Source organism: Heptranchias perlo, unplaced genomic scaffold (genome assembly GCF_035084215.1).
Source record: "Heptranchias perlo isolate sHepPer1 unplaced genomic scaffold, sHepPer1.hap1 HAP1_SCAFFOLD_163, whole genome shotgun sequence".
Classification (NCBI taxonomy): Eukaryota; Metazoa; Chordata; class Chondrichthyes; order Hexanchiformes; family Hexanchidae; genus Heptranchias; species Heptranchias perlo.
In genome coordinates, this window is record NW_027138892.1 from 1 (window position 1) to 69307 (window position 69307).

At 46.2% G+C, this 69307-nt stretch overlaps 1 long non-coding RNA gene and 2 other non-coding genes across 4 annotated transcripts; 1 reads left to right on the plus strand and 2 right to left on the minus strand.

The window, feature by feature from the left end:
* The first annotated feature begins 5413 nt into the window (after nt 1-5413).
* LOC137309357 (uncharacterized) lies at nt 5414-43244 on the plus strand. Of its 2 annotated transcripts, none has more exons than XR_010959825.1 (5): nt 5414-5505; nt 10792-10899; nt 15387-15572; nt 26053-26159; nt 42828-43244. It is a non-coding gene; the product is annotated as an uncharacterized lncRNA (long non-coding RNA). The 2 variants fall into 2 exon arrangements; XR_010959824.1 differs by having other exon boundaries at nt 15420-15572.
* Nucleotides 43245-54188: 10944 nt separating this feature from the next.
* trnah-gug (transfer RNA histidin (anticodon GUG)) lies at nt 54189-54260 on the minus strand. Its single transcript has one exon. It is a non-coding gene; the product is annotated as a tRNA-His (tRNA).
* Nucleotides 54261-66150: 11890 nt separating this feature from the next.
* trnah-gug (transfer RNA histidin (anticodon GUG)) lies at nt 66151-66222 on the minus strand. The gene has a single exon. It is a non-coding gene; the product is annotated as a tRNA-His (tRNA).
* Nucleotides 66223-69307: the final 3085 nt, after the last annotated feature.

Here is a 69307-nt window from a genome sequence, read left to right on the forward strand (position 1 = left end):
TTTTTCAAACTGGAGGGCAGTCTATGTTGTTCTCCCTCAGAGGTCAGTATTAGGACCACTGCTCTTTTTGATACACATAGAATCATAGAATGGTTACAGCATGGAAGGAGGCCATCTGGCCCGTCAAGTCCATGCTGGCTCTGTGCAAGAGCAATCCAGCTAGTCCCACTCCCCTGCCCTATCCCCGTCGCCTTGCAATTTTTTTCCCTTCAAGTACTTATCCAATCCCCTTTTGAAAGCCACGATTGAATCTGCCTCCACCGCCCCCTCAGGTAGTGCATTCCAGATCATAACCACTCACTGTGTAAAAAGTTTTTTCTCATGGTTCTCTTGCCATTAATGACCTGGACGGGTAAAGGGGGCATAATTTCAAAGTTTGCGGATGACACAAAACTTGGAAATGTAGCAAACAGTGAGGAGGATAGTAAGAGACTCAGGAGGACATAGACTGACCGGTGTAAGAGGCAGACACAAGGCAGATGAATTTGAACTCAGAGTAGTGTGAAGTGATGCATTTTGGAAGGAAAAAGGAGAGGCAGCATAAAGTAAATTTTAAAGGGTTTGCAGGAACAGAGAGACCTGGGGGTTCACTTACACAAATCTTTGAAGGTGGCAGGACAAGTCGATAAGGCTGTTAACAAAGCATAAAAAATCCTTTGGTTTATTAATAAAGGGAAAAGGTACAAAAACAAGGATGTTCTGGTAAACATTTATAAATCACTGGTTAGACCTCAGCTGGAGTATTGTGTCCAACTCTGGGCGCCACATTTCAGAAAGGATGTCACAGCCTTGGTGAGAGTGCAGAGAAGATTTACCCGAATGTTTACAGGGATGAGGGAATTCAGTTATGTCGAGAGGCTGGAGAAGCTGGGATTGTTCTCCTGAGAACACAGAAGGTTAAGGTGAGATTTAATAGAGGTGTTCAAAAGTTTTGGTAGGGTAGATAAGGAGAAACGGTTTCCATTGGCAGAAGGGTCGGTAACCAGAGGACACTGAAGATAATTGGCAAAAAAAGTGCCAGGGGGGAATAAGGAGACATTTTTTTTAATCAGTGAGATGTTATGATCTGGAATGCACTGCCTGAAAGGGTGGTGGAAGCAGATTCAATAGTATCTTTCAAAAGGGAATTGGATATATATTTAAAAGGGAAAAAATGCAGGGCTACAGGGAAAGAGCAGGAGAGTGGGACTAATTGGTAGCTCTTTCAGAGAACTGGCACAGGCACAATGGGCTGAATGGCCTCCTTCTGTGCTGTATCATACTATGATTCTAAGAACAATAATGTTGCTACCCGCTTATCATCCAGTAAATGTACTGTCTGACGTGATACTGAAAAATATAGGTTACAGGGTGAACCACACAGGATAGAAAGGGAACGAGACAAATAATCAGGTGCCATAGACAGATGAAAAGGTTTACTAGATAGGGGAGAATGTGAACTGGACACAAGAGAAGCTCAACTGACAGGTGAGGAAGAGAAGTGAGTAGATGAAGTAAACAGATGAGAAGGCAAACTAGACAGGTGACACGGTGACCCAGACGGGTGACACGGTGACCCAGACGGGTGAGACAATGAACAAGACAATTGAGAGATTAAATATTCAGGTGAGACGGTGACCTGGACAGGTAACATGGTGACCCAGGCAGGTGAGACATTAACGATTTAGGTGAGAGGGTGAACCAGACAAGTGAGAGATGATTGATTCAGGTGTGACGGTGAATGAGGCAGGGGATAGATTAATGATTCAGGTGATAAGGTGACCCAGATAGGTGAGAAGATGAAAGAGACCAGATAAACGTTAAACTAAACTAACCAGGTGCGAAGGTGAACTAAACATTTGATTTTGAGACCCACACATATGAGAAGGTGAATCATACACATGAGAAGAAAAACTTGGCCGGTGAGAAAGTGAGCTCGAAAAGTGGGAAAGTGAATCAGATGTAATAGATGTTGAACCAGATTAACTAAGAAGATGAACTTTGACTGGTGACTAGGTGAATTACACAGCTGAGATGGTGAACACGATGGTGATTGGAACATGCTCTTTCGGAGTGTTGCTTGGTGGATCGCACGTCTCCAACTCTCTCAGTCCTCAGCTCTCATCATGGCGGAGATGAGCCCTATATTCTGGGATCTGAGGTCAGCTGTAACGGTCAGAGAGCCAGGTGCTTCTGAGACTTTTCGGCAACATTTCCAGGTCTTCGGACGACAGGCTGTGAGTATCCTGGATGTGCCGCGTGCCGTCAAGCCTGACCACATGCCCAAACTGCGACTAACGTCCTATGTCACACCACTGAATATAGTAGATGCAGCATTGACGCCACTGGTTCACTGTATATCAATGTTTGCCTGGTGTGCTTGCGAGACAGTTCAAGTCTCTGATGTATACAGGAGAATTGGAATGATGCAAGTTTAATACAGGCCAAGCTTTGTTGGAAGCGGAAGATCTGATGACCATATCTTCTTGTTCATGTCCATCACCTGGCGCATCAGAGTAATCCTGCATCGCATTTCTGGGGTGATTGAACATGACTCGTGGGAATTCCTTCACCCAATCCACAGTCTTAGCTGAAATCTCTAGATTAGGTCGATGCTGGAGAAAGTGGCTGAGTGACTGGATGTGTGTCTACCGGTTAACTTGTCAACCCAAGGGGCCAATTAGAAAGTCAACTGGATGAGTGAGAAGTTGAACAAGACAAGTAAGAAAGTGAACTAGCCAGGTAAGAAGGTGAACTAGACAAGAGATAAGATTGAATAGGCTGGTGAAATGATGAGCTAAGCAGGTGAGAATGTGAATTAACAGGTGAGTATGTGAACTGTTCAGGTGAGTAGATAAACCCGACAGTAAAAAGGTGAATTAGCAGGTGAGAAGGTGAAGAAGACGAGTGCGATGGTGAACAGGGCAGTTGGTCTACACGCGAGATAGTGAATTAGTAAAGTGAGAAGGTGAAACAGATGAGGGAGGAGGAGGCCTATACAGGTGAGAAGGTGAATTTGTAAGTCCGGAATCTGAACTGAACAGGTGATGAGGTGAATTTGATAGGTTGGCAGGAGAACGAGAAGGTGAGTTACTCATACAAGTGCGAATGTGAGATACACAGATGAGAAGATGGAAGTACACAAGAGAAAAGGTATGTGGGAAGGTGACATAGAGAAGTGAGAAGGTGAACTGGTTGGATGAAAAGGTGAGGCATAAATGTTCAGAAGGTGAACTAGACAAAAGTGAGTATGGACTTCACAGGTGAGAGGATGACCTGGACATCTCTGAAGGGCAACTAATACATGAGAGAAGGTGAGCTGGACATAAGCTGAACTGGGAAAGTGACAATGTTCCTTGGCGTGTGAAAAGCAGAACAGGATAAATGAGGTGGTGCAGTAGACAGATGTGAAGATAAGCCAGATGAGTGAGGATGTGATGTGCACAGCTGGGAAGATGAACCAGACAAGGGAGAGCGTGAACTTGGCAGTTGAGAAATTGCAATAGAAAGGTAATGGGTCAGAATTTACGGTCAGAATTTACTGTCAGAATAATGGTGAGGTTAATGACTCTCACTGTTGTTTATGTGCAAATCGCACAGCAACTGCAGGTGAGGGGCAGATGCTTGGATCAGAATCATAGAATGATACAGCACAGAAGAAGGCCACTTGGCCCATCATGCCTGTGCCGACTCTTTGAAAGAGCTGTCCAATTGGTCCCTCTCCCCTGCTCTTTCCCTATAGCGCTGCAAAATTTTCCCCTTCAAGTGTTTATCCAATTCCATTTTTTAAGTTACTATTGAAATTACTTCCACCACCTTTTCAGGCAGTGCATTCCAGATCATAAAAACTCGCTGCGTAAAAACATTTTTCCTCAACTCACCTCTGGCTCTTTTGCCAATTACTTTAAATCTGCGTCCTCTGGTTACCGACCCTTTAACCACTGGACACAGTTCCTCCTTCTTTACTCTATCAAAACACCTCATGATTTTGAACACCTCTATCAAATCTCCCCTTAACCTTCCCCGCTCTAAGGAGCACAACCCCAACTTCTCTTGGCAAACTCTTCCCTAACATATGGGGTGGCAGGGGATTAAAGAGTCCGCATCAGTGGATATTCCTTAGAATATTATTTTAGGAACAGTACCGAAAACAAATTGCTGATCCGACTGGAGAGCGACCCTCGAGTGTTAAACACGAAGATCCGGAAGTTGCTGTCCGAGATGCAGCACGAAACAGCATCTCGCTGTCTGACTGACAGTTACATTGAACAGCGTGAAGTTCCTGTATTTGTGTGGGTGATAGGAACTAAACTCACCACAGAAAGTTAGGGCTTGTCCATTTCAGTCTAAGTACCGATTTTAATGGCGTGATAAGTCTTAATTACTGCCAATCTACCTCTCTGGTACTGAAAATTAACTTTTACCAGTGTGGAGTCTCATTCTTTCAGCTTTTAATTGTTGGAGATTTTTTTTTAAATTAAATTTTTGTTTTGCTTTTTTTCTCTCTCTTAGTCCAATCTTTCATTTCCCTCTTTATTTCACTTTCTGTAACTGATTTGACATTGAATTCACTATTCTCACTTACATTTCCTGGTTCAGACTCTGCACTGTTCATTAACGATGCTTTAATCCGATTGATTAAGGAGATACACAGTTGCTTGTCCTGTTCACAGAGGTCCCACGTGCCCTGCAGAGGGCGCCGCGCTGTTTGGCTCTCTCACTTACAGCAACTTGCTGTACAAAAGCTCATGGAAACGGAACGGGCACAGGCAAGTCTAATGAACGATGGACGCCGTTTGTTCGCTGGCTACAGTGAATTGTGGCCCATTACGGTGAACTGGGAAGGGGAGAATGTGACCGAGGCACATGAGGATAAGCAGAGAGGACAGAAGGTGAACTACGCCGGGTGACGTGGGTTAAAATCACCCCTTTTCAACTTACGCCCGAGTGGCAAGTTGACAATGTACCCCAATATCTCGAAGTCTGGGGGGTCATTTTAAATTTCAGCGATGATGTATAATGGGCGGTGGATCTGATATCACCCGTTTTACACCATCGCTAAAAGTTAAAATTACCCCCTGGGATTTTTCCAAACAGATCAAGCCCAGTATCCCCAGCATTCCCGAAAATCATAAACTCCTCACACCCAAATACTTCAACTGTCCTTCATCAAACACCGTCTCTCAATACGGGACAAAACATTTCCTGATTACCAAATCCATGGCCTTAAAATGATAAGTTCAGTGCTCACTTCCTCCTTCACACAAATAGTTTGTGATACGCGTCACCAACAAATTATTTCTGATGCTAATTATTTTAGTTGCTCTTGAAAGTTTCCTAAACTCCTTTGATTTAAATGATCAGCCCAGAGCCGTGTACGTTCCAGTATTTGTTGTATTTTTTCATTCGTCAAACCATTTCTAATTTTAGATACCAAGAAACCTGCCTCCTGGAAAGTGCTGGCAATAGTCCTTCTGGTCATCTGTTCTGCTCTAAAAGCAGCACTTGTTTCACAAATAATAACTGGTCAGTAAAATTAATTTTATTATTTTTCTCTTCATCACTCATTCCTAATTCATCCTGGTTCACACTGTTGGCCCAACGGGGGAGGAGGGATCATTAGAGCTGTCTCTATCCCATCAAAATAATCCCAGGAAATGTACAGCACAGGTTAGATACAGAGTAAAGCTCCCTCTACACTAACCCATCAAATATTCTCAGGGCAGGTACATTGCGGGTTAGATACAGAGTAAAGCTGTCTCTACACTGTCCCATCAAACACTTCTAGCTCAGCTGCAGCACGAATTACAGAGTAAAGCTCCCTCTACACTGCTCCATCAAACACTCCCAGGGCACTACACCACATGTTCGATCCAAACAGTTTCCCTGTGAAATGCGTCCCAGACTGATACACTTCAGATTTAATATGGAATAAATTTCCTCAACAATCGTTCCTTATCAGGTAGAGCACGGGTTAGATGCAGATTATCATCTTCATTACAGTGTCCTGTAAAGCAGGTTAGAAGCAATGTAAAGTCTCGAGATACAGTTTTTCCCCACAACATTTTCCAACTGTTGCTATCGTATTATTGAAGTCCACAAATGCCTCTCAATATTTGCAATGTTATATAATTTCAAAGGATTTCAGAAACAGTGAAGCTTTGGAGCAGAAATTGCTCGGAGCGGCGAACCAACAGCGCTCGCCGCTCCATAGATTTATACGAACCCTCTAACTTACCGCCGTCGTTTCTTCGGGCACTTCCTCGAATAGGAAGTGGAGAAGAGTCCAGCGTCAGTTCAAGCGAAGCTCCGACCCTGGGAGAAGCAAGAGGGTCGATCTCTCCCCTCGCCCTGTCAGATCACAGCACTTTTGTCAAGTCGCGTGACTCTCTCTGCAGACTTAGGAACTTAGGAACAGGAGTAGGCCATTCAGACCCTCGTGCCTGCTCCGCCATTTGATAAGATCATGGTTGATCTGTGATCTCACTCCATATACCTGCCTTTGGCCCATACCCCTTAATACCTTTGATTTTCAAAAAGCTATCTATCTCAGATTTAAATTTAGCAATTGAGCTAGTATCAATTGCCGTTTGCGGAAGAGAGTTCCAAACTTCTACAACCCTTTGTGTGTAGAAATGTTTTCTAATCTCGCTCCTGAAAGGTCTGGCTCTAATTTTTAGACTGTGCCCCCTACTCCTAGAATCCCCAACCAGCGGAAATAGTTTCTCTCTATCCACCCTATCTGTTCCCCTTAATATCTTATAAACTTCGATCAGATCACCCCTTAACCTTCAAAACTCCAGAGAATACAACCCCAATTTGTGTAATCTCTCCTCGTAACTTAACCCTTGAAGTCCGGGTATCATTCTAGTAAACCTACGCTGCACTCCCTCCTAGGCCAATATGTCCTTCCGAAGGTGCGGTGCCCAGAACTGCTCACAGTACTCCAGGTGCGGTCTAACCAGGGTTTTGTATAGCTGCAGCATAACTTCTGCCCCCTTGTACTCTAGTCCTCAAGATATAAAGGCCAGCATTCCATTAGCCTTACTGATTATTTTCTGCACCTGTTCATGACACTTCAATGATCTATGTACCTGAACCCCTAAGTCCCTTTGGACATCCACTGTTTTTAACTTTTTACCATTTAGAAAGTACCCTGTTCTATCCTTTTTTGATCCAAAGTGGATGACCTCACATTTGTCTACATTGAATTCCATTTGCCACAGTTTTGCCCATTCACCTAATCTATCAATATCGCTTTGTAATTTTACGTTTTCATCTACACTGCTTACAATGCCACCAATCTTTGTGTCATCGGCAAACTTAGATATGATACTTTCTATGCCTTCATCTAAGTCGTTAATAAATATTGTGAATAATTGAGGCCCCAAGACAGATCCCTGCGGGACTCCACTCGTCACATCCTGCCAATGTGAGTACCTTCCAATTATCCCTACTCTCTGTCACCTTTCGCTCAGCCTAAGTCCGTACCTTTCCCTCGATTCCATGGGCTTCTATCTTAGCTAACAATCTCTTATGTGTGACCTTATCAAATGCCTTCTGGAAGTCCATATAAATAACATCCATTGACATTCCCCTGTCCACTACTTTAGTCACCTCTTCAAAAAATTCAATCAGGTTTGTCAGGCACGACCTACCTTTCACAAATCCATGCTGGCTCTCTCTGATTAACTGAAAATTCTCGAGGTGTTCAGTCATCCTATCCTTAATTATAGACTCCAGCATTTTCCCCACAACAGATGTTTGGCTAACTGGTCTATAATTCCCCGGTTTCTCTCTCTCTCCTTTCTTAAAAAGCGGAGTGACATGTGCAATTTTCCAATCTAGAGGGACAGTTCCTGAATCTAGAGAACTTTGAAAGATTGTAGTTAGGGCATCCGCAATGTGCTCACCTACTTCCTTTAAAACCCTGGGATGGAAACCATCTGGTCCTGGGGATTTGTCACTCTTTTGTGCTGTTATTTTCCTCATTACTGTTGCTTTACTTATGTTAATTTTATCGAGTCCCTGTCCCCGATTCAATATTAGTTTTCTTGGGATTTCCGGCATGCTATCCTCTTTTTCGACTGTAAATACTGACGTAAAGTAATTGTTCAACATGTCCGCCATTTCCCCATTGTCAATGACAATATCCCCACTTTTAGTTTTTAAGGGGCCAACACTGCTCCTGACCACCCTCTTTTTCCTAATATAACTACAAAAGCTCTTCGTATTGGTTTTGATATCCCTTGCGAGTTTCTTTTCATAACCCTTACTATCTGTTTTGTGACCCTTTGTTGATCTTTGTATCTTTCCCATTCGCCAGGATCTGTGCCATTTTTGCCTTTTTGTATGCCCTTTCCTTATGTCTTATACTGTCCATGGCTGTTTTTTTTGGCAAGTAGAGTTCTTGCCCCTCAGGGGTATAAACTGATTCTGTATCACGTTAAATGTTTCTTTAAACATTTCCCACTGATCGTCAGTCGTTTTACCCATTAACAGATTTGCTGTTTACTGTGGACAGTCTCTGTCTCATCCCATTGAAGTCGGCCTTGCCCAAGTCTAGAATCTTAGCAGCTGATTCACTTTTTTCCCTTTCAAACACTACATTGAACTCGATCATGTTATGATCACTATTGGATAGATGTTCACGCACAGTTAAGCTGTTAACTGAATCTGGTTCATTACTCATTACTAAATCTAGTATGGCTTGCCCCCTTGTTGCCTCTAGGACATACTGCTGTCGAAAACTATCCTGGACTCACTCAAGAAATTCACTACCTTTCTGACAGTTGCTAGTCTGCTTTTCCCAATCAATGTGAATGTTAAAGTCCCCCATTAAGACCACTATGCCTTTCTTACACGCTTGTCTAATCTCTGCATTTATACAATCTAGCACTTCAGAGCTGCTGCCAGGGCTCCTATATACAACTCCCACTATAGTCTTAGATCCTTTCCTATTTCTCAGTTCAACCCATAAGGTCTCTGTTGGCTGCTTACCTCTCGTTATATCCCCCTTTATCATTGAAGTGATTTCATCTCCAGTCATTGAGGCTACTCCTCCCCCTCTTCCATTTTCCCTATCTCTCCTGTAGACCTTTTTACCCGGTATATTTAGATCCCAATCCTGACCATCCTGCAGCCATGTCTCAGTAATAGCTATCATGTCATACCCTCCAATTTGAATTTGAACCTGTAGTTCATTTAATTTATTCCTTATACTCCGTGCATTTGTATATAGAATTCTTAGTTGGGCTACACCCAAGCCTGACCTTCAGCTTTGATGCTGGGTTAATCACCTTACGCCTTCTAGTTTTAATTTTATCTGTTGTGCCTAAAGTACACTTTCTTTCCGCTGCTCTACGCTTTTCCCCTTCACTTGTTCTTGAACAAATGTTTTTTAACTATTTGTATTATAAATTTCCCCTGGGTATTCCCCTCTCTTGCTGCTCTCAAATTTATTCCCTTCTGACTCCCCGCTCAGGTTCCCATCCCCCTGCCACTCTAGTTAAAACCTTCCCCAACAGCACTAGCAAACACCCCCGCGAGGACATTTGTCCCGGTCCTGCTCGGGTGTAACCCGTCCCGCTTGTACAGGTCCCATCTTCCCCAGAACCGGTCCCAATGTCCCAGGAATCTAAATCCCTCCCTCCTACACTATCCCTGCAGCCACGCATTCATCCTGTCTATTCTCCTGTTCCTATACTCACTAGCATGTGGCACTGGTAGTAATCCTGAGATCACTACCTTTGAAGTCCTGCTTTTTAATTTATCTCCTAACTCCTTAAATTCACCTTGCAGGACCTTATCCCTTTTTTTACCTATGTCGTTGGTACCAATATGGACCACGACGACTGGCTGTTCACCCTCCCTCTCCAGAATGCCCTGCAGCCGCTCAGTGACATCCTTGACCCTAGCACCAGGGAGGTAACATACCATCCTGGAGTCACATTTGCGGCAGCAGAAACGTTTATCTATTCCCCTTACAATTGAATCCCCTATCACAATAGCCCTGCCACTCTTCTTCCTCCCCTCCTGTGCAGCAGAGCCACCCGTGGTGCCCCAAACTTGGCTCTTGCTGCTTTCCCCTGATAAGCCATCTCCCCCAACAGTATCCAAAGCAGAATATCTGTTTGAGAGGGAGATGGCCCCAGGGGATTCCTGCTCTACCTTCCAACTTGAAAACCAGGAAGTGAAAGGTGCAACATTAAAATCATTGTAGAATTGTTATAATCAGCGAAAAAAGAGAGCGTAAGAAACAATTTAATTAAATAAGAGACAGAAGGGAAAAGTAAAAACAATAAAGTTTTTTTTTTAGTGACCAAAAACTATGAAAATAAGGACTAATGAGACTCCACATTTTTAAAAGTTAATTTTTAGTTGTTTGGCAGTCATTAAGACTTACTGCACTGTTAAAACTTAGTTTAGATCTGGTATTTTTAAGCGTACCTGTTTTGTAGCGATATTAGTTTATTTCCAGCTGGGCAGATAATCAAGTTGGCGCATTTTCAATGATTTCTCTGATTGCAGCGGGCGATATACCTTTAATTCAAAGCTGTCTTATCGCCGGCGAACCAGTAGGAGTAAGTTCTGGATTTTCACGCTTCACTGTGCATCTGTGAACACTGAAACTTGCTCCTCCATTTCACCACTAACAACGGAGAGTGCTACTGAGCTCACAATAATTTTACAAGCAATTTCTGCCCCAATATATCACCAAGCTTGTTTTATAGTTTATCTTAGGTTCCGTGTTTATTTCACGTTAATTGTGAGTTATTTTTGACATTGTAAAGAGTTTCTCATTATTTTAAGGCTATTTCGTTAACAAGGAACTTGAGAAAGTGAACGGCAATTTTATACACCTCCAGGAAAAATACATGCAACTTTGGATGAGGTTTTGTGATCAGAATCGTGCTCCAGGTATGTATAATAATTATTCATATTTTAGGAATCTATTCATCCTTCCACCTATTGACGTAACCAGCCACTCATCCATGTCCCCACCGATTCATTCCCTTATCCATACATATACACCCATTTGGTTATTAACTTGTTTTTTTGTCTGTCTGGCTGTCTATCTATTATCCATCTATGTATCTATCAATCTATGTATGTATGTATGTATGTATATATGGTCCTGCTAAGAGAATGTCAGAAGTTGGGAACTAAATTAAAAAGCAGGACCTCAAGGATGGTTACCCCGGGATTACTACCCGAGCCATGAGTTAATTGGCATAGAGATAGACAGATCAGGAAGGTGAATGTGTGGCTGAAAGACTGGGGTGGGAAGGAGGGGTTCCATTTCATGGGACACTGGCACCAGTACTGGGACAAGAAGGAGCTGTACCGTTGGGATGGGCTCCACCTGAACCGGAATGAGACAGTGTCCTAGCGGAAAGGATACATAGGGCTATCAATAGGACTTTAAACTCGTAGGACGGGAGGAGGGATCTGGGGAAGAGAACATAAGTCTGAAGGAAAAAGAAATAGGAAATGAGAGAAAAGGTCAGACCAAGTTAAGGAATATCAGTAACAAACGGTCAGGGAACAAATACAGTTACAGAACATGAGTGCAAAATGACTTAGAAACAAAGGGATGGGAACAATTACTGAAAACAAATTAAATTGCCTGTACAGCAATGTGTACAGTGTCCGAAATAAAACGGGGGAATTGGAGTCAATAATTCATAGCGAGGAGCCAGATGTGAAAGGGATAACTCAAACATGGTTACAAACGGAACAGGAATGGCAGTTAAATATTGCAGGGTATAATGTATTTAGAAAGGAGAGAGAAGGAAGGTGGGAGGGTTTGGGGTAGCCATACTAATTAGAGACAACATAATGGAAATAGAAAAAAGGGACATAAGTAACTTTAGGATAGAAACTAGATCCTTATGGATTGAGACAAAGGATAAGAAGGGATCGATCACGTTAATAGGGGTATTCTACAGACCACCTAATAGTGGAAGGGAAGTGGAGGAAGAAATATGTACGCAAATCTATGAAATGAATAAAAAGCATCGAATAATAATGATGGGAGATTTCAACTACCCCTAAATAAACTGGCAAGAAGAGAGGCAGGGAAAGGAGAAAGGGGAATAGAGTTTTTACAGTGTGTACAGGACTCCTTTCTTATCCAGTATGTGAGAAGCCCAACAAGAGAGGAATCGCTGCTGGATCTACTAATGGGAAATGAACTAGAACAGATAAGGAAAGTAAGAATTGGGGAACATCTTACAATGTTCACAACACACAAATGTTACACCCTCGTTCAAAAAAGGGTGTAAATATATACCCGGCTAAGACAGGCCAGTCATTTTAACCTCGGTGGTAGGGAACATTTAGAGACGATAATCCGGGACAAAATTGATTGTCACTTGGACAAGTGTGGATTAATTAAGGAAAGCCAACACGGATTTGCTAAAGGCAAATCGTGTTTAACCAACTTGATTTGAGTTTTTTGATGAGGTAACAGAGAGGGTTGATGAGGGCAATGCGATTGATGTTGTGTATATGGACTTTCAAAAGGCATTTGATAAAGTGTCAGATAATAGGCTTGTCAGCAAAATTGATACCCATGGAATAAAAGAGGCAGTGGCAGCATGGATACGAAATTGGCTAAGTGACAGGAAATGGAGAATAATGGTGAACAGTTTTCGGACTGGAGGAAGATGTACAGTGTTGTTCCCCAGGGGTCGGTTCTAGGACCACTGCTTTTGTTGATATATTAATGACCTGGACTTGGGTGTACAGGACACAATTTCAAAATTTACGCTTGGCACAAAACTTGTAAGTGTAGTAAACAGTGAGGAGGAGAGTAATAGACTTCAAGAGGACATAGACAGGCTGGTGGGATGGACGGAAACAAGACAGGTGAAATTTAATGCAGTGAAGTGCGAAGTGATACATTTTGTCAGGAAGAACAAGGAGAGGCAATATAAACTAAATGGTACAATTCTAAAGGGGGTGCAGGAACAGGGATACTTGGGGGTATATGTGAACAAATCTTTGAAGGTGGCAGGACAGGTTGAGAAAGCAGTTAAAAATGCATACGGGATCCTGAGCTTATGAACAGAGGCAAAGAGTATAAAAGCAACGGAGTTAAGTTGAAACTTTATTAAATACTGGTTCGGCCACAACTGAAGTATTGTGTACAATTCTGGGCACCGCCCTTTAGGAACGATGTGAAGGCCTTAGAGAGGGTGCAGAAAAGATTTACCAGAATGGTTCCAGGGATGAGGGATTTCAGTTACGTGGATAGACTGGAGAAGCTGGGGTTGTTCTCCTTAGAACAGAGACGGTTGAGAGGAGATTTGATAGAAGTGTTCAAAATCATGAAGTGTTTAGATAAAGTAAATAGAGAGAAACTGTTCCCATTGGCAGAAGGGTCAAGAGCCAGAGCCAGAGATTTAAGGTGATTGGCAAAAGAACCAAAGGCGACATGAGGAAATTTATTTTTACTCAGCGAATAGTTATGATCCGGAATGCACTGCCAGAAAGGGTAGTGGAAGCAAATTCAATTGTGGTTTTCAAAAAGGAATTGGACAAATACTTGAAGGGAAATAATTTGCAGGGCTGCGGGGAAAGAGCGGGGGAATCGGACTAACTGGATTGCTCTTACAAAGATCCAGCACTGGCTCGATGGGCCAAATGGCCTCCTTTTGTGCTGTAATGATTCTATGGTTCTATCTTGGCAATAATGATCATAACATAATAAAGTTTAAAGTAATGATTGAGAAAGACATAATAAGACAAAGGCCAAAGTAATTGACTGGAAAAAAGCGAATTTTGAGGGGATGGGAGTGGAACTACGGAAGGTAAACTGGAAAAAAATTAGACAGACAAAGAAATGGGACAGCAGTGGGTAATAATCAAAACGATGATCAATAGAGTTCAGGAGAAATATATACCTCTGAAAATCAAAACGGTGATCAATAGAGTTCAGGAGAAATATATACCTCTGAAAAGCAAGAACAAACTCGCCAGTAATGAAACACCATGGATGAATAAAGAAATAAGGGTAAAATTGAAACTAAAGAAACATGCATACACAAATGACATAGACAATGAAGGAGAGGATGACAAAAGGGAATACGAAGAGGTTAGGAAATAAGTAAAACAAAACAATTAGGAAAGCAAAGAGGAACTGCGAGATTAATTTATCAAAAAATATAAAAACAAATAGTAAAGTATTCTACAGGCACATAAATAACAAAAGGAAAAACAGAATAGGGATAGGGCCACTAAGGGATGCACAAGATAAACTCACAGGTAATGACAGCAAAATGACAGAAATATTGAGCAGTTACTTTGCCTCCGTATTTACCAGGGAAACTAACAAGGTGGACAGGACATTAGAAGAAGTCGAAAAAGATATTTAAACACTTCAGATAGAAAGGGGTGAGTTAATTGATAAACTAATTGAACTTAGGGAGGATAAGACCCCTGGTCTGGATGGATTGCATCGGCGAATATTAAAAGATGTTAGGGAGGAGATAGCAGAGGCACTGTTACATATATATAAATTCACTAGAAAAAGGAGTAGTGCCAGAGGACTGGGAGACAGTTAATGTTATTCCTATATTTAAAAAGGTAAATGGAATAAGTCCAGGCAACTATAGACCAGTTAGCTTAACGCTGGTGGTAGGAAAGATAATGGAATCTTTACTTGAAGATGTAATAGAAAGACATCTGGAGAATGAAAATATAATAAAGAATAGTCAGCACAGATTTCAGAAGGGAAAGTCATGCTTGACCAACCTTATTGAATTCTTCGAAGAAGTAACAGAAAGAGTAGACAAAGGTAATTTAGTGGATGTAATATATTTGGATTTCCAAAAGGCCTTTGATAAGGTGCCACATTGTAGACTCATGGCTAAGGTCAGAGCAGGTAGAGCCACGGGACAGGTAGCAGAATGAATAGCAAGTTGGTACGAAACAGAAAACAGAGCAGCAGTTAAGGGTAGCTACTCAGACTGGCAGAAGGTTGGAAGTGGTGTTCCACAGGGATTCGGGAATTGGAAGTACAATCTCAAAATTTGTGGATGAACCAAATTGGGGGGTGTAGTTAATACAAAGGAAAAATGCATCAAAATGTAAGAGAACATTAATAAACGTGCAGAATTGGCATGTAATTAGCAAATGAATTTCAATATTGGTAAGTGTGAGGTGCTGCATTTTGGTAGGAAGAATAAGGAGGCCACATACTGCTTGCATAATCAGAGTCTAAATGGGATAGAGGAGCAAAGGGATCACGGGGTACAGATACACAAATCATTAAAAGTAACAGCGCAGGTTAATAAGGCTTTAAAAAAGGCAAATCAAGCACTAGGGTTCATTTCTATCTGCCCATCTATTTCTCTCTCTATCTATCGTTCTATATAATCCAATTGTTTCTCTATCTCTAGTGAAATATGCCAACAAAACCTGTTGTCTTACAGAGTGTGATGAGATATTTTGTCCAAAGGAATGGAAGTTTTTTTAACGGAAGTTGTTACTTTTTTTCAACTGAACGACGAAATTGGACTGCAAGTGCCAAGTATTGCAGTGGGAACAAATCCCATCTTGTGGTGATCACTAGTCAAGAGGAACAGGTGAGAGTTCATCGTACCGTGAGAATATAATATCACTTTAATTAGACCAATGATTATGGGGTAGATATTTCGATCCTGTACTCGTCAGCCTGCGATGTTTGATTTCATTAAATAAATGGATGAAGAACTGTGTGCACAGGAGCAAAGAAGTGGAATTTCCCCGCTGGGTAGATTTTGTCTTCACCATCTGAGTGGTATCGGGCGGTGTCTATAACGGGTGCTCAGGACTGGCGGCAGGTCAAATATCATCCCGTAGACTCCCTCGGCATGGTGAGGAATTAATTCGGCTTAGCAGTAGTGTTTTCATTTCCATCGTCTTCAATGGCGGGGTGTGAAACGAGCGTGGCGTGAAACGGGCGGCCGATTCACTATCACTCGGTTTGTGCCACCGCGCAAGAGGAATTTATCCCCCGGTATTTTCACACTGCCAATGATTTTGCGCTCTCACTTCCTGTAGGGTCGTACAAAACAAAGTTAAGAGTTCCAGTGTTACACACGGTTGATTCTCACACTCACACTTATGCACTCTCACACACACACACACTCACACTCAAGCAGTCTCACTCACACACTCAAGCACTCAGTCACACACACACACGCTCATACACTCAGACAGACATTGGTACGCTCTCTCACACACGTGCTCACACACAAACTTATTTTCTAACAAACTAATAAGAGGATCCTAGCAGGAGCCTATTGTCTTATAAAGAGAAGACCATTCTGTTGTGTAGTCTATCTGCCACTGTCTCTATTTCTACCTCCTTCTCTATCTCTGTCTCTCTGCGTTGTAGCCTTTCTTTTGTCTTCTATTGTGTCAATATATTTACAGTTATTCATCTCTTCTTCCTCTTACCTTAATGACCCGTACATTCTTCTTCCCTCCGCTCTATCAATCTGCACTGGGTTTAAATCAAGGGTCATCATCTCCTTGTGGTCATGCTCATTATCCGCAAGATCTAAAACCGTGGACTCCTCAGGTCTCTCCGAATTTTCGGTTCCAGCCTTAGCTCAGAGTTAGCACTATCGCCTCGAAGTTGAAAGTTCATTGGTTTAAGTCCCACTCTAGAGACGTGAACACGGAATCCAGTCTGATACTCCTGTACAGTACTGAGGGAGTGCTACACTGTCGGAGGTAACGTCTTTCAGATGAAATGTTAAACCAGAGGAGAACATAAGAGGGGTAAAGAGAGTGTATGAGAATAGATTAGCGGACAACATAAAATGGAACCCAAAAGTCTTTTGTAAACATATAAATACTAAAAGGGCAGTCAAAGGAAAGGTAGGGCCGATTAGGGTACAAAAAGTAGATCATCGTTTGGAGGCAGAGGGCATGGCTGAGGTACTAAATGAGTACTTTCCGTCTGTCTTCACTAAAGAGGAGGATGCTGCCAATGTCACAGTAAAGAAGGAGATAGTAGGGAAATTGGATAGGATAAAAATAGATAAAGAGGAGATGCTGAAAAGGTTGGCAGCACTGAAAGGTGAAAAGTCACCTGGTCTGGATGGGATGCATCCTCGGATGCTGAGGGATGTAAGGGTGGAAATAGCTGAGGCTCTAGCCACAATCTTTCAATCCTCCTTGGATAGGGGAGTGGTGCTGGAGGATTGCAAATGTTACACGCCTGTTCAAAAAAGGGGAGAGGGATAAACCCGGTAACTGCAGGCCTGTCAGCCTAATGACGGTGGTGGGGAAACCTTTAGAGACAATAATCTGAGACAAAATTAATTGTCACTTGGAAAAATATGGGTTAATAAATGACAGACTGCCCGGATTTGTTAAACTCAAATACTGTTTGACTAACTCGATTGAGTTCTTTGATGAAGTACCGGAGAGGGTTGATGAGGGTAGTGCGGTTGATGTGGTGTATCTGGACTTTCAAAAGGTGTTTGATAAAGTACCGCATAATAGACTTGTTAGCAAAATTGAAGTCCATGGGATTAAAGGGGCAGTGGCAGCTTGGATGCAAAATTGGCTAAGAGACAAAAGTAGAGAGTATTGGTGAATGGTTGTTTTCCAGACTGGAGTGAAGTACACAGCCATGTCCCCCAGGGGTCGTTATCAGAACCACTGCTCTTTTTGATCTATATTAATGACCTGGACTCGTGTATACAGGATATAATTTCAACGTTTGCAGATGACATGAAACTCGAAAATGTAGTAAATAGTGACGATGATAGTAAAAGGCTTCAGGAGGACAGAGAGAGACAGGTGAAATGGGTGGACACATGGCAGAGACAATTTAAAGCAGAGAAGTGTGAAGTGATACATTTTGGTGGGAAGAATGAGAAGAGACAATATAAACTAAATGGTACAATTTTGGAGGGGGTGCAGGAACAGAGAGACCTGGGGATCTTTTGAAGATGGCAGGACAAGTTAAGAAGGCTGTTAAAAAAGCATATGGGTTCCTGGATTTTATAAACAGAGGCATAGAATACAAAAGCATGGAAGTTCTGTTAAACCTTTATAAATCACTAGTTAGGTCCCAGCTGGCGTATTATGTTCAATTCTGAGTACCACACTTTAGAAAGGATATCAAGGCCTTAGAGAGGGTGCAGAGGATATTTACTAGAATGGTACCAGGAATGCGGGAATTCAGTTGCATGGAGAGACTAGAAAACATAGGAACAGGTGTAGGCCATTCAACCACTGGAGCCTGTTCCGCCATTCAATGAGATCATGGCTGATCTGTATCCTAACTCCATCCACCCGCCTTGGCTCCATAATCCCTTAATACTCTTGGCTAGCAAAAATCTATCGATCTCAGATTTAAAATTATTAATTGAACTAGCATCTACTGCTTTCTGTGGGAGAGAGTTCCTCACTTCTCCAACCTTTATGTGAAGAAGTGTTTCCTGAAGTCTCCTGAATGGCCTGGCTCTGATTTTAATGATAGGCCCCTTTGTCCTAGACTCCCCTGCAAGCAAAAAAGGTTTCTCTCTATCGACCCTATCGATTCCTTTCATTTCCTAAAACCCTCAATCACATCACCCTTTAACCTTCTATACAAGCTAATACAAGCCTAATGTATGTAATCTCTCCTCATAATTTAACCCTTGGAGCCCTGGTAACATTCTGGTGAATCTGCGCTGCACTCCTTCCAAGGCCAATATATCCTTTCTAAGGTGCGGTGCCCAGAACTGTACACAGTGCCCCAAATGTGGTCCAACCAGGGCTTTTATAGCTGTAACGTAACTTCCTCCCCTTTATATTCCAGCCCTCCAGCTTTAAAGGTTGACATTCCATTAGCCTTTATGATTATAATTTGTACCTGACCACTACATTATAGTGATCGATGTACATGGGCCCCCAAATCTATTTGAACCTCCACTGTTCCTGGATTTTCACCATTTAAAAAATACTCAGATCGATGTTTTCTTGTTCCGAAATGGATGACCTCACATTTTCCTGCATTGAAATCCATCTGCCGCAGTTATGCCCATTCACTTAATCAATCAATGTCTCTGTAATTTTAAGCTCCCTTCTACACTACTTACTATGCCACCCATCTTTGTTTCATTGGCAAACTTGGATATATGGCTCTCTAACTTGTATTCTAAGTTATTAATAAATGTAGTGAATAGTTAAGACCCCAGCAGAGATCCCTGGGATACCACTAGTCATTTTCTTCCAATTCGAGTACACATTACAAGACTCTCTGGGGGACAAATTGGACAGTGGCCGTTTTTGGGCCAGGATAGCATGATGTGCTGTTACCCCGCGCCCAATGGTTCCTGCGCAGGCAGGACGCAAGTTTCCTGGCGCGGTGGACTCAATTGCAATCAGCGTTCCATTCCGGGCCTTGCTCATGGAATCAGTGCAATTCACACTTTCCACCACCGGGGGAGCTCAATCTCTTAAAGGCAGACTGTCTGTTAGAAAGCTCTTCAATGTAGCTGGTACCTCTTATTTGCTGAAAATAACGTCTGCACGGAGTCTGAACGGAGATCAGGCATCGCACACGTAAAGCACAGATGCAGGTCCCGTCCCTATGTTTACACACTGAGTTATGTTAACACATTGAATAAAGGATGTGCACCACTAAATCCCACATCCTCCAATCTGCATGCCAGACCTCACCAATCTGCTGATCTGAGTTTGTACGAGGCCTGCGAGATGGTGTGCACCAAAGTTCTCTGCTGATGCACCAAGGGCGTTGGTGCAAGAGCTGGACAAAAAGAGGGGCATCCTATATCTGCAGTGGGGGGAGGGAGGGGGGCAATAGTCCCTCTAGACATACACCCAAACGGCAGTGGGAGGCAGTAGGGGACGAAGTCAGTGCCAGGCGCACAGCATCATGAACATGGATGCAGTGCAGGAAGAAGTTCAGTGCTTTGACATGATTGGTCAAGGTGAGTGAGGTCAACTTTAAGTAGTGTCTCCTACCAACTGCACAATGTACCACACACCCATCACCCACACACCAACAAACTCTTTCCATCAGTACTCAACTCTTCCAACCAGATGCTTCCTCTCACCTTCACACATTACCACTGTTTCAAGCCGCCCACCCACAACTCACAAGCCACAAGCTGGCAGCTATTCAACCATAACAGGCACATCACCCAGACAACACGCATTCTTGCAGGAGAAGGTGGCGCATATCAAGAGGCAGCAAGTGGCAGTGGCATTTAGCCCCTCGAGCCTGTTCCGCCATTCAATAAGATCATGGTGGACCTGTGATCTAACTCCATATACCCGCCTTAGCTCCATCCCTTAATACGCTTGGTTCACAGAAATCTATCAATTTCAGATTTAACTTTCACTCGTGAGCTAGCATCACCATCTGCAGAAGAATGTTCCAAATGTCTCTCACCCTTTGTGTGTAGAAGCATTTTCTAAATTCACTCCTGCACGTCCTGGCTCTAAATGTTAGGCTATGTCCCCGCGTCCTAGTATTCAAGTCTAGGAGACCTCTAAAAACAGTTTAAAATGTCTCGGCAGCCAGAAGCAAAAATCTAGCCACAAACCTGTAAATCCTGCAAGGTCTCTTTTAAATAGCGCCGATGGGGGGTCCTCCAGGAACTCTACGATACGTTCAGATGGTCGGGGTTAAGACTGTGCGTTGAGTTGAGCGTTAAGTCACAAAATGGTGTCTATCACTTTAAATCAGCGTTGCACACTGATTTTATCCATTTTCTCCCTACTTTACATGATTTCAGTGTTCGCCATCTGCGCCTGTGCAAACTCCTATACCAAGATGACATCTGGTGCATGTCATGCTGGAAACGTGCGTGCGCATCCAAGACGCCATCTTGGATGTCGGAGAGGCCGTGTTGTGCCGAAACAATGGGCGCTACACGACCCAATTTAGAGCCCTCTCTCTTCTACCGCCGAACCAATCCCCTAACCAGGTCAATAATTCGCCTTCAATTCCATGAGCTTTACTTTTTGCTTCCAGTCTCTTGTGAGGAACTTCATCAAATGCCTTCTGGAAGTCCATATAACCTACATCCATAGATATTCCTGAAAAAATTTAATTAGGTTAATTAGACATGACCAATCCTTTACAAAGCCATGTTGCCTCTCTCTAATCAGCTCAAATTTCTCTCAGTGTTCACTCAATTTGTCCTTAATTATAGATTCCAATAGCCTCCCCACAACAGATGTTAGACTATCAGGCCAATTCTGGTTTCTCTCTCTCACCTTTCTTAAATAATAGAGTTATGTTTGCAATGTTCCAATCCAATTCCTGAATGGAGAGAACTTTAGAAGATTATGGCTTAAGCATCTGCAATTTCCTAACCTACTTCCTTTAAAACCCTGGGGTGGAAACCATCAGGTCCTGGGGATTTGTCAGCCTTTCGTGCAGTGTTGTGTAGATGGGAGCTTTATTTGCTGATACTATTTTCTTGCTTATGTTAACTTTGGTAAGTTCCAGACTTTGACTTATTTTTAGTTTCCCTGGAATGTCAGATATATTATCCTCTTCCTCTACTGTGAAGACTGATACAAAGTGCAGGATATTAAGTGGGAAAAACGGGTGGGCTGGGGGCGGGGGGGCATTGAAAATTGTAACAATTTCAGACCCACCTCCAACTCGCCCATTTCTGGTTTTCACGGGGCCGGGACAAGGGGCGGGACGAGGGGCGGGGAACCAACCCATTCCCAGGAGGCGGGTTGGTCACTAAAACCTTCCAAGGAGGCTGCGGGCCTCCATTTTGAAAGGTTCTGCGATTTCAACCTCTGGGGGCCAGGATTCCCAGGCCTTCTCCTTCAGGCCATGTGAGAGGAGGAGGAGAACACCCGAAACTGCAGGTAAGTTCCTTTATCGCACAGTTTGTGCGCACGGAGAAGCAGGAGTGCTTCCCCCAGACCCAACAGGCCGACCTACTGCGACCCCCTCCCCCCGACGATCGCGACTCCCCCACCATGCTGCCCCCCCATCCACACAATCTAAGATTTATCTGTTCACTTACCTCTTCCTTGCTCTTCTCCCGTCCGATTGAGTCCAGCCTGTCAATCAGTCTCGTCTGAGAGACGGGAAAAAGACAAAAAAAAAAATGTCCTGACGTCAAAATCATAAGGACATCTTGGAAACCCGTATTTCCGGGTTTCCCGTTCGCAATTCGACCAACCCAGCGCCTCCACCCACCTTCCCGGCTCGGAGCTAAAATTATGCCAAAAGTAATTATTCAACAATTCTGCCGTTTCTATTTTTTCATTTGCAACATTACCCACATCTGTTTCGGAAGGACCCACGTTACCATTGACGACCCCTTTTCTTCCAATATAATTGTAAAAACTTTTTGTGTTAATCTTGATATCCCTCCCAAGTTTCTTTTATTATTCTTTTTTTGCAGCTCTCACTATCTTTTTTTGTCTTCCTTTGCTGTTCTTGCTGTCTCTCCCAGGCCCCTGGATCTATGAGATTCTTTGCACTTTTATATGCTCCTTCCTTTCGTTTTATGTTATCTCTCACTTCTTTTGTCCACCATGGCTGTTTTATTTGGGAAGTAGAGCTCTTGCCCTTTAGGCTTATACACTGGTCCTGTATTAAGCGAAATTATTTTTGATCACCTCCCACTGTTCATCAGTAGTTTTACCCGATAACAGTTTTGACCAGTTTGCCGTCGTCAGTCTCTGTCTCATCCCGTTAACATTCCCAAAATCTAGAATCTAAGTAACTGTGTGACGTTTCTCCTTTTCAAATCTAACATGGAACTCGATGATATTGTGATCACTGTCAGATAAATGTTCCCTTCCTGTTGGATTATTAACTAAGTCTGGCTCATTACTCATCACTAAATCTAGTATGGCCTGCCCTCTTCTTCTTGTCCTGCTCAATTGGTTCTAGAACACATTGTTCCAGAAAGCTATCTTGAATGCACTCAAGAAATTCACTACCTTTCTGACTTGAGCTCGTCTGCTCTTCTCAATCCATTTGAACATTAAAGTCTCCCATGAAAATAACTCAGTTTTTGCTACAAGCTTCTCTAATCTCTGAATTAATACATACTACCACTTCATTGTCGCATCAGGAGGTCTGTAGACAACTCCCATTTATAATTTTAAGTCCTCTCTTATTCCTCAATTCTTTTTGAGACTGGGACTGTTCTCCTTCGAGCAGAGAAAGTTAAGGGGAGATTTATTAGAGGTGTTGAAAACCATGAAGGGTTTTACTAAATAAGTGAGAAACTGTTTCCAGTGGCAGAAGTGTCGGTAACCAGAGGACACAGATTTAAGGTAATTGGTTAAAGAGCCAGAGGGGAGATGAGGAGAAATTGTTTTAAACAGCGAGTTGTTATGATCTAGAATGCACTGCCTGAAAGGATGGTGGATGCAGATTCAATAATAACTTTCAAAAAGGAATTGGATAAATTGTTGAAGGGGAAAAAATTGCAGGGCGATGGGGAAAGGGCAGGGGAATAGGACTAATCGGATAGCTCTTTCAAAGGCACAATGGGCCGAATGGCCTCCTTCTGTGTTGCATCATTCTATGATTCTATGAAACAATGAAACCAAGGGCTCGATTTTCGCACTCGCAGTCGGGTGCGTTGGTGGCGGGGAGGGGGCTACGAAAATCGGGGATTCCCGGGGCGGGAGCCCGGCTCCAACCCGCCCACTTCCGGGTTCCCCACTGACGCGCTCACATGCACGCAGCCCCCGCATGTGGGACTCCCGCCAGCAATTAAAGCCGGCAGGGTGCCACTTAAAGTAATTGAACAGGTACTTCAGGTCGTTTACAGTCCTGATTGACCTGTTACTTCAGCAGGGATGGGATTTTGCAACTGACTGGGACTGTTTCCCGTACTGGGGGAGACACTCCCAGTTCAAATGGACGTGTTGCAGCCATCAGCCTGTGGCAGCTGCAAAGGTCTATTTGACAGGTCGGGGGCGGGGGGAGTCCCTCACTCATTGCAGGAGGCCACTCTGTCACTTTGGACAAAGTTTGGCCTCCACCACCACCCTCCTAACAATAAAATTCACCAACTTGCACACTTACCCCGGTGTCCAGACACTTGTACCTACCTTGCGGACCCCCTCAGATGTACATCTTCCGGATGGGGGCCGCCGTAGCTGCAGTCATGACCTCCTCGGAGGACGAACAGCATCACCAGCCTCGCCGTCCACCTCTGACACGTGGAGCTCCACAACACAGTGCTGTGACACACCCACCTGCACAGCAGGAGGGATGGCAACCGCAGAGAGAGATGTGTCGCAGAGGGCACTACCCTCATCACAGGGTCCACAGACAGAGGCTCAGCTTCCTGGACCTCTCTGAGCAGCAGTGCACACGGAGGCTCAGAGTCACTAGACATGTAGTCGTGGACATCTGCAGCCTCCTTCATGCCGAGCTGCTCCTGGCTGGCCCGAGCACCATCTTCTTACCTGTCGCTGTCAAAGTCACCACTGCCCTCAACAACTTCTCCTCCGCATCCTTCCAGGGTGCCACCGGGGACATCGCCGACGTCTCTCAGTCATCTGCACAAAAGAGCCCTGCAAATACACCTACACCCACTCTGCAGTGACACAATGGGTGGCATCAGTTGTGGGTCTTCATTGTGATCCTCAGGAAAGGGCATTATTGCACAAACCAGACAAGATTCGCAAAGACATGGCACTGGTGGTGCCAATATAATATGTGATGTGAGTTGATCAGAAATTAAATACAAGTAAAAACCATGACAAACCCTGAAACACCCTTGTACATTCCCTTCATGCTCACAACACGTTTGCCTTACGCTTCCTCCTGCACATATGTGATGCATGCCCTGTGGTTGCAGCACAGGTAGTGACAAGTTGAGTGAGGCTGACTGTGAAAGAGATGCATGAGAGGGTAAGTCTGAGATAGAGCCATGAGATTGTATGAGGATTGGGTTGAGTGGTAGTGGCGGGAGGAGTACTGGCGAGGTGAGTAAGTGCAGGTAAGATGAGGATGAGGTTTGAGTGGGTGTGAGAGGTGATGTGACAGAGTAGTGTTGGCAGTGCAGAAGGAGATGTGGGGTGGGGGCAGTGATGTGGCAGATGGAGTGTAGGAGAATGAGTAAGTGTACTCACTTTGGCTGACCTACTTAGGTCATTGCAACGCCTCCTGCACTGTATGCAGGTGGGCGATATGTTGGTGGTGCAGGTGACCTCCTCTGCTACCTTGAGCCAGGCCTTCTTGGTGGCAGAGGCAGGTCACTTCCTCCCGCCCGCCGGGGGGATGATCTCTGTCCTCCCCCTCCTCCTCACCCCATCTAATGATACCTGGAGTGAGGCATCATTAAACTGGGAGCAGCCTTCCCCCTGGGCTGCTCCATGCTGTAATTATTCCGATTTCTTGCAGCATCAGTCAGTGGAGGACTGCCCCTTTAAATAGAGCTCCTCCAGCTGACAGACCTTACTGCGCATGCGCAGTCCGCCGATGTGGAGAACAGGTAAGTGGATCCAATCAGTCTGCGATTGCGCGCGGAGCAGACTGATTTCACCGGGTGCGTTACCCACGCGTCCAATCGACCCCCCGCCGCCATGGTAATATCGGGCCCCAAGTCTCCATCTGCCCTCTCAGGTGGGTGTAAAAGATCCCATGGCACTATTCGAAGAAGAGCAGGGGAGATCTTCCAGCATCCTGACTATTACTTATTCTCAACCAACATCACGAAACCAGTTGATCTGGTCGTTATCTAATTACTGTGGTGACTTGCTGTTCTCAAACTGGCTGCTGAGTTTCCCCTCATTTCAAAAGTCACTGACCTTCAAATATATTAATTGGCTGTGAAACACTTTGGTGCGTCCTGAGGTCGTGAAAGGCGCTGTATAAATGCAAGGTCGTTCTTTGGTTTCTTTTTTTCTCTTCCTCCCACAATCAACATACTTTAAAACACGAGTTAAACGTCACATACTCACTGTTATTTAATTGCCTTGTCTCCTTCCTTACTGTCTACAACCATTGAGCAGTGTTACACAATAAGCATTGGCCCTGCTCCTAGTTTTTCAATTAAAAATAGTAATAATAATCTTACAAGCTGTGTAATATTTTCACATTCCCTGAAGGATTTTGTTAAGGGCGGAAATGATCCACACTGGATTGGAATGACGGACGAGGAAAAGGAAGGCACCTGGCAATGGGTGGATGGTGCAGGCCCGCTCTCTGAACCTGAGTGAGTACTGAGAGGTGTGAGTGAATGGAGGGGACGCAGAACAATATTCCCGGGAAACTGGGTGGTGCGACCTCGGCTCAGTGATCTTCGGAGCTCGACCTCAAATCCAATCAGATTCCCGGGATAAAATCCCGTGTGTTTGTCGGTTCCAGTGTTCACTGTGTGATTAGTCTGCACAGTCTGACTGTACAAGGAACAGTCTGGGCTTCATTTTAACTTCAGGCGATAGTGTAAAACGGGCGATATCGGATCGGCCGCCCGTTCTACACCTCCCACCATTTTCCTTTCCAATTGTCTTTGTGAAAATGTTAAAATTAGCCCCTGGGCCGGGGTGGGGCCTGAAAAACCATTCTGGGCTGAATGTTCACTTTTACCGTCGGGATAAAACGGGCGGGAGCGAATCGGCCGGTGGTTTCACATTCTGTACGATTTTAATCTCCACTCACTTCGATGGGAACGACTATCGAGCGGAATGTCAGCCGGGCGGCCGATCTCCTGTCACCCGTTTACCGTCGGGCGGGAAGAATGAAAATGAACCGCACGGTGTGTAGTTCCCGACTGAATTACCAACTGCAGTAGGAAATGATAAAAGGATATTTAAAATAAATGATTCAATCTGGGGATGTGGGCGTTGCTGGCGAGGTGGGTATTTATTGCCCGCCCCAGTTACCCTGAGAAGGTGGTGGTCATTATACTTCGAATGGTAGCGGTTTGATACAACTGAGTAACTTGCGAGGCCACTTCAGAGTCAAGCAGGACGGTGTGGGACTGGAGTCACATATAGGCCGGACCGGGTGAGGGCGGCAGGTTTCCTTCCCTAAAGGACATTAGTGAACCAGTTGTGTTGTTACCACAATCCGCCAGCTTCACGGTCACTTTCACCAATACCAGCCTTTCATCAACAGACCTTTTTTCACTGAATTCAAATTCTCAAACTGCCACGGTGGGATTTGAACTCACGTTCTCTGGATTATCAGTCTGGGACTCGGGATTATTAGTCCAGTTACATAACCCCTACACTACCGTCACCTATAACCCCGACGTAACTGTATCCCATAACCCCTACACTACCACCAATCCACTGCCGGCCCTCGAACATCCCCACCGCTGTCCCCTATAACCCCTACATTACTGTAACCTATATCCTAGAACTCCAACACGACCACACCCTATAACCTGTAATCCCTACACTACCGTTCCCTATAACCTATAACCCCTGCACTACCATAACCTATTGCATATAACCGCTACACTACCGTTCCCTATAACCCCTGTTAGACGGCACTACCACCTCGGAGCCTTTTTGTCCTACAAACAGTCGTCCTAGAATAAGCCGTACTTAAAGCACTTTTTATAGTTAACAGAACACTAAACAAAACTACACAGTATATTCGATTCAACAGGACCGAGAAAACTCTCCAATTCCCAGCCTCGACCAGTTCCCCTGCTTCTGTTGAACCTCGCCCTTTGATGCTCACCTGGCTGGGGGGAGGTCTCCAACCACTGCAGGAGCAATTAGCTCTTACATAGAATGTACATTGCAGAAGGAGGCCATTCGGCCCAACAGGTCCATGCCTGTGTTTATGCTCCACACGAGCCTCCTCCCTACTTCATCGAACCCTATCAGCATATCCTTCTATTCCTTTATCCCTCATGTGTTTCTCTAGCTTCCCCTTAAATGCATCGATGCTATTCACCTCAACTACTCCTTGTGGCAGCAAGTTCCACGTTCTACAACTCTCTGGGTAAAGAAGTTTCTCCTGAATTCCCTATTGGATTCATTGGTGACTACCTTATATTAATGGCCCCTCATTTGGTCTTCCCCAGAAGGATGAGGGACTCTCCCCAGGGATGAGGGACTTAAATTACGTGGATAGACTGGAGAAGCTGGGATTGCTCTCCTTGGAACAGAGAAGGTTGAGAGGAGATTTGATAGAGGTATTCAAAATCATGAAGGGTCTAGACAGAGTAGATAGAGAGAAACTTCTCCCATCGGCAGAAGGGTCAAGAACCAGAGGGGTTAGATTTAAGGTGATTGGCAAAAGAACCGAAGGTGATATGAGGAAAAACTTTTTTACACAGCGAGAGGTTAGGATCTGGAATGCACTGCCCGAGGGGGTGGTGGAGGCAGATTCAATCACGGCCTTCAAAAGGGAACTGGATAAGTACTCGAAAGGAAAAAAAATGCAGGGCTACGGGGAAAGGGCGGGGGAGTGGGACTACCTGGATTGCTCATGCATAGAGCTGGCACAGACTCGATGGGCCGAATGACCTCATTCCGTGCTGTAATCTTTCTGTGATTCGAAGTGGAAACATTTTCTCTTTGTCTAACCTATCAAATCCTTTCATTATCTTCAAGACCTCTATCAGGTCACCCCTCGCCGCCAGTCTTCTCTTTTTTAGAGAAAAGAGCCCCAGCCTGCCCAGTTTTTCCTGATAGGTATAACCTCACAGTTGTGGTATTATCTTTTATCCTAGTAAATCTTTTTTGCACATTCTCCAGTACCTCTATCTTCTTAAAGGTGCGGTTCTTAAAGGGGTAATACCCTTCCCCTTAAAAGGTGAGGTTCTTAAAAGGGCAATACCTTTCCTCTGGTGTCAGGGCCCTCATTAGCCTGCAGCTAACAAACTGGCCCACAATCACATTGTTACATCCCCCTCCATCACCACCCCCACCTCCCCCCCCCCCCCGCCGCCCCCCCCCCCCCCACCACCACCAGCATAGACCCACCTGCTCCAGGAGCCTGCACCACGAGGCAGTACATCGGGAGAGGGCAGCGGCATTCCCATGAACCACTCCTGCCCGGTGTTCCACCTCAACCAGTAGGGCTGGAGCGACAAAAACCACCGAGAAACACAGGAATTCTTCTCCTTGTTAGTCCGCATCCACCTGAGGGCCGCGTGATCGGTCACCAGGAGAATCTGGCGCCTCAGCAGGTGGTACCTTCGAGTTTCCACCGCCCATTTAATTGACAGGCACTCCTTCTCTACCTTCGCCCATCGTTGCTCCCTCGGCAACAGTTTTCTGCTCCGGTAAAGCATGGGATGTTGCTCTCCCTCAATTATTTGAGAACGTACAGCTCCTAAACCCCTCTGAAGCATCGGTCTGCAGAATGAACTTTAGGCTAAAGTCTGGGACCATGAGCACAGGATCATTACACAGGGCTTGGCTCAGGTCCCTGAAAGCTGCCTCCGCCCCAGGGTTCCACCGTACCAGATTTGGTGCTTTTGCTTTGGTCCGGTCGGTAAGTGGGTGACTCAGGAGCAAAGTCAGGAATAAACCGTCGGTAATAACCGCGATATCCAGAAAGGCTCCGACTTGATTCCCATTCACCGTCGGGGCCGGGCTTTTATAGCTTCAACTTTGCTTCCCTGAGGCTTCACCTCACCCCTTACAGTGGAACCTAGGTATTTGGTCTCTGACAACCCAATGTGGCACTTCTCTGGGTTTGCTGTGAGCCCAAATATTCTTATACAGCCTCTACGTTACGTAAATGGGAACCCCAGTCTGTATTATAGATTATGTCTTCATCCACCTATACTGCCGCATATCGGATGTGAGTCCTCAATACTTGCTCCATGAGTCTTTGGAACCAAACAATGGGGCTACCCCATTCACCATGTGATTCTTCAATCACACCTAGTTCCAACATCCTCTTAATCTCCTGTAATTCCGTACGGTCTTACCTTTTATTGTCACCCCGGGGGCGTCAGCAGGTCACAGCAGATCGCCCTCGTCCTCCTGGGTTGAGAGTTGAATACATCGTGGTTCTGATCTACCCTGTGCTGAGCCTGTCGAGTGAATGTCTGAAGATCAGTATAGAGAGGTGAACTGTTCATTGTACCTTGGGGTCAGGGCCCCCGAGCGTTTCCTCCACTACCTCTTGCTTCACATGACGGACTGGATCAGTTAACTGCTGCCATTGAAAGTCTGAATTACACACATCCAGTCCCTCAAAATTTATCCCTTCCTCCCCTGAGAGATTGGCCTGAAGGGCGTCTCTCTCCCCACTCGTACCAGGCCCTGGTTCATCTCTGGGGCCGGAGAAGTCGAGGCATTAGGGTCATAGAAAATAGGAGCAGGAGTAGGCCATTCGGCCCTTCGAGCCTGCTCCGCCATTCAATATGATCATGGCTCATGCTCTATTTCAATACCATATTCTCTCTCCCCATACCCCTTGATGCCTTTTATGTCTAGGAATCTATCACCTTCTTAAATATATTCAGTGACTTTTCCTCCACAGTCTTCTGTGGTAGAGAATTCCACAGGTTCACCACCCTCTGAGTGAAGAAATTTCTCCTCATCTCAGTCCTAAATGCCCTACCCCGTATCCTGAGACTGTGACCCCTCGTTCTAGAACCCCAGCCAGGGGAATCATCCACCCAGTCTGTCGAGCCCTGTCAGAATTTTATACGTTTCAATGAGATCCCCTCTCATTCTTCTAAACTCTAGTGAATACAGGCCTAGTCGACCCAACCTCTCCTCATACAACAGTCTTGCCATCTGAGCAATCAGTCTGGTGAACCTTCGCTGCACTCCCTCTATGGCAAGTATATTCTTTCTTCAGTAAGGAGACCAAAACTGCACACAATACTCCAGGTATGGTCTCACCAACGCCCTGTATAACTGCAGTAAGACATCATTGCTCCTATCCTAGAGGCAACAAGGGGGCAAGCATTACTAGATTTAGTAATGAGTAATGAACCAGATTGAGTTAACGGCTTAACTGTGCGTGAACATCTATCCAATAGTGATCATAACATGATCGAGTTCAATGTAGTGTTTGAAAGGGAAAAAAGTGAATCAGCTGCTAAGATTCTAGACTTGGGTAAAGCCGACTTCAATGGGATGAGACAGAGACTGTCCACAGTGAACTGGGCAAATCTGTTAATGGGTAAAATGACTGATGATCAGTGGGAAATGTTTAAAGAAACATTTAACGTGATACAGAATCGGTTTATACCCCTGAGGGGCAAGAACTCTACTTGCCAAAAAAAACAGCCATGGACAACTAAAGAAGTAAGGGACAGTATAAGACGTAAGGAAAGGGCATACAAAAAGGCAAAGAATGGCACAGATCCTGGTGAATGGGAAAGATACAAAGATCAACAAAGGGTCACAAAACAGATAGTAAGAGCTACAAAAAGAGAGTAGGAAAAGAAACTCGCAAGGGATATCAAAACCAATACGAAGAACTTTTATAGTTATATTAGGAAAAAGAGGGTGGTCAGGAGCAGTGTTGGCCCCTTAAAAACTGAAAGTGGGGATATTGTCATTGACAATGGGGAAATGGCGGACATGTTGAACAATTGCTTTGCGTCAGTATTTACAGTAGAAAAAGAGACTAGCATGCCGGAAATCCCAAGAAAACTAATATTGAATCGGGGACAGGGACTCGATAAAATTAACATAAGTAAAGCAACAGTAATGAAGAAAATAACAGCACTAAAGAGTGACAAATCCCCAGGACCAGATGGTTTCCATCCCAGGGTTTTAAAGGAAGTAGGTGAGCACATTGAGGATGCCCTAACTATAATCTTTCAAAGTTCTCTAGATTCAGGAACTGTCCATTTAGATTGGAAAATTGCACCTGTCACTCCGCTTTTTAAGAAAGGAGAGAGAGGGAAACCGGGGAATTATAGACCAGTTAGCCTAACATCTGTTGTGGGGAAAATGCTGGAGTCTGTAATTAAGGATAGGGTGACTGAACACCTCGAGAATTTTCAGTTAATCAGGGAGAGCCAGCATGGATTTGTGAAAGGTAGGTCGTGCCTGACAAACCTGATTGCATTTTTTGAAGAGGTGACTAAAGTAGTGGACAGGGGAATGTCAATGGATGTTATTTATATGGACTTCCAGAAGGCATTCGATAAGGTCCCACATAAGAGACTGTTAGCTAAGATAGAAGCCCATGGAATCGAGGGAAAAGTACGGACTTGGTTAGGAAGTTGGCTGAGCGAAAGGCGACAGCGAGTAAGGAAAATGGGTAGGTACTCACATTGGCAGGATGTGACTAGTGGAGTCCCGCAGGGATCCGTCTTGGGGCCTCAATTATTCACAATATTTATTAACGACTTAGATGAAGGCATAGAAAGTATCATATCTAAGTTTGCCGATGACACAAAGATTGGTGGCATTGTAAGCAGTGTAGATGAAAACATAAAATTACAAAGCAATATTGATAGATTAGGTGAATGGGCAAAACTGTGGCAAATGGAATTCAATGCAGACAAATGTGAGGTCATCCACTTTGGATCAAAAAAGGATAGAACAGGGTACTTTCTAAATGGTAAAAAGTTAAAAACAGTGGATGTCCAAAGGGACATAAGGGTTCAGGTACATAGATCATTGAAGTATCATGAACAGGTGCAGAAAATAATCAAGAAGGCTAATGGAATGCTGGCCTTTATATCTAGAGGACTAGAGTACAAGGGGGCTGAAGTTATGCTGCAGCTATACAAAACCCTGGTTAGACCGCACCTGGAGTACTGTGAGCAGTTCTGGGAACCGCACCTTCGGAAGGAAATATTGGCCTTGGAGGGAGTGCAGCGTAGGTTTACTAGAATGATACCCGGACTTCAAGGGTTAAGTTACGAGGAGAGATTACACAAATTGGGGTTGTATTCTCTAGAGTTTCGAAGGTTAAGGGGTGATCTGATCGAAGTTTATATGATATTAAGGGGAACAGATAGGGTGGATAGAGAGAAACTATTTCCGCTGGTTGGGGATTTTAGGAGTAGGGGGCACTGTCTAAAAATTAGAGCCAGACCTTTCAGGAGCAAGATTAGAAAACATTTCTACACACAAAGGGTGGTAGAAGTTTGGAACTCTCTTCCGCAAACGGCAATTGATACTACCTCAATTGCTAAATTTAAATCTGAGATAGATAGCTTTTTGGCAACCTAAGGTATTAAGGGATATGGGCCAAAGGCAGGTATATGGAGTTAGATTACAGATCAGCCATGATCTTATCAAATGGCGGAGCAGGCACGAGGGGCTGAATAGCCTACTCCTGTTCCTATGGTCCTATGTACTCAAATCCTCTTGCAATGAAGGTCAACATACCATTTGCCTTCCTAACTGCTTGCTGCACCTGCATGTTTGCTTTGAGTGACTGGTGTACAAGGACACCCAGGTCACTTTGTACATTACCATTTCCCAATCTACCACCATTTAAATAATACTCTGCCTTTCTGTTTTTCCTTCTGAAGTGGATAACTTCACATTTATCCACATTATACTGCATCTACCATGTACTTGCCCATTCACTCAACTTGTCTAAATCGATTTGAAGCCTCTTTGCATCCACCTCACAACTCACAATCCCACCTTGTTTTGAGTCGTCAGCAAACTTGGAAATATTACATTTGGTTCCCTCATCCAAATCATTGATGCATATTGTGAATAGCTGGGACCCAAGCACTGATCCCTGCGGTACCCCACTTGTCACTGCCTGCCACCCCGAAAAAGACCCATTTATTCCTACTCTCTGTTTCCTGTCTGTTAACCAATTTTCAATCCACTCCAGCATATTACCCCCAACCCCATGTGCTTTAATTTTGCACACTAACCTCTCATGTGGGACTTTAACAAAGGCCTTCTGAAAATCCAAATACACCACATCCACTGGTTCTCCCTTATCTATTCTACCAGTTACATCCTCAAAAAACTCCAGTAGGTTTGTCAAACATGATTTCCCTTTCATAAATCCATGTTGACTTTGTCTAATCCTGTTGATATTTTCTAAGTGTCCTGTTATCACATCCTTTATAATAGACCCGAGCATTTTCCCTACTACTGATGTTAGGCTAACCAGTCTGTAGTTCCCTGTTTTCTCTCACCCTCATTTTTTAAATAGTCTTGGTCCCCGACTAAAATTCTAGGATTCTCTGCCCTACTCCCCTGTGCTTCATCTCTCTTCTGTTCCCTTTTCGATTTTGTGACTTTCTCGGATGCCTGATACAACTCCGGATCGGAGAAGGGAAGACTCGAGAGAGGCTCCCAACATGCCTCCTTTCCTGTCGGCCGTCTCTGTATCACCTCCTGTGCTTCGTATCAGGGTATCCAGGTTCGTTCAGTGTGTCACTACACGGCCCCGCTCCTCCCGCCCGCATCGCGCGGCCCCCGCTCCTCCCGCCCGCATCGCGCGGCCCCCGCTCCTCCCAGAGTTTCATCCGCTGGTGATCCTGTCTCATTCTTTGGATTCAGGGGGTCGCCCAGGGTTTTGTGACCAATTCCTCTGCTGCGAATTGTCTTTCAAACAGCACAATCAAATCTTGGGCAATGGCCGGGTCCCCTTGACCCACCCTCTTCCTGATCTGGGGTGAAGAGTCCGTGGGTAGTGGTCCATCATCAAACAACTCCACCATCCTGGCAGGCGAGTCGCTGTCAGGTTGAAGCCACCGTCTGGCCATATGAATCAAGTGATACATGTGAGAGTGGGCGGGCCTTGCCCTCCTGGTAGGAACAGGTATTGAACCGCTGAGTCACACAGTTAAGGTGACACCAGCCCTCCCGAGGATCTCCGACTTCAACTCTGGGTAGTTGACCTTTGCCTGCTGCTCCAGGTCAAAGTTGGCCCTCTGAGCATCACCCACTAAGAAGGAGACCACATGCCAGCCCATTGGTCTTGTGCGCACCTCTCCCACTCGGCACACCTTTCAAAGGCCAAGAGGTTCGCCTCCAGTTCGTCAACGGGAGTCAGTTTCTGCAGCACGAGACTGGCTCTGGTAGGTTGGATGGGGAACTCCTGACCCTCCATCTGGCCCCACTGCTGCCTCAATTCAGCGAGTTCTATCCGACTCTGGGCAGCCTGGTTCAATAATAGTTGGGCTATTTCCTGCTGGACCTCAAGGATCTGAGTGGTCCTCATGTGTGTCCTGGTGGGTCTGAAGGATAAGAACTAGGAGCAGGAGTAGGTCATACGGCCCCTCAAACCTACTCCGCCATTCAATAAGTTCATGGCTGATCTTTGATCTCAACTCCACTTTCCCGCCCGATCCCCATATCCCTTCATTCCCCTAGATCCAAAAATTATTGATCACGGCCTTGAATATACTCAACGACTGAGCATCCACAGCCCTTCGGGGTAGAGAATTCCAAAGATTCACAACCCTCTGAGTGAAGAAATTTCTCCTCATCTCAGTCTTAAATGGCCGACCAATTATTCTGAGTATATGCCCCCGAGTTCTAGATTCTCCAGCCAGGGGAAACAAATCTCAGCATCTACCCTGTCAAGCCCAATCAGAATCTTATATGTTTCAATGAGATCACCTCTCATTCTTCTAAACTCCAGATAATATAGGCCCATTCTACTTAATCTCTCCTCATAGGACAACCCTCTCGTCTCAGGAATCAATCTAGTGAACCTTTGTTGCACCGCCTCTAAGGCAAGTGTATCTTTCCTTAGATAAGGCGACCAAATCTGTACTCAGTACTCCAAGTGGATCTGAGTGGTCCTCTCTTTTATGTCCCGGTCAGCTCTTCCAGACCTCGTGTGGCCCGCACCAACTTTCGAAACATTTCCTCCATTATGATTTGGTCTCTTTATTTCTCTATTGGAGACACCGATCCCATTTCTGACACCACATGTTACACGGCACTATCGTCTCAGAGCTTCCTTTGTCCTACAAACAGTGGTCCAAGAACAATCTATACTTCAAACACTTCTTGTAGTTTACAGAACACAAAACTACACAGTACAATCAATTCAGCAGGACCGAGAAAACTCTCCAACTCCCAGCCTCGTCCAGTTCCCCTGCTTCTGTTGAACCTCACCCTTTGATGCTCACCTGTCTGGGGCGAGGTCTCTACTCACTCCAGGAGAAATTACTTCTTAAAGGTGAGGTTCTTAAATGGGCAATACCCTTCCTCTGGTATCAGGGCCCTCATCATCCTGCAGCTGATATACCGGTCCTTAATCACCTTGTTTCACATCTACACTATCGCGCCCGACGGCCCCGACCCCACCCGCGCTCCGGCCCCTCGCCCGACGGCCCCACGCCCTACCACGCCCTACGGCCCCATGCCCTACCGCAGCCGACGGCCCCGCACCCTACCGCGCCCTAAAAATCATATACTCCATTGCCTGTAACCTTTAACCACTGAACTACCCTACCCTATAACCTTTAACCACTGAACTATCCTATAACCACTGTACTAGTGGACTCTATAACTCCTACACTCCGTAACCTATAACCCCTACACTAATGTACCCTAAAACCCCATAACTATTGTATCCCATCTCCTTTAATGACTAAACCACCATATCTTATCACCACTGAACTAATCTTTAACAATTACAGTACTGTAGAATATAATCCCGACACTACCGTACCCGATGAACACTACAGTACCGTACCCAATAACATTGCATTACCGTACTCTATAACCCCTACATTATCGCACCATACAACCTTTAACCAATAAACTACCGCACCCTACAGTCCCTAAACTACCATACCCAATAACCTTTAATCACTTAACTACTGTACCTTATAAACGCTACACTACCAAACAATATAATCCCTAGACTACCATACCCTATTAACACGACACTACCGAACCCTATAACCACTGTACTACTGGACTCTATAACCCCTACACTCCGTACCCTATAACCCCTACACTCCGTACCCTATAACCCCTACACTCCGTACCCTATAACCCCTACACTCCGTACCCTATAACCCCTACACTCCGTACCCTATAACTCCTACACTCCGTACCCTATAACCCCTACACTCCGTACCCTATAACCCCTACACTCCGTACCCTATAACCCCGGCACTCCGTACCCTATAAGCCCTGCACTCCGTACCCTATAACCCCTGCACTCCGTACCCTATAACCCCTGCACTCCGTACCCTATAACCCCGGCACTCCGTACCCTATAACCCCTGCACTCCGTACCCTATAACCCCTGCACTCTGTACCCTATAACCCCTACACTCCGTACCCTATAACCCCTACACTCCGTACCCTATAACCCCTACACTCCGTACCCTATAACCCCTACACTCCGTACCCTATAACCCCTACACTCCGTACCCTATAACCCCTGCACTCCGTACCCTATAACCCCTACACTCCGTACCCTATAACCCCTACACTCCGTACCCTATAACCCCTACACTCCGTACCCTATAACCCCTGCACACCGTACCCTATAACCCCTACACTCCGTACCCTATAACCCCTGCACTCCGTACCCTATAACCCCTGCACTCCGTACCCTATAACCCCTACACTCCGTACCCTATAACCCCTACACTCCATACCCTATAACCCCTACACTCCGTACCCTATAACCCCTACACTCCATACCCTATAACCCCTACACTCCGTACCCTATAACCCCTACACTCCGTACCCTATAACCCCTGCATTCCGTACTCTATAACCCCTACACTCCGTACCCTATAACCCCTACACTCCGTACCCTATAACCCCTACACTCCGTACCCTATAACCCCTGCATTCCGTACTCTATAACCCCTACACTCCGTACCCTATAACCCCTACACTCCGTAACCTATAACCCCTGCATTCCGTACCCTATAACCCCTACAGTCCGTACCCTATAACCCCTACACTCCGTACCCTATAACCCCTACACTCCGTACCCTATAACCCCTACACTCCGTACCCTATAACCCCTGCATTCCGTACTCTATAACCCCTACACTCCGTACCCTATAACCCCTACACTCCATACCATATAACCCCTACACTCCGTACCCTATAACCCCGACACTCCGTACCCTATAACCACTGCATTCCGTACTCTATAACCCCTACACCACCGTACCCTATAAGCCCGACACTCCGTACCCTATAACCCCTACACTCCGTACCCTATAAACCCTACACTCCGTACCCTATAACCCCTGCACTCCGTACCCTATAACCCCTACACTCCGTACCCTATAACCCCTGCATTCCGTACTCTATAACCCCTACACTCCGTACCCTATAACCCCTGCATTCCGTACTCTATAACCCCTACACTCCATACCCTATAACCCCTACACTCCGTACCCTATAACCCCTACACTCCGTACCCTATAACCCCTGCATTCCGTACTCTATAACCCCTACACTCCGTACCCTATAATCCCTACACTCCGTACCCTATAACCCCTACACTCCGTACCCTATAACCCCTACACTCCGTACCCTATAACCCCTACACTCCGTACCATATAACCCCTACACCCCGTACCCTATAACCCCTGCATTCCGTACTCTATAACCCTTACACTCCGTACCCTATAACCCCTACACTCCGTACCCTATAACCCCTACACTCCGTACCCTATAACCCCGACACTCCGTACCCTATAACCCCTACACTCCGTACCCTATAACCCCTACACTCCGTACTCTATAACCCCTAAACTCCGTACTCTATAAGCCCTAAACTCCGTACTCTATAACCCCTACACTCCGTACCCTATAAGCCCTACACTCCGTACCCTATAACCACTACACTCCGTACCCTATAACCCCTGCATTCCGTACTCTATAACCCCTGCACTCCGTACCCTATAACCCCTACACTCCGTACCCTATAACCCCTGCATTCCGTACTCTATAGCCCCTGCACTCCGTACCCTATAACCCCTACACTCCGTACCCTATAACCCCTACACTCCGTACCCTATAACCCCTACACTCCGTACCCTATAACCCCTGCACTCCGTACTCTATAACGCCTACACTCCGTACCCTATAACCCCTACACTCCGTACCCTATAACCCCTACACTCCGTACCCTATAACCCCTGCATTCCGTACTCTATAACCCTTACACTCCGTACCCTATAACCCCTACACTCCGTACCCTATAACCCCTACACTCCGTACCCTATAACCCCTACACTCCGTACCCTATAACCCCTACACTCCGTACCCTATAACCCCTACACTCCGTACCCTATAACCCCTAACCTCCGTACTCTATAACCCCTACACTCCGTACCCTATAAGCCCTACACTCCATACTCTATAACCCCTACACTCCGTACCCTATAAGCCCTACACTCCGTACCCTATAACCCCTACACTCCGTACCCTATAACCCCTACACTCCGTACCCTATAACCCCTGCATTCCGTACTCTATAACCCCTGCACTCCGTACCCTATAACCCCTACACTCCGTACCCTATAACCCCTGCATTCCGTACCCTATAACCCCTGCACTCCGTACCCTATAACCCCTACACTCCGTACCCTATAACCCCTACACTCCGTACCCTATAACCCCTGCACTCCGTACTCTATAACCCCTACACTCCGTACCCTATAACCCCTGCATTCCGTACTCTATAACCCCTACACTCCGTACCCTATAACCCCTACACTCCGTACCCTATAACCCCTACACTCCGTACCCTATAACCCCTACACTCCGTAGCCTATAACCCCTGCACTCCGTACTCTATAACCCCTACACTCCGTACTCTATAACCCCTACACTCCGTACCCTATAACCCCTACACTCCGTACACTATAACCCCTACACTCCGTACCCTTTAACCCCTACACTCCGTACACTATAACCCCTGCACTCCGTACCCTATAACCCCTACACTCCGTACCCTATAACCCATACACTCCGTACCCTATAACCCCTACACTCCATACCCTATGACCCCTGCACTCCGTACCCTATAACCCATAAACCACCGTACCCTATAACCCCTACACTCCATACCCTATAACCCCTACACTCCGTACCCTATAACCCATACACCATCGTACCCTATAACCCCTACACTCCATACCCTATGACCCCTGCATTCCGTACTATATAACCACTACACTCCGTACCCTATAACCCCTGCACTCCGTACCCTATAACTCCTGCATCCGTACCCTATAACCCCTACACTCCGTACCCTATAACCCCTGCACTCCGTACACTATGACCCCTGCATTCCGTACTCTATAACCCCTACACTCCATACCCTATAACCCCTACACCACCGTACCCTATAACCCCTACACTCCATACCCTATGACCCCTGCATTCCGTACTCTATAACCCCTACACTCCGTACCCTATAACCCCTACACTCCATACCCTATAACCCCTGCACTCCGTACCCTATAACCCCTACACTCCGTACCCTATAACCCCTACACTCCATACCCTATAACCCCTGCACTCCGTACCCTATAACCCCTACACTCCGTACCCTATAACCCCTGCAGTCCGTACCCTATAACCCCTACACTCCGTACCCTATAACCCATACACCACCGTACACTATAACCCCTGCACTCCGTACCCTATAACCCATACACCACCGTACCCTATAACCCCTACACTCCATACCCTATAACCCCTACACTCCGTACCCTATAACCCCTACACTCCATACCCTATAACCCCTACACTCCGTACCCTATAACCGCTACACTCCGTACCCTATAACCCATACACCACCGTACCCTATAACCCCTACACTCCGTACCCCATAACCCCTACACTCCGTACCCTATAACCCCTACACTCCGTACCCTATAACCCCTACACTCCGTACCCTATAACCCCTGCACTCCGTACCCTATAACCCCTACACTCCGTACCCTATAACCCCTACACTCCGTACCCTATAACCCCTACACGACCATACCCCGTAACCCATACACCATCGTACCCTATAACCCATACACCACCGTACCCTATAACCCCAGTCCCTATAACCCCTGCACTCCGTACCTTATAACCCCAACACTCCGCACCCTATAACCCCTGCACTCCATACCCTATAACCCCAACACTCCGTACCCTATAACCCCTGCACTCCGTACCCTATAACCCCTACACTCCATACCCTATAACCCCTACACTCCGTACCCTATAACCCCTACACTCCATACCCTATAACCCCTACACTCCATACCCTATAACCGCTACACTCCGTACCCTATAACCCATACACCACCGTACCCCATAACCCCTACACTCCATACCCTATAACCCCTACATTCCGTACCCTATAACCCCTACACTCCATACCCTATAACCCCTACACTCCATACCCTATAACCGCTACACTCCGTACCCTATAACCCCTACACTCCGTACCCTATAACCCCTACACTCCGTACCCTATAACCCCTACACTCCGTACCCTATAACCCCTTCACTCCGTACCCTATAACCCCTACACGACCATACCCCGTAACCCATACACCATCGTACCCTATAACCCATACACCACCGTACCCTATAACCCCAGTCCCTATAACCCCTGCACTCCGTACCCTATAACCCCTACACTCCGTACCCTATAACCCCAACACTCCGCACCCTATAACCCCTGCACTCCGTACCCTATAACCCCTGCACTCCGTACCCTATAACCCCTGCACTCCGTACCCTATAACCCCTGCACTCCATACCCTATAACCCCTACACTCCGTACCCTATAACCCCTGCACTCCGTACCCTATAACCCCTGCACTCCGTACCCTATAACCCCTGCACTCCGTACCCTATAACCCCTGCACTCCGTACCCTATAACCCCTGCACTCCGTACCCTATAACCCCTACACTCCGTACCCTATAACCCATACACTCCGTACCCTATAACCCCTACACTCCGTACCCTATAACCCCTACACTCCGTACCCTATAACCCCTACACTCCGTACCCTATAACCTCTACATTCCATACCCTATAACCTCTACACTACCATAGTCTATAACTCCTAAACTACAGTACCTTATCACCCCACACTACTGCACCCTATTCTACCTACACTAACATACCCTATAACCACCACTCCCGTACCCTACACGCCATACACTACCGGTCACTATAATTCCTACACTCCGTAACCTATAACCTTTAACCCCTACGCTACCGTACTCTATAACCCCTACACTACTGTACCCGATAAGCCCTATACTTCTGCCGGTAATTCCCTCTGTGGTTCTCCCGATCGGCCGCCAGTAACATCGGTAGAAGATCGGCAGAATCCCCCAGATTTTCGGTAATTTCTCTGACCTGCTCTCAATTCACTACCGCCCGTTTTGTGCCACTGTCGATGGTGAATTCACCCCCAATGAGCTTTGACAGGCTCTGCCCGTAGGACCCAGCAGAGCAGATCCTTCCCTCGCCTGCACTGATGGCCCTCAGACATGTGGGGCTGAATTTCCTCCGGACTCTCCCACTCTGCTGCTGTAACTTTGCCTGACGTCCATTTAGACACGTGAATGGGGTTTCCGCCGAAATCCCACCAAAGTTACGGCAGCGCAGTCGGAGAACGTCAAACATTCACCTCATTGGTTTGCAGCCGAGGCCACTGGGCAGCGATTGGGATTGGGTCAGGGGTCTGAATCCACCCTGTGCTCAGGGATGACTGAGGATAAATCCATCACCCACCACCAACCTTTCCAATCAGCTGACTCCAGACAAGCCAGCACTGGAACCCAGGGCCTTCTGTTCCTGTGCAGCACATTAGACCCTGGAAAGGGGACTGAGCCCCTGAGACACCTACAGTGCCGAGTGATTGAGTTTATGAGGAGGTCAATTTCTATAACTGAGGAACTGGATTCCAATCAGAGAAACTAAATATTCACTTCCATTTAACTAAAAGGAACATTTCCCCTGTACTTATTTATGTGGATTTTTAATTGGTCTGTACAGATTTTGGCGCAGCCATCAACCAGATAACCACAAGAGCGCACACTGTGAGGATGAGAACTGCGTCACCACCAATAACTGGGGCTGGAACGACGATTGCTGCGCCGGGCATTGGAAATGGATTTGTGAACGAAAATCAACCGCTCTTGTGCAGCGTTAGTTTTGTGGATGTCGCTGTGAGTTGAACAGAATCAGACAAAGAGACGAACAGCGGAAGTGCCCGACTCGCCTGATGATTTCTGTCCTTTTTTGCATTAAAATCCGAGAATGATGGAAATCAACAGCAGGTCAATGAGGGAGCTGAATGTTCCTGGAGAGCCCCTTCCACAATATCCTGAGTCGGGCACTTTCTCCTGCAGGCACTGACTGATCAGCTCCACATTCCCAAGACTTTCTATTAAAGATTGCACAATTTAAAAACTTTCCTTTTGATCGGTTATTTTAGTCGCTGAACACTTTTGGGTTTATTGAACCAGAATGGCCCAAATCAGAGCCCCTCTCTCTCCCTCCGTTTGCAGGTCTCTCTGCATCACTCACGATGCTCAGTTATCCCCTCTCCACCTCCCTCTGGTGGTGTCTTTCTGCAACATTCACTGCATCAACTACAAACATTCACGATCGGCAGCATTAAGAAAACAGCTTCTGGATTAAATATTCTCGTAATTTCGATCAATACAGAAGACACCAGCAGGGAGATCGAGAGAAGTGTGACTGAGTACAGTGAGTGAAACAGCGAGACACCAACAGTGCAGGAGAGACAGGTGTAACAGCGTTGGTGGCGAAATCCTATTTATTCTGTCAAATCCAAGCACTCTCACATGCCTGTACTTGATGTTCCACAGTTCAAACCCGCCTCTTCTCCCAGCTTTTTCTTCCTTCCACAGTCAATAGGCCTCATTACTTTCCTCCTTCTATTTCATGGACAATTTCCTGCTCCATTGCCGACTCTAACATTCACTTTCACGATCTCACGCCTTTAATTTTGTTCTGCTCCGACCGCTGTTTCTATTGGGCACATGTCCCATTCGCACCAATGTTCATTTGTCCCTTGAAACCAGTCGATACATTTCGATCTGCGTGACCGCTCGACAGACAAACACGACGAAAGCAGGGCTGGTCTCTGGAAAGACAGCCGCCCGATTGTTCACGAAATTTACTTGGGGAATCTTGTGATCCAGGGGATGGTAACTGAAGAACTGGTTTTTGTTTTGATGCTTGTTGGCTCTTTTCTCTCAGCAGTTGAGTTGCGTGAGCGACGGGCAGCGCCACAGAGCTGCGAATGGTGGTTGAAAGGTTCACATTTGGCAAGTTGGGGCGGTGCAGTAAGATCGGAAGTGTTCCGCCTTGATCTTAATAGTTCTGTTGAAACCTGTGATTGAATCGAGTAGAGGATAAATGTAAAGAGCGCCTGTGGGGAAAAAGGAGCGATTGCAGGCCATGAGCGGAAGGTCTTTCAAATTCTCGTGGTGCAGGACGCTGTGTGCGGAAACGGCAGATTTTAAAGCGCGTGTGTAGGAAAGTAAAGTGCGATCTTGTGTGTGAGAAGAGCACAAGAAAGTTGTGCTTGAAGCTGCGCCCTTGAGGCAAGTTGCAGGTTGTCAGGAAAACTGCGATAGTGAAAGCTCAAAAATAAACCCAGAAACTGCTGGCAACACTCAGCGGGTCAGGTAGTATCTGTGGAGAGATACTCGCTTTACCGGGGCGTCATTGTGCACTTTGATTGATACTTCACGTTATTCACATCTTACACTCGCAACACCTCCGGCCGCCAATCAGGACTTTGCTGATTTGAGCAGAGTTCAGCGAGCAATGCAAAATTCATCCACCGTGGCTTCGGATTGGACTGAAACCCAGGACTTCTGGATGAATATAATGAAGGAACCAACACATCAAACGGTAAATGCAATAATGGCGCGGATGGGATAAAAACCATGCGTGGAGAGAGAGGTCGAGAGTGAGCATGTGGCGGTGCGTGGCGTTGAGCGTGGATCTCAGGAAGCGGCGGGAGCAGTGGTTGGAGGAACGCTGAATATCATGGAGATATCTGGAATCATGGGTGGATCCGAAACATGAAGGGTGGAATTTAAGTTGGAATCCACGTGGAATAAGTCGGAGCCGGACACAGTTGCTGAGGAAGGAGATGTGTCTGTGAAAGTGAGTTTTAGTAGAAACCTGATCAAACACTCTCTCTTCAGCAGCACCGACTCTCTCTACTTCAGAGCTGTCCTGGTCCGCAGTTCCATTTCATCCGTCGCCTCATCCGGCGCTTTTATGAAAAAAACTTTTTTCTTCCTCTTAGGTGTCAAGGACCGCATGTTTCAACAACTCTTCGATACCAACACACCTCCCGATCCTTCTTCCCCTTCACTTTCCTCTGACCCCATCCCTCCCTCCAATCTCTTTGTCGTGTTTTCACCATTCCCTCTGACCTTCCCCTCTCTGACACCGAACGTCAGTCCTCAGTAAAAGCCTCAGCGTCATCCCCTTATGCCCCCACCTCAATGAGTTTCGAGCTGAACACGATGCTGAGTTCTTCTTCCGTCGCCTTCTCATCCGCGCCCATTTCTTTGGCCAGGAGTCTTCCCCCCGCACAGCGGACCCTTTCTCCCATCTTCAGAATTCCCGTTCCACCTGGACCCCTCCCTCTATCCTCTTACCCTCTCTTGATCTTGTCATTGGGAACTGCCAGCGTGACATCGACCGTCTCAATTTCTTTACTTCCCTCACTCACTCTAACCTACCTCCCTCTGAACTCGCAGCACTCCGTTCTCTCGAGTCCGACCCTGACATTGTCATTAAACCTGCTGACAATGGCGGCTCTGTTGTTGTTGTGAGGTGAGTAGACCTCTACCTTGCGGAGGCTGAACGCCAACTCTCCGATACCTCCTCCTACCTTCCCCTGGACCATGACCCCACCACCGAACATCAAGCCATAGTTTCCCAGACCGTCACTGAACTCATCTCCTCTGGAGATCTTCCCCCCACGGCCTCCAACCTCACAGTCCCCCAACCCCGCACAGCCCACTGCTACCTCCTTCCCAAGATCTACAAACAGGACTGCCCTGGTAGATCCATCGTCTCAGCCTGTTCTCGTCCCACGGAACCAATTTCTTCCTATCTCGACTCTATTTTCTCTCCCCTCCTCCAGTCTATTCCGACCTACATCCACGACTCTTCCGACATCCTCCGCCACTTAAACAGTTTCCAGTTCCCCAGCCCTAACTGTCTCCTTTTTTACCGTGGACGTCCAGTCCGTCTACACCTCCATCTCCCACCAGGGCGTCCTGCGGGCCCTCTGCCTCTTCCTCCAAATAAAACGTGTTGCCATGGGAACCCTGATGGGTCCTAGCTATGCCTCCCTTTTTTGTGGGATAATTGGAACATTCTTTGTTCCAGTCCTACTCAGCTCCCCTCCCTCACCTCTTTTTCTGCTGCATTGATGACTGTATCGATGCCGTTTCCTGCTCTTGCTCCAATCATGTTTGCTTCCAATTTCCACCCTTCCCTCGCCTTCCCACGGTCCATCTCCGAATCTTCCCTTCCCTTCCTCGACTTCTCTATCACCATTTCTGGGGATAGGCTGTCAACCAATATCTATTATAAACCCACCGACCCTCACAGCTACCTTGATTACACTTCCTCCCACTCCGCTTCCTGTAAGGACTCTATTCCCTTCTCCCAGTTTCTCTGTCTCCATCACATCTGTTCTGACGATGCCACCTTCCACACTAGAGCTTCCGATAAGTCTTCCTTTCTCCTCAACCGATAATTCCCCTCCACTGTAGTTAACAGGGCCCTTTACCGTGTCCATCACATTTCCGCCACTTCTGCCCTCACCCCTCCCCCCCAGAACCATGACAGGGTTCCTCTTGTCCTTCCTTTCCACCCAACCAGCCTCCACATACAACGTACCATCCTCCCCCATTTCAACCACCTCCAGCGGAATGCCACCACCAAACACAATACCCCCTCCACTCCCCTTTCAACATTCTGAAGCGACTGCTCCCTCCTCAACACCCTGGCCCACTCTTCCATCACCCCCAACACCCGCTCTCCTCCCACCGCATCTTCCCATGCAACTCCTGCCTTTTCACCTGCTCCCTTCCCACCTCCCAGGGCCCCAATCATTCCTTCCAGGTGCAACAGTGATTTACTTGTACTTCTTTCAATTTACTGTACTGTATTCGCTGCTCGCAATGCGGCCTCCTCTACATTGGGGCGACCAAACGCAGATTGGGTGATCGCTTTGCTGAACACTTCCGCTCAGTCCACAAGCTTGACCCTGACCTGCCGGTCATTTGCCATTTTAATTCCCCGTCCCACTCCCACTCTGACCTCTCTGTCCTCGGCCTCTTACACTGTCCCAATGAAGCTCAACGGAAGCTCGAGAAACAGCACCTCATCTTTCGATTAGTCTCTTTACAACCTTCTGACGTCAACATTGATTTCAACAACTCGAGATCATAAACACTTCTCACATTTTTTTCGGAGACCAAGTGCTGGTTATGGTTCTAATGTTGCCATTTACAGCTCCTCTAGACCCATCTTTTGTTTCTTTACTTGTCCCATTACCACCCTCCTTGACTTGCACCATCATCCCTTTTGTTATTTAATCACTCCTGCCCTCCACCCTATCAGAGACCTTGCCTTTTGTTCTTTCCTCCCCTCCCCTTCATCCCCCATCCCTTCTCCTGACTCTGGACTTGCTTAAAAACTGTTTAATCTTCAACTTTTTCCATTTCTGACGAAGGGTCATCGACCTGAAACGTTAACTCTGTTTCTCTCTCCACAGACGCTGCCTGACTTGCTGATTATTTCCAGCATTTTCTGTTGTTATTTCAGATTTCCAGCATCCGCAGCATTTTGCTTCTAATATCTCTTTCTGTGGCTTGGTGTCAAATTTTGTTTAAAAAGCTCCTTTGAAGCCCCTTGGGACGTTTTGCTACGTTAAATGTGTGATATAAATGGACGTTGTATTTGTAGTTGTTGTTGTTGAAACTGATTAAAGTTTCTCTCTCACCCAGTGTCCATGTCAGTGTTTCTGTCAGTCTGCAGCAGAAAGTTATCGGTTGATCAATGGCGATTACAACAATTATTCATCTTTCACAGAGTTTCATTAATTTCCTGTAATTAATGTCATCAGGTTCTTGTCGCTGCAACCTCAAACTTTAGCTCGGTGAATTAATGGTTTAGTTTGTAACAAGTCGTGTTACCTGCGCAAAGCAACCGCACAGGAGTTCCAAATCCACCCTCTCACCACCATAAGATCATAAGACCATAAGAGATAGGAGCAGGAGTCGGCCATTTGGCCCTTCGAGCCTACTCCGCCATTTAATGAGATCATGGCTGATCTGATTTTTACCTCAACTTCACTTTTCCGCCTTTTCCCCATATCCTTTGACTCCCTCGCCACTCGGCAATCACATTAACTGAACTTTACTCTGGCCCAGTGTCACCGCGCTGAAATCACGTCTTTCTCCGGCAGATGATTTTAACATCAGGGTTGCTGGTTTACGAGTGAAAAGTGATCCCGCTTCACTCTCGGGGCATTGGACAAATGTGTAGATGCCGTGTAGTCGGTGCTGGGACCACTGCTTTTCTTGATATATATTAATGACTTGGACTTGGGTGTACAGGGCACAATTTCAAAATTTGCAGATGACACAAAACCTGGAAGGGAGTGGCCAGTGAGGATGATAGTGATAGACTTCAAGAGGATATAGACATGCTGGTGGCGTGGGCGGACACGTGGCAGATGAAATTTAACACAGAAAAATGCGAAGTGATACATTTCGGTAGGAAGAACGAGGGGAGGCAAAATAAACTAGAGGGCACAACTCTAAAAGGGGTACAGGAACAGAGAGATCTGGGGGTATATGTGCACAAATCGTTAAAGGTGACAAGGCAGGTTAAGAAAGCGGTTAAAAAGCATCCGGGATCCTGGGCTTTATAAATAGAGGCATAGAGAAAAAATTATGGAAGTCATGATGAAACTTTGTAAAACACTGGTTTGGCCACAACTGGAGCATTGTGTCCAGTTCTGGGCACCGCACTTTCGGAAAGATCTGATGGCCTTAGAGAGGGTGCAGAAGAGATTTACAAGAATGATTCCAGGGATGAGGGACTTTCGTTACGTGGACAGACTGGAGAAGCTGGTGCTGTTCTCCTTGGAACAGAGACGGTTGTGAGGAGATTTGATGGAGGTATTCAAAATCATGAATTGTCGAGACAGAGCAGATGGAGAGAAACTGTTCCCATTGGTGGAAGGGTCAAGCATCCGAGGGCATAGATTTAAGGTGATTGGCAAAAGAACCAAAGGTGAAATGAGGAAAAACTTTTTTACACAGCGAGTGGTTAGGATCTGGAATGCACTGCCCGAGGGGGTGGTGGAGGCAGATTCAATCATGGCCTTCAAAAGGGAACTGGATAAGTACTTGAAAGGAAAGGAATTGCAGGGATACCTGAATAGGGCGGGTGAGTGCGACCAGCTGGATTGCTCTTGCATGGAGCCGCCGGCGACTCGATGGGCCGAATGGCCTCCTTCCGTGCTGTAGCCTTTCTATGATTCTAGGATTCTAGTGGGCCAAGTAAAGGATCAGGACAGATAATACCGAGAACAATTCAAAAAGAAGCACAAGTTGATGAAACCAGCGCTGGTGAAATTGCGAGGTGGATATTGAAAGGATGGGCCGTGGGAGGGGCTGTGCCGCTATTCTGACACAATTTGAGGCGCCGCTTATTGCTGTGGTTCGGGTGCTGTAATTAGAACTGAGGTGTGGTGCCGTGATCGTCTCGTGGTTAGTACTCTGCGTTGTGGTCGCAGCAACCTCGGTTCGAATCTGAGTCACGGCACAACTTTTTATCCTCTGCCACACACACTAATAAAATGCAGCAATATATCAATCTTAAATAGACACAAGAAATATTTTTTGTTGGTGGCGAAAACCTATCCATTCCATCAAATCCCAGCACTCTCACATGCCTGTACTTGATGTTCCACAGTTCAAACCCGCCTCTTCTCCCAGCATTTTCTTCCTTCCACAGTCAGACAGACAAACACGACGAAAGCAGGGCTGGTCTCTGGAAAGACAGCCGCCCGATTGCTCACGAAATTTACTTGGGGAATCTTGTGATCCAGGGGATGGTAACTGAAGAACTGGTTTTTGTTTTGATGCTTGTTGGCTCTTTTCTCTCAGCAGTTGAGTTGCGTGAGCGACGGGCAGCGAATGGCGGTTGAAAGAAAAAAAAAGGAGCGATTACAGTCCATGACTGAAAGGCCTTTCAAATTCTCATGGCGCAGGACGCTGTGTGCGGAAACGGCAGATTTTAAAGCCCGTGTGTCGGAAAGTAAAGTGCGATCTTGTGTGTGAGAAGAGCACAAGAAAGTTGTGCTTGAAGCTGCGCCCTTGTGGCAAGTTGCAGGTTGTCCGGAAAACTGCGATAGTGAAAGCTCAAAAATAAACCCAGAAACTGCTGGCAACACTCAGCAGGTCAGGTAGTATCTGTGGGGAGATACTCAAGTATTTATCCGATTCTCCTTTTAAAGTTACGATTGAATCGAGCTCCACCATCCTTTAAGGCAGTGCGTTCCAGATCATAACAATTCGCTGTGTAAAAAAAATCTCCTTATTTCCCTTCTCGTTCTTTTGCTAATTATCTTAAATCTGCGTCCGTTGGTTGCCGACCCTCCCGCCAGTGGGTGAAGTTTCTCCTTATTTACTCGATCAAAACCCCTCTTAATTTTGAACACGTGGATTACTTCTACCCTTAACCTTCATTGCTCGAAGCAGAACAATCCCAGGTTCTCGAGTCTCTCCACACAACTAAACCCCATCCCTGGTATAATTCTGGGAAATCTCCTCTCCATCCTCTCCAAGACCTTGACCTCCTTAATAAATTATAGTGCCCAGAATTGGACACAATACTTCAGATGAGGCCTGAACAATGATTTATAAACGTTTAACATAACTTCCTTGCTTTTGTGCTCTATTTCACTATTATTAAGCCAAGGAACCGAACCGGATGCTGTTTTAAAGGTTTCACCAACTTGTGCTGCCACATTCATAGATGTTGATGAAAATTACCAGGAACACATTGAGTCAGCTCACTCGGCACAGGACCAGGACTGAGCCTCGGCTTTTCTTGCACCATGGCTCAGTCGCACACCTCGTGAGATCAGCTCACTCAGTGCAGGCTGGAGATTGAACATGTGACTATCCTGCTCTGTGTGGGACTCAGGACCACACCAGTTGAGATCAGCTCACCCCGCACAGGCCGGGATGGCGGAGAGAGACAAAGACACGTGTTGTGATCTGTAACTTTTTATAAACACTTCAGTTTATTTCACTCCGTGTCCAAAACTGTGCGATCTCCCCTGGTGTGTCAGCTTTCTGTGTTTATACAGAGTGTAATGTATTGAATTGTCTCTTGGATCACACGGGGTGGTAGACGGGGGTCTGTGTGCGGAGGGTTCGGGGAGTGAGCTCTGATTCCCGTCCTGGATTGAAAGGAGAAAAGAATGAATGAGAGAGAGGAGCGATGTGGGAGAAGGGATGATGGAAGAATTTGTCCATGAACCTGATAAAATGGCCCAAAAACAAGATAATATTAAGATATCATCAGGAGAACATTAATACAAGCTGCAAAACAAAAGCAAAATGCTGCAGATGCTGGAAATCTGAAGTAAAAACAGAAAATGCTGGAAACACTCAGCAGGTCAGACAGCATCTGTGGAGAGAGTTCTGATGAAAGGTCATCGACCTGAAAGGATGTTTCTCTCTCCACAGATGCTGCCTGACCTGCTGAGTATTTCCAGCATTTTCTGTTTTTATTATTAATATAACCTGAGCTCTGTCGAGCGTTTGTTGGTCGATTCACTGATAAAGCTGGGAATTGAGGGGAAGCTGGTTCATGGCGAACCCCAGCTCTGAATCCCCCCGGCAGAGAGTTCAAGGAATGATTAATATAAATGAGATTCAACGACAGGATCAGAAAATCTCTCCTTGATGGTCGGTCTCATTCTCCCGAAGTGAGGAATGGGCGGGAGGGGCAATTCCACCCGGGGTTATATTTTATTCCAAGAGGCTGACACAAAGGTGCGTTTAATGTGGGGCCGAAATAGCTCAGGTGGGAGAGCGTTAGACTGAAGATCTAAAGGTCCCGGGTTTCGGCAGTTTTTGGATTATTTTGTTTCTTCTTCTTTGGTCCGATTCTCGAACATTTATTTACACTGACATTTTTACCCGACACTGAACGGTTGGGGATGGAATAGAGAGACATCAAGGATGTCTGTATTTAGCTTTTATTTCTCGATTTCCTTCTGCCTTTCTCTCTGGTTTTTGTCTTTCTCGGTGCTCGATGAACATTTGATTTGATGCATTTGTCCTAAACTGATGCCTTTTCCACATCTCAGGGCGGTCAGACACGCTCTGTCTGTCTGTTACTGCTTGTGACCATTAACGGGAACAGGCCGCGAGTTAAACATTTATCAGCAAACCGCCAGAGAGATAACACAGCGGGAATAAAACACATTGCCTCACATTGTTCGACACCGAGTGACACAGATTGTAATGTGTGTCAGTAAACAGACCCGGAAAACAGAGTCCGAGAAAGGAAAGAAATGGAGAGATAGAAAAGAGTGATAAAAAGCAAGAAAACCCTTTCTCCACCCCAACAACAACAACAACTTGCATTTATATCGCGCCTTTAACGGAGTAAAACGTCCCAAGGCGCTTCACAGGAGCGATTATCAAACAAAATGTGACACCGAGCCACATAAGGAGATATTGGGACAGGTGAGGTCGGTTTTAAGTGTCTGAAGGAGGAGAGAGAGGGAGAGAGGCGGGGAGGTTTAGGGAGGGAAATCCAGAGCTTTGGGCCCAGTCGGTTGAAGGCACGGCCGCCAATGGTGGAGCGATGAAAATCGTGGATGCGCAAGAGGCCTATTTTTTCATGCCCTCTCTTTGCTTTCCTATTTTCCTTTTTAATTTCACCAACGTTTAATGATTTCTCACCATTTAAAACATATTCTGTTCTTTTATTCTTCCCATCAAAGTGAACAACCTCACATTTCCACACATTATACTCCATCTGCCACCTTCTTGCCCACTCACTTAACCTGTCTATATTCCTTTGCAGACACTTTGTGTCCTCCTCACAGCTTACTTTCCTATCTATCTTTGTATCGTCAGCAAACTTGGACACATTGCACTCGGTCCCTTCATCTAAGTCGTTAATACAGATTGAAAATAGCTGACGCCCAAAAACGGCCGGCATTGCTCTCTGTTCAGTCAAGAGGAACTTCCCTGCCTGGAAATTGGTCCCAGCCTTGTTGAGGTACAACACGTCCATCTTGTGCAGGTCTTTAATATTAATCAATGCACAATGAGGCCCCGGTAAAGCGAGTATCTCTCCACAGATACCACCTGACCTGCTGAGTGTTGAGAGCAGTTTCAGGGTTTATTTTTGAGCTTTCACTATCGCAGTTTTCCTGACAACCTGCAACTTGCCTCAAGGGCGCAGCTTCAAGCACAACTTTCTTGTGCTGTTCTCACACACAAGATCGCACTTTACTTTCCGACACACGCGCTTTAAAATCTGCCGTTTCCACACACAGCGTCCTGCGCCACGAGAATTTGAAAGACCTTCTGCTCATGGCCTGTAATCGCTCCTTTTTCCCCACAGGCGCTCTTTACATTTATCCTCTACTTGATTCAATCTCACGCTTCAACAGAACGATTAAGATCAAGGCGGAACACTTCCGATCTTACTGCACCGCCCCAACTTGCCAAATGTGCACCTTTCAACCGCCATTCACAGCTCTGCAGCGCTGCCCGTCACTCACACAACTCAACTGTTTAGAGAAAAGAGCCAACAAGCATCAAAACAAAAACCAGTTCTTCAGTTACCATCCCCTGGATCACAAGATCACCCAAGTGAATTTCGTGAACATTCGGGCGGCTGTCTTTCCAGAGACCAGCCCTGCTTTCGTCGTGTTTGTCTGTCGAGCGGTCACGCAGATCGAAATGTGTCGACTGGTTTCAAGGCACAAATGAACATTGGTGCGAATGGGACATGTGCCCAATAGAAACGGCGGTCGGAGCAGAACAAACTTAAAGGCATAAGATCGTGAAAGTGAATGTTGGAGTCGGCAATGTTCATGAAATGGAAGGAGGAAAGTAAAGGCGGCCTATTGACTGTGGAAGGAAGAAAAAGCTGGGAGAAGAGGCGGGTTTGAACGACGGCACATGAAGTACAGGCATGTGAGAGTGCTGGGATTTGATGGAATATTTGGTTTTATTTCATGCATTAAAGATTGATATATTCCTGCATTCGATGAGCAAGAGAGGCAGAAGACAAAAACTATGCCGTGACTCGGATTCGAACCGAGGTTGCTGCGGCCACAACGCAGAGTACTAACCACTATACGATCACGGCGCCACACCACAACTGGAACTGCTCTACCTGTGATATTTATAAAGCTCCTTTAAGGTAGCAAAAGATCGCAAGGGGCTTCACAGTCACGTTTTCAAACAAAATTTGACACTGAACCACATGAGGAGATATCAGAAGCAAAATACTGCCGATGCTGGAAATTTGAAAAAAAAACAGAAAATGTTGTAAATAATCAGCAAGTCAGGCAGCATCTGTGGAGAGAGAAACAGAGTTAACGTTTCAGGTCGATCATCCGTCGTCAGAACTGGAAAAGGTTGAAGATTAAACAGAAATTGTGCACTTTGATTGATACTTCACGTTATTCACATCTTCCACTCGCAACACCTCCGGCCGCCAATCAGGACTTTGCTGATTTGAGCAGAGTTCAGCGAGCAATGCAAAATTCATCCACCGTGGCTTCGGATTGGACTGAAACCCAGGACTTCTGGATGAATATAATGAAGGAACCAACACATCAAACGGTAAATGCAATAATGGCGCGGATGGGATAAAAACCATGCGTGGAGAGAGAGGTCGAGAGTGAGCATGTGGCGGTGCGTGGCGTTGAGCGTGGATCTCAGGAAGCGGCGGGAGCAGTGGTTGGAGGAACGCTGAATATCATGGAGATATCTGGAATCATGGGTGGATCCGAAACATGAAGGGTGGAATTTAAGTTGGAATCCACGTGGAATAAGTCGGAGCCGGACACAGTTGCTGAGAAAGTGAGTTTCAGTAGAAACCTGATCAAACACTCTCTCTTCAGCAGCACCGACTCTCTCTACTTCAGAGCTGTCCTGGTCCGCAGTTCCATTTCATCCTTCGCCTCATCCGGCGCTTCAACAAAAAACTTTTTTCCTTCCTCTTAGATGTCAAGGACCGCAAGTTTCAACAACTCTTAGATACCAACAACCCTCCCGATCCTTCTTCCCCTTCACTTTCCTCTGACCCCACCCCTCCCTCCAATCTCTTTGTCGTGTTTTCACCATTCCCTCTGACCTTCCCCTCTCTGACACCGAACGTCAGTCCTCAGCAAAGGCTTCAGTTTCATCCCCTTACGCCCCCACCTCAATGGGTTTCGAGCTCGACACGATGCTGAGCTCTTCTTCCGTCGCCTTCACCTCCGCGCCCATTTCTTTGTCCAGGAGTCTTCCCCCCGCACAGCGGACCCTGTCTCCCATCTTCAGATTTCTCATTCCACCTGGACCCCTCCCTCTATCCTGTTACCCTCTCTTGATCTTTCCATTGGGAACTGCCGGCGTGACATCGGCCGTCTCAATTTCTTTACTCCCCTCACTCACTCCAACCTCCCTCCATCTGAACTCGCAGCACTCCGTTCTCTCAGGTCCAACCCTGACATTGTCATTAAACCTGCTGACAATGGCGGCGCTCTTGTTGTTGTGAGGCGAACAGACCTCTACCTAGCGGCGGCTGAACGCCAACTCTCCGATACCTCCTCCTACCTCCCCTTGGAGCGTGATCCCACCACCGAACATCAAGCCATAGTTTCCCAGACCGTCAATGACCTCATCTCCTCTGGAGATCTTCCTCCCCAAGGCCTCCACCTCATTGTCCCCCAACCCCGCTTCTAACTCCTTCCAAGATCCACATGCAGAACTGACCCAGGAGATCCATCGTCTCAGCCTGTTCGTGCCCCCGGATAATTATTTCTTCCTAGTTTGACTCTACTTTCTCTCCCCTCGTCCAGTCTATTCCGACCTATATCCACGAATCTTACAACTCCATGCGCCACTTGAACAATTTCTAGTTCCCCGGCCCTAACTGTCTCCTTTTCACCATGGACTTCCAGTCCGTCTACACCTCCACCACCACCACCCCCCCCCCCCCACACCCCCCACAACAGGACGGCCTGCGGGCCCTCCGCCTATTCCATGAACGAAGGCCCAACCTATCCCCATCCTCCACCACTCTCCTCCGTCTGGCTGAACTTGTTCTTACTTTGGACAACTTCTCCTTTGACTCCACTCACTTTCTCCAAATGAAAGATGTCACTATGGGAACTCATGTGGGTCCGAGCTATGCCTGACTTTTTCTGGGGGATACGTGGAAGATTCTTTGTTCCAGTACTACTCTGTTCCCCTCACCTCTTTTTCTGTTACATCGATGTTGCTTCCTGCTCTCGCCCCAATCAAGTTCGCTTCCAATTTCCACCCTTCCCTCGCCTTCACACGGTCCATCTCTGAACCTTCCATTCCCTTCCTCGACTTCTCTATCTCCATTTCCGGGGATGGTCTGTCAACCAATATCTGTTATAAGGCCACCGACCCCAACAGCTACCTTGATTACACTTCATCCCACCCCGCTTCCTGTAAGGACTCTATTCTGTTCTCCCAGTTTCTCCATCTCCGTCGTGTCTGTTCTGATGATGCCACCATCCACACAAATGCTTCCGATCTGTCTTCCTTTTTCCTCAATCGAGGACTCCCCTCCACTGCAGTTGACTGGGCCCTCGACTGTGTCGGTCCTATTGACTCCACTTCTGCCCTTGCCTCTTCCCCTCCCTCCCTCCCAGAACCATGATAGGGTCCTCCTTGTCCTTACCTTCCACCTCACCAGCCTCCACATTCAATGTATGAACCTCCGCCATTTCCTCCACGTCCAAGCGCGATGCCACCACCAAAAACATCTTCCCCTCCCCTCCCTTTTCAGCCTTCATAATGGACCGCTCCCTCCACAACACCCTGGTCCACTCTTCCATCACCCCAAACACCCGCTCTCCTCCCCACGGTACCTTCCGACTCGAGCGCAGGAGATGCAACACCTGCCCTTTCACCTCCTCCCTTCCCACCTTCCAGGGCCCCAAACATTCCTTCCAGGTGAAACAGCGATTTATTTGTAATAGCTTTGCTGAACACCTCCGCTCGGTCCACAAGCGTGAACCTGAGCTTCCGGTCTGTTGCCATTTTAATTCCCCGTCCCAATCCCACTCTGACCTCTCTGTCCTCGGCCTCCGACTCCGTTCCAATGAAGTTCAACATAAGCTCGAGAAACAGCACCTCATCTTTCGATCAGGCTCTGTACAACCTTCTGAACTCAACATGGATTTCAATAACTTCAGATCATAAACACTGATCACATTTTTTCGGAGATCAAGTGCTGGTTATGGTTCTAATGTTGCCATTTACAGCTCCTCTTGACCCATCTTTTGTTTCTTTACTTGTCCCATTACCACCCTCCTTGACTTGCACCATCATCCCTTTTGTTATTTAATCACTCCTGCCCTCCACCCTATCAGAGACCTTCCCTTTTGTTCTTTCCTCCCCTCCCCTTCCTCCCCCATCCCTTTTCCTGACTCTGTACTTGCTTAAAAACTGTTTAATCTTCAACCTTTTCCATTTCTGACGAAGGGTCATCGACCTGAAACGTTAACTCTGTTTCTCTCTCCACAGACACTGCCTGACTTGTTGAGTATTTACAGCATTTTCTGTTTTTATTTCAGATTTCCAGCATCTGCAGTATTTTGCTTCTAATATCTCCTTCTGTGGCTCGGTGTCAAATTTTGTTTAAATCCGCTCCTGTGAAGCGCCTTGGGACGTTTTGCTACGTTAAAGGTAAATAGTACAGACAACGTTTGCACAGGTGGGATGTGGTGCCGTGATCGTATAGTGGTTCGTACTCTGTGTTGTGCGCTGCGTCTTTTGTCTTCTGCCTCTCATGCTAATAGAATGCAGTCATCTTTGATACGTGAAAGCAAATCTAATATTCCATCAAATCCCAGCACTCTCACATGCCTGTACTTGATGTTCCACAGTTCAAACCCGCCTCTTCTCCCAGCTTTCTCTTCCTTCCACAGTCAATCGGCCGCCTTTACTTTCCTCCTTCCATTTCATTGACACTTTCCTGCTCCATTGCCGACTCTAACATTCACTTTCACGATCTCACGCCTTTAAGTTTGTTCTGCTCCGACCGCTGTTTCTATTGGGCACATGTCCCATTCACACCAATGTTCATTTGTGCCTTGAAAGCAATCGATACGTTTCGATCTGCGTGACCTCTCGACAGAAAAACACGACGAAAGCAGGGCTGGTCTCTGGAAAGACAGCCGCCCGGATGTTCACGAAATTTACTTGTGGAATCTTGTGATCCATGGGATGGTAACTGAACAACTGGTTTTTGTTTTGATGCTTGTTGGATCTTTTCTCTCAGCAGTTGAGTTGCGTGAATGACGGGCAGCGCTGCACAGCTGCGAATGGAGGTTGAAAGGTGCACATTTGGCAAGTTGGGGCGGTGCAGTAAGATCGGAAGTGTTCCGCCTTGATCTTTATAGTTCTGTTGAAATTTGTGATTGAATCGAGTAGAGGATAAATGTAAAGAGCGCCTGTGATGAAAAAGGAGCGATTACAGGCCATGAGCGAAAGGTCTTTCAAATTCTCGTGTGTGGAAACGGCAGATTTTAAAGCGCGTGTGTCGGAAAGTAAAGTGCGATCTTGTGTGTGAGAAGAGCCCAAGAAAGTTGTTCTTGAAGCTGCGCCCTTGAGGCAAGTTGCAGATTGTCAGGAAAACTGCTATAGTGAAAGCTCGAAAATAAACCCAGAAACTACTGGCAACACTCAACAGATCAGGCAACATCTGTGGAGAGATATTCGCTTTCCCAGGGCCTCATTGTGTATTGATTAATATTAAAGACCTGCACAAGATGGACGTGTTGCACCTCAACAAGGCTGGGACGAATTTCCAAGCAGGGAAGTTCCTCTTTACTGAACAGAGAGCATTGCCGGCCGTTTTTGGGTGTCAGCTATTTTCAATCTGTATTAACGACTTAGATGGAGGGACCGAGTGCAATGTGTCCAAGTTTGCTGACGATACAAAGCAAGATGGGAAAGTAAACTGTGAGGAGGACACAACGTGTCTGCAAAGGGATATAGACAGGTTAAGTGAGTGGGCAAGAAGGCGGCAGATGGAGTACAATGTGTGGAAATGTGAGGTTATTCACTTTGATGGGAAGAATAAAAGAACAGATTATGTTTTAAATGGTGAGAAATAATTAAATGGTGGTGAAATTAAAAAGGAAATTAGGAAAGCAAAGAGAGGGCATTAAAAAATACTGGCAAGTAAAATTGAGGAAAACCCAAAATATTTTATGAATACATAAAGAGCAAGAGGATAACTAAGGAAAGAGTAGGGCCTATTAGAGGCCAAAAAGATAACCTATTCGTGGAGGTGGAAGACGTGGGAATGGTTCTCAATGAATAATTTGCGTCTGTCTTCGCAAAAGAGGGGGACAATGCAGAGATTGTAGTTAAGGAGGAGGAATGTGAAATATTGGATGGGATAAACATAATGAGAGAGGAAGTATTAAGGGGTTTAGCATCTTTGAAAGTAGATAAATTGCCAGGCTCGGATGAAATGTATCCCAGGCTGTTGAAAGAAGCAACGGAGGAAATAAGGGAGGTTCTGACCATCATTTTCCAATCGTCCCTGGCTACAGGCATAGTGTCGGAGGATTGGAGGACTGCTAAAGTTGGCCGTTCTTTAAAAATGGAGAAAAGGACAGACCCAGTAAATACAGGCCAGTCAGTCTAACCTCGGTGGTGGGCAAATTATTGGAATCAATTCTGAGGGACAGCATGAACCTTCATTTAGAAAGGCACGGATTAATCAAGGACAGTCAACATGGATTTGTTAAGCGAAGGTTTTGTCTGACTGACTTGATTGAATTTTTTGTGGAGGTGACAAGGAGGGTTGATGAGGGTCATGCGTTTGATGTAGTGTACATGGATTTTCGCAAGGCTTTTGACAAGGTCCCACATGGCAGACTGGTCAAAAAAATAAAAGCCCATGGGATCCAGGGGAAAGTCGCAAATTGGATTCAAAATTCGCTGAGTGGCAGGAAGCAAAGGGTCATGGTTGACGGATTGTGACTGGAAGGCTGTTTCCATTGGGGTTCACGGGGTTCAGTACTAGGTCCCTTGCTTTTTGTGGTATATATTAATGATTTAGACTTAAATGTAGCGGGCATGATTAAGAAGTTGGCAGATGATACAAACATTGGCCGTGTGGTTAATAGTGAGGACGAAAGCAGTAGAATGCAGAAAGATATCAGTGGACTGGTCAGGTGGGCAGACAAGTGGCAAATGGAATTCAACCCAGAAACGTGTGAGGTAATGCATTTGGGGAGGTCAAACAAGGCAAGGGAATACACAATAAATGGGAGAATACTGAGAGGTGTGGAGGGAGAGCGAGACCTTGGAGTGCGTGTCCACTGATCCCTGAAGGTAGCAGGACAGGTAGATAAGTTGGTTAAGGAGTCATACGGGATACTTTCCTTTATTAGCCGAGGCATAGAATATTAGAGCAGGGAAGTTATGCTAGAACTGTATAAAACACTAGTTAGGCCACAGCTTGAGTGCTGTGCACAGTTGTGGTCACCACATTGCAGCAAAGATGTGATTGCACTTGAGAGGGTACAAAGGAGATTTATGAGGATTTTTTCAGGACTGGAGAATTTTAGCTATGAGGAAAGATTGGACAGGCTGAGGTTGTTTTCTTTGGAACAGAGGAGCCTGAGGTGTGGTTTAATTGAGGTGTATAAAATTATGAGGGGCCTGGATAGAATGGACAGGAAGGACCTATTTCCCTTAGCAGAGGGCCCATTTAGCAGGGGATTGGTCGGAGGATTAGAGATGAGCTGAGGAAAACAAAATTCACCCAGAGGGTGGTGGGGTTCTGGAACTCACTTCCTGAAAGGGTGGTAGAGGCAGAAACCATCGTCACATTTAAAAAGTACTTGGATATGCACTTGAATTGCCATAACCTAAAGGGCTACGGACCAAGTGCTGGAAAGTGGGATTAGGCGGGGTGGCTCTTTTACGACCTGTAGAGACATGATGGCCTGAATGGCCTCCATCTGTGCCATAAATTTTCCATGTTTCCATGTTGATGTTCATTTTGCTGTCTTGTACATGAAATACAAGAAGTTAACATGCAGGTACAGCAAGCAATTAGGAAGGCAAATGGTATGTTGGTCTTTATTGCAAGGGGGTTGGAGTACAAGAGTAAGGAAGTCCTGTTGCAATTATACAGGGCTTTGGTGAGACCACACCTGGGGCATTGTGTGCAGCTTTGGTTTCCTTATCTAAGAAAGGACATACATGCCTTAGTTGCGGTGCAATGAAGGTTCACTAGATTAATTCCTGGGATGAGATGGTTGTCCTATGAGTGGAGATTGCGTAGAATGTGCCTATATTCGCTGGAGTTCAGAAGAATGAGAGGTGATCTCATTGAAACATGAAAAATTCCGAGACGGATCGACAGGGTAGATGCTGAGAGGCTTTTTCCCCCGGCTGTGGAATCCACAACTAGGGGTCTTAGACTCAGGGTAAAGGGTCAACCATTTAGGACTGAGGTGAGGACGACTTTCTTCATTCAGAGGGTTGTGAATCTTTGGAATTCTCTATCCCAGAGGGCTGTGGATATTGAGTGTATTCAAGTCTGAGATTGATAGATTTTTGGACTCCAAGGGAATCAAGGGACATGTGGATCGGGCGGGAAAGTGGAGTTGAGATCGAAGATCAGCCATGATCTGAGTGAATGGTGGAGCAGGCTCGAGGGGTCGCATGGCCTCCTCCTGTTCCTATTTCTTATGTTCTTAGAATGTGGAACTCGGTACCACAAGGAATAGTTGAGGATACTAGCATAGATGCATTTAGGGAAAGCTAGACAAACACATGAGGGAGAAAGGAATAGAGGATATGTTGATAGGGTGCGGTGAAGAAGGGTGGGAATGTGGAGCATGAACACAGTCATGGAACATTTAGGCAGAATGGACCGTTTCTGTGCTGTAAATTCTATGTAATTCTACTATAGACAAGTTAATAGAAGGTGCAGACAGTTGATAAATTTAATTTAATGTGGAAATTATGAGATAATATATTTTATGAGGAAAAACAATGAATGGAATTGCACACTCAATAGAACGGCACAGACCCTGTGAATGAACAGAGAGACCTCGCGTTTCAAATATATATTCCATGAAAGTACAGATCCAGGTCGATAATGCCCATCTCCAACCTCCCTTTCCTCTCCAAAGTCCTTGAACGTGTTGTCGCCTCTCAAACCCGTGCCCATTTCAACCGCAATTGCATGTTTGAATCCCTCCAATCAGTTTTCCGCCCCTGCCACAATACTGAAACGGCCCTTATCAAAGTCACAATTTACATCCTCTGTGACTGTGACCGTGGTGAACTATCCCTCCTCATCCTTCTCGACCTGTCTGCAGCCTTTGACATGGTTGACCACACCATCCTCCTCCAGTGTCTCTCCTCCGTCTTCCAGCTGGGTGGAACTGAGCTCGTCTGGTTCCATTCCTATCTCTCCAATCTTAGCCAGGGAATCAAACGGAATGACTTCTCTTCCTGTTCCTGCACCATTACCTCTGGAGTTCCCTAAGGATCTATCCTTGACCCCCACCTATTTCTCATCCACATGCTGCCTCTTGCGATATCATCCGAAAACATAATGTCAGGTTCTACATGTACGCTGACAACACCCACCTCGACCTCACCACCTGTCTCGACCCCTCCACTGTCTCTGATTTCTCACACTGCTTTTTCAACATCCAGTAATGGATGAGAAAAACATTCCTCCAACTAAATATTGGCACAAACTCCGTTCCCTAGTCACCGACTCCATCCCTCTCTCTGGCCACAAAAAAATAGACCATCATGAAATGTTCACAGTCCGTTTCTTGAGCCTTCTCCTTCGTAGAAGAATCTTTTAAACTCCTCGCACAAGTGACCATTGATCTTAATGTCCTGTTTTGCGGTATGTTCTAGATTGTTCCAGATCAGCATTGTAATAATTCGGGGTAGTTGAAAAGTGGGATCATTATATCAAATCTGGAGACTTTTCACCTCCCCCTCCAAATATTCAAACCACCGTTCAGGAGGAGAACCCCTCTGCTCGCTGACCTACATTGGCTCCCAGTCCACCAACATCTCAAATTTAAAATTCTCATCCTCTTGATCAAATCCCTCCATTACCTCGCCCCTCCCTATCTCTGTAACCTCCTCCACCCCGACGAGATCTCTGAGCTCCTCCAATTCAGGCCTCTTGCGCATCCACGATTTTCATCGCTCCACCATTGGCGGCCGTGCCTTCAACCGACTGGGCCCAAAGCTGTGGATTTCCCTCCCGAAACCTCCCGCCTCTCTACCTCTCTCTCCTCCCTTCAGACGCTTAAAACTACCTCACCTGTCCCAATATCTCCTTATGTGGCTCCGTGTCACATTTTGTTTGATAATCGCTCCTGTGAAGCGCCTTGGGACGTTTTACTCCGTTAAAGGCGCGATATAAATGCAAGTTGTTGTTGTTGGGGTGGAGAAAGGGTTTTCTTTCTTTTTATGACTCTTTTCTTTCTCTCTATTTCTTTCCTTTCTCGGACTCTGTTTTCCGGGTCTGTTTACTGACACACATTACAATCTGTGTCACTCGGTGTCTAACAATGTGAGGCAATGTGTTTTATTCCCGCTGTGTTATCTCTCTGGCGGTTTGCTGATAAATGTTTAACTCGCGGCCTGTTCCCGTTAATGGTCACAAGCAGTAACAGACAGACAGAGCGTGTCTGACCGCCCTGAGATGTGGAAAAGGCATCAGTTTAGGACAAATGCATCAAATCAAATGTTCATCGGGCACCGAGAGAGACAAAATCCAGAGAGAAAGGCAGAAGGAAATAGAGAAATAAAAGCTAAATACAGACATCCTTGATGTCTCTCTATTCCATCCCCAACCGTTCAGTGTCGGGAAAAAATGGCAGTGTAAATAAATGTTCGAGAATCGGCCCAAAGAAGAAGAAACAACATAATCCAAAACTGCCGAAACCCGGGATCTTTAGATCTTCAGTCTAACGCTCTCCCAACTGAGCTATTTCGGCCCCACATCAACCTGGCCTTCGGGTCATCCTGTTTGAATAAAATATAACCCCGGGTGGAATTGCCCCTCCCGCTCATTCCTCACTTCGGGAGAATGAGTCCGACCATCAAGGAGAGATTTTCCGATACTGTCGGTGAATCTCATTTATATTAAACATTCCTTGAACTCTCTGCCGGGGTGATTCAGAGCTGGGGTTCGCCATGAACCAGCTTCCCCTCAATTCCCAGCTTTATCAGTGAATCGACCAACAAACGCTCGAAGGAGCTCAGGTTATATTAATAATAAAAACAGAAAATGCGGGAAACACTCAGCAGGTCAGGCAGCATCTCCAGCCTGGACTGAGTTAGCTGATCTGACGAGGTGTGCTACTGAGCCACGGAGCAAGAAAAGCCGAGGCTCAGTCCTGGGCCTGAGCCGAGTGAGCTGACTCAATGTGTTCCTGGTAATTTTCATCAACATCTTTGAATGTGGCAGCACGATTTGTTCAAGCCGTTAAAACAGCATATAAACATAATAATAGAGAAATCGAGTACAAAAGCAAGGAAGTGATGTTAAACGTTTTCAATCATTGTTCAGGCCTCATCTGAAGTATTGTGTCCAATTCTGGGCACGATAATTTATTAAGGATGTCAAGGTCTTGGAGAGGATGGAGAGGAGATTTACCAGAATTATACCAGGGATGGGGTTTAGTTGTGTGGAGAGACTCGAGAACCTGGGATTGTTCTGCTTCGAGCAATGAAGGTTAAGGGTAGAAGTAATCCACGTGTTCAAAATTAAGAGGGGTTTTGATCGAGTAAATAAGGAGAAACTTCACCCACTGGCGGGAGGGTCGGCAACCAACGGACGCAGATTTAAGATAATTAGCAAAAGAACTAGAAGGGAAATCGGGAGATTTTTTTGACACAGCGAATTGTTATGATCTGGAACGCACTGCCGTAACGGATTGTGGAGCTCGATTCAATCGTAACTTTAAAAGGAGAATTGGATAAATACTTGAGTATCTCTCCACAGATACTACCTGACCTGCTGAGTGTTGCCAGCGGTTTCTGGGTTTATTTTTGAGCTTTCACTATAGCAGTTTTCCTGACAACCTGCAACTTGCCTCAAGGGCGCAGCTTCAAGCACAACTTTCATGTGCTCTTCTCACACACAAGATCGCACTTTACTTTCCGACACACGCGCTTTAAAATCTGCCGTTTCCGCACACAGCGTCCTGCGCCACGAGAATTTGAAAGGCCTTTCACTCATGGCCTGTAATTGCTCCTTTTTCCCCACAGGCGCTCTTTACATTTATCCTCTACTTGATTCAATCACAAATTTCAACAGAACTATTAAGATCAAGGCGGAACACTTCCGATCTTACTGCACCGCCCCAACTTGCCAAATGTGCACCTTTCAACCGCCATTCGCAGCTCTGTCGCGCTGCCCGTCGCTCACGCAACTCAACTGCTGAGAGAAAAGAGCCAACAAGCATCAAAACAAAAACCAGTTCTTCAGTTACCATCCCCTGGATCACAAGATTCCACAAGTAAATTTCGTGAACATTCGGGCGGCTGTCTTTCCAGAGACCAGCCCTGCTTTCGTCGTGTTTGTCTGTCGAGCGGTCACGCAGATCGAAATGTATCGACTGGTTTCAAGGCACAAATGAACATTGGTGCGAATGGGACATGTGCCCAATAGAAACAGCGGTCGGAGCAGAACAAACTTATAAGGCGTGAGATCGTGAAAGTGAATGTTAGAGTCGGCAATGGAGCAGGAAAGTGTCCATGAAATGGAAGGAGGAAAGTAAAGGCGGCCTATTGACTATGGAAGAAAGAAAAAGCCGGGAGAAGAGGCGGGTTTGAACTGTGGAACATCAAGTACAGGCATGCGAGAGTGCTGGGATTTGACGGAATGGATAGGTTTTCGCCACCAATAAAAAATATTTCTTATATATATTAAAGATTGATATATTGCTGCATTCTATCAGTATGTGTGGCAGAGGATAAAAGAGGTGAGAAAGTTATGCCGTGACTCGGATTCGAACCGAGGTTGCTGCGACCACAACGCAGAATACTAACCACTATACGATCACGGCGCCACACCTCAGCTGTGGTAAGACAACCCAAACCACAGCAATAAGCAGCGCCTCAAATTGTTGCAGAAGAGCGGTCCAGCCCCTCCCACGGCCCATCCTTTTAATATCCACCCAGCATTTTCACCAGCGCTGGTTTCATCAACTTGTGCTTCTTTTTGAATTGTTCTCGGTATTATCTGCCCTGATCCTTTACTTGGCCCACTAGAATCCTAGAATCATAGAAAGGCAACAGCACGGAAGGAGGCCATTCGGCCCATCGAGTCCCCGCCGGCTCCATGCGAGAGCAATCCAGCTGGTCCCACTCACCCGCCCGATTCCGGTAGCCCCGCAATTCTTTTCCTTTCAAGTACTTATCCAGTTCCCTTTTGAAGGCCATGATTGAATCTGCCTCCACCACCCCCTCGGGCAGTGCATTCCAGATCCTAACCACTCGCTGTGTAAAAATGTTTTTCCTCATTTCACCTTTGGTTCTTTTGCCAATCACGTTCAATCTGTGTCCTCTGGTGCTTGACCCTTCCACCAATGGGAACAGTTTCTCTCTATCTGCTCTGTCTGGACCCTTCATGATTTTGAATCATTCCAAGGAGAACAGCACCAGCTTCTCCAGTCTGTCCACGTAACGTAAGTCCCTCATCCCTGGAATCATTCTTGTAAATCTCTTCTGCACCCTCTCTAAGGCCATCAGATCTTTCCTGAAGTGCGGTGCCCAGAACTGGACACAATACTCCAGTTGTGGCCAAACCAGTGTTTTACAAAGTTTCATCATGACTTCCATAATTTTTTACTCTATGCCTCCATTTATAAAGCCCAGGATCCCGTATGCTTTTTAATCGGCTTTCTCAACCTGCCTTGTCACCTTTAACGATTTGTGCACATATACCCCAGATCTCTATGTTCCTGTACCCCTTTTAGAGTTGTGCCCTCTAGTTTATTTTGCCTCCCCTCGTTCTTCCTACCGAAATGTATCACTTCACATTTTTCTGCGTTAAATTTCATCTGCCACGTGTCCGCCCATGCCACCAGCCTGTCTAAATCCTCTTGAACTCTATCACTATTCTCCTCACTGGTTACTACCCTTCCAAGTTTTGTGTCATCTGCAAATTTTGAAATTGTGCCCTGAACACCCCAGTCCAAGTCATTAATATATATCAAGAAAAGCAGTGGTCCCAGCACCGACTACACGGCATCTACAAATTTGTCCAATGCCCCTAGAGTGAAGCGGGATCACTTTTCACTCGTAAACCAGCAACCCTGATGTTAAAATCATCTGCCGGAGAAAGACGTGATTTCAGCGCGGTGACACTGGGCCAGAGTAAAGTTCAGTTAATGTGATTGCCGAGTGGCGAGGGAGTCAAAGGATATGGGGAAAAGGCGGAAAAGTGGAGTTGAGGTAAAAATCAGATCAGCCATGATCTCAATAAATGGCGGAGCAGGCTCGAAGGGCCAAATGGCCGTCTCCTGCTCCTATCTCTTATGGTCTTATGATCTTATGGTGGTGAGAGGGTGGATTTGGAACTCCTGTGCGCCTGCTTTGCGCAGGTAACACGACTTGTTACAAACTAAACCATTAATTCACCGAGCTAAAGTTTGAGGTTGTAGCGACAAGAACCTGATTACATTAATTACAGGAAATTAATGAAACTCTGTGAAAGATGAATAATTGTTGTAATCGCCATTGATCAACCGATAACTTTCTGCTGCAGACTGACAGAAACACTGACATGGACACTGGGTGACAGAGAAACTTTAATCAGTTTCAACAACAACAACTACAAATACAACGGGCATTTATATCGCACATTTAACGTAGCAAAACGTCCCAAGGGGCTTCACAGGAGCTTTTTCAAACAAAATTTGACAGCGAGCCACAGAAGGAGATATTAGAAGCAAAATACTGCGGATGCTGGAAATCTGAAATAAAAACAGAAAATGCTGGAAATAGTCAGCAAGTCAGGCAACGTCTGTGGAGAGAGAAACAGAGTTAACGGTTCAGGTCAATGACCCTTCGTCAGAAATGGAGAAAGTTGAAGATTAAACAGTTTTTAAGCAAGTACAAAGTCAGGAAAAGGGATGGGGGAGCAAGGGGAGGGGAGGAAAGAACAAAAGGGAAGGTCTCTGATAGGGTGGAGGGCAGGAGTGATTAAATATCAAAAGGGATGATGGTGCAAGGCAAGGAGGGTGGTAATTGGACAAGTAAAGAAACAAAAGATGGGTCTAGAGGAGCTGTAAATGGCAACATTAGAACCATAATCAGCACTTGGTCTCCGAAAAAATGGGAGCAGTGTTTATGATCTCGAGTTGTTGAAATCAATGTTGACGTCAGAAGGTCGTAAAGAGACGAATCGAAAGATGAGGTGCTGTTTCTCGAGCTTCCGTTGAGCATCATTGGGACAGTGTAAGAGGCTGAGGACAGAAAGGTCAGAGTGGGAGTGGGACGGGGAATTAAAATGACAAGTGACCGGCAGGTCAGGGTCAAGCTTGTGGACTGAGCAGAAGTGTTCAGCAAAGCGATCACCCAATCTGCGTTTGGTCGCCCCAATGTAGAGGAGGCCGCATTGCGAGCAGTGAACACAGTACAGTAAATTGAAAGAAGTACAAGTAAATCGCTGTTGCACCTGGAAGGAATGTTTCGGGCCCTGGGAGGTGGGAAGGGAGGAGGTGAAAGGGCAGGAGTTGCATGGGAAGGTGCGGTGGGAGGAGAGCGGGTGTTGGGGGTGATGGAAGAGTGGACCAGGGTGTCGAGGAGGGAGCAGTCGCTTCAGGATGTTGAAAGGGGAGTGGAGGGGGTGTTGTGTTTGGTGGTGGCATTCCGCTGGACGTGGTTGAAATGGGGGAGGATGGTACGTTGAATGTGGAGGCTGGTGGGGTGGAAAGGAAGGACAAGAGGAACCCTGTCATGGTTCTGGGAGGGAGGGGGTGAGGGCAGAAGTGCAGGAAATGGGACGGACACGGTCAAGGGCCCTGTTAACTACAGTGGAGGGGAATTATCGGTTGAGGAGAAAGGAAGACTGATCGGAAGCACTGGTGTGGAAGGTGGCATCGTCAGAACAGATGTGATGGAGACAGAGAAACTGGGAGAAGGGAA